Source organism: Mus caroli, unplaced genomic scaffold (genome assembly GCF_978045245.1).
Source record: "Mus caroli unplaced genomic scaffold, Mus_caroli_1 scaffold_2, whole genome shotgun sequence".
Lineage (NCBI taxonomy): Eukaryota > Metazoa > Chordata > Mammalia > Rodentia > Muridae > Mus > Mus caroli.
The window spans coordinates 21,017,692-21,078,639 of NW_028227257.1; the positions used below are offsets into that span (position 1 = coordinate 21,017,692).

At 49.8% G+C, this 60,948-nt stretch overlaps 2 protein-coding genes across 3 annotated transcripts; both read right to left on the reverse strand.

The window, feature by feature from the left end:
* Positions 1–11,084: 11,084 nt before the first annotated feature.
* Arhgap40 (Rho GTPase activating protein 40) lies at positions 11,085–50,461 on the reverse strand. Of its 2 annotated transcripts, none has more exons than XM_021156780.3 (15): positions 50,282–50,461; positions 36,135–36,331; positions 31,828–32,045; positions 31,241–31,316; positions 30,732–30,883; positions 28,464–28,629; positions 24,431–24,522; positions 23,818–23,895; positions 23,283–23,442; positions 21,304–21,386; positions 19,817–20,020; positions 16,302–16,442; positions 15,159–15,334; positions 13,283–13,332; positions 11,085–12,474 (listed from the first exon to the last, which is right to left on the reverse strand). In XM_021156780.3, the coding sequence occupies exons 1-15, from the start codon at positions 50,413–50,415 to the stop codon at positions 12,383–12,385; spliced, it is 2,019 nt and encodes a 672-aa protein (XP_021012439.1). In that variant the 5' UTR covers positions 50,416–50,461; the 3' UTR covers positions 11,085–12,382. The 2 variants fall into 2 exon arrangements, with proteins under 2 accessions (XP_021012439.1, XP_085688788.1); XM_085832662.1 differs by lacking the exon at positions 50,282–50,461 and adding an exon at positions 44,078–44,132.
* Positions 50,462–55,124: 4,663 nt separating this feature from the next.
* On the reverse strand, positions 55,125–60,693 carry Adig (adipogenin). Its single transcript, XM_021156877.3, has 3 exons — positions 60,399–60,693; positions 57,347–57,476; positions 55,125–55,327 (listed from the first exon to the last, which is right to left on the reverse strand). The coding sequence occupies exons 1-2, from the start codon at positions 60,523–60,525 to the stop codon at positions 57,361–57,363; spliced, it is 243 nt and encodes an 80-aa protein (XP_021012536.1). The 5' UTR covers positions 60,526–60,693; the 3' UTR covers positions 55,125–55,327; positions 57,347–57,360.
* Between the last annotated feature and the right edge of the window lie 255 nt (positions 60,694–60,948).

A 60,948-nucleotide genomic window follows, 5' to 3' on the forward strand; every position in this document is an offset into this window, starting at 1 on the left:
TAAAAGGCAATTATGATGCTAATTTGCAGTGCTTTAGGGAGAGCAGAAGCTGAGCAGGGACTGGCCCTCTCCCTGGAGAGCCCCAAGCCTGGCTGAGACACAGCACACACATTCCTCGGCTCCCCAGAAGGAAGCAATTTCTTCTTCTTCACAAGGCTCATCTCTGCCAGGCTCCTGCAAAACCAGGGCCGTGAGGTGAAGAGGCCTGTGGGCCAGCTCTGAGTCTTCCTTCCTCAGGACAATTAAAACGATAGCACAGGACGTGAGCGTGTGCATGTGGGTGGGTGAATTCATGCATGTTTAACTCCTGTGTCTCAGTTTCCTTGGCTGTAAGATGGAGTGATGTCCTATCCATGCCAGGTTTGAAGGACTTAGAGCCTGAGACTGTGGGAAGAAGATCACACGTTCAAGGCTACCCTGGTTAAAGAGTGAGTCAAAGCCATTCTGGTCTACATAGTGAGAGCTGTCTCAAACAGCCAAAAGACAGTGGGAAAACAGCACATGGGATGTCCATAAGGGCCTCAGGAAGATGCTTGGCATCTGAGCCAGCACAGAACCGGTGCTGACACTGGACACAGTGCCTGGCATGTCCTCTTAGTGTCCACAGTCCCAGCCTTGTCCTGGAGGAAGAAACAATTATGCGATTAGCCAACAGGTAGGGAAGACTGGGAGGTTATGGATCAAGACAATAGTGTGTGTGCTGCTGGCTGGGAGAGAGGGCTCCATGGTAAACACTCATCTGCAAGCTCAGAAGCCAGTCTACACTGGGTGGGATGATGATGCACGCCTTTAATCCCAGCACTGGGAAGGCAGAGGCAGGCAGAGCTCTGAGTTCAAGGCTAACCTGGCCTACAAAGTGAGTTCCAGGATAACCAGAGATATCCTGAAAAACCCTGTCTCAAAAGGAGAAAAAAGAAAGAGGAGGAGGAGGGAGAAGAGAAGAGGAGGGGTAGGTAGAAAAGGAGGGAGAGGAGAAGGAGAAGAGGAGGAGAGAGAGGAGGAGGAGAGGCTAGTTCACCAATCAGGCTAGACGGAGGGCAAGGGACATTGCCAAAACACTTTCTCACCACCTGTGCCCCGTAGTCCATAAAGACAGCCACAGGTGAAGGCCACTTATCTCACGCACGCACGCACGCACGCACGCACGCACACACACACACACACACACACACACACGCTGGCAGAATTCAGGCTGGGCTGAGCCACTGGAGGAGTTAATGCCCCACTTGTTCACAACATCGGCTCATGAAGAAGGGGATTGACCACAAGTGTGTCCTTGTGACAGGTGCTGTAGCCATGATCGAGAGCCCTTGAGAAAGAGACAGCCACAGAGATTAGCATCAAGTGAGGTTATTTCACGTTTATATACTTCTTACAATTTAATAATTACTAACACAACATAATATATTATAAACATAATATAATTAACACAAATAGAAACATATTCATATACATTTATATTATATGTAAATATAAAATTATGATTATCTTATAGATTTTATATAAATATTTACATTACATCAGAAAGGACCTGGAGGAAAGGACAGCCTAGCTTCTCTCCAGAAAAAAAAGGATTTACGGCCAGGTAGCCAAAGTGCTCAAGAATTTATTGTTATTATTGTTGTTGCTGCTGTTGTTGTTGTTGTTGAGACACTTTCTCCTTGTAGCTTTAGCATTCTTCCTTCATCCCAGCACTTGGGCAGCAGGAGGGGGGCAGAGGCAGGCAGGTCTCTCTGAGTTCAAGGTCAGCCTGACCTACAGATGGAGTTCCAGGATAACCAGGGATACACAGAGAACCCCTGTCTCAAAAACCAAAACCAGCCAAACAGAACATAATATTTTTTTTTAAAGGTAGGGTCCCCTGTAGCTCATTCTGGCCTCAAACTAGCTATGTAGCTAGGTACTTGAATTTCTAACTGCCCCACCTCCCAGGGGCTGCAATTACAGTCATGTGAGCCATGACATCCAGTCTGTGCAGGGCTGGAGATCAAACCCAGAGCCTAGTGCATGCTGGGCAAGTACACTGCACAGAGTGGGAAACTCTGTTTTGATCTCAGGGCTGGCTGAGGCTCCCTAGCCTGTGCCCCACCAGCCTGAGCCCAGGCTGTCCCTACTCCCTGAACACTCCACACCCATCACTCCACCAGAAGACAGAAGGACCTTTCCACCCCCAGCCTGGCAAGTGGGAGGTGAAAAGGTGAAGACTTTGAGAGTGGGGACGTCCAAAGGGTTATCAGTGTGTTGAGGGGAGGAGGTTGCTTCCTGCAAAATGGCTGCGTGAGGGCCGGGTGGCTGGGCTGCCCCAGGCCCATCTCCAGCTCATTCATTGATGGAGACTTGGAAAAAAAAATACTGATTTTTTTTCCCCCAGCACTGGAGACAGAGAGCAATCTGGGTTGCTATGCAACCAGTGCCTGTGCCCAGCTGATAACACCAGAGGAATTAACTGTCCTTGTCCTGCTCAGGCTCCGGAGGAGGGGTTGATGCCAGTAGTTGGACCATAGCCTCCCCCACCTGTCAACCTCTGGCTCCATTGTGGAGGGGGAACCCTGAGCTAGGTCCCAAATCCCTTGCCTCCAAAGCATCCAAAGGGGAGCCCTTGCCCTCCAGCTTTGGGGCTACCTGGCTGCAGGGTAAGGAGGGGCTGTCTGAGCTCTTAGACCCTGGATGTCCCTGCCTGCTTTGATCTGCAAATGAGCTGTGAATTCAAAACAAACCTGGACGGAAGGGGAGCTGTGAGGAGGCCCCGGCTGCTGACAGGCTGTTGTGTTGAAGGGCCAGCCAGGGCTGGAAACAAGATAGGCAGAATGAGGCCATCTCCTGGGGCTGCAGAGAGGCTTGTGTGCAGCACTGGCCTCACTCCTGCAAAGGTCCTCCAGGCCCGAGGAAGAGCAGGGCTGGGGTGAGAGACAGGTCATACTGAAGAAGACAGGACCGGACCACTTGAAGCTGCCAGGGCCTTGCATTCTGGGAAGAGCAAGAACTGACAGACCCAGGGTCTGGAGAACTGGAAGCAGCCTGTCTGAGGGACCTGGGGATTGGATAGTGGGTGGAACCTAGGGAGATGTAACAATGCATGCCTGAGCATCAGAGTGAGCCAGCGAGATGCAACTTCCTGCAGAAAGCCCTGTGCTGTTGGTGAACATGATCCACCCCGGAGCCCAGACTCCAGGATCCCCACACATCTTCCCAGGAACAAGATGGTTGAACCTGCAGAAGTGGGTATCCTAACTTCTATTTCTTTGTTTCTATCCTGGACAATGCGGAGGTGACTGAGTCCCTTCTCTAAAATTTGGCCCCTCCCAAAAATGGTAAATAAGTTACTTTTTCCATATTCGTATACATGGTGTCATTTGCTCTTAGTGTGGGCAAGTGTTCAGACCGACCCAGAGTCAGGCTGTGTGGTAGCTAGCAATACCTGGGTTCAAATGCACTCAGAGCTGTGTGACCTTGGGCCAGTCACTTGACCTCTCTGAACATCAGTTATCTGTGTCTCTTCCATGAATGTGTCCTGAGGACTAAAGGGACTGTGTGCCAGGTTGAGCTTGTGACAAAGTGCCTTCACTGTGGGTGAAAGCAGGCTGAGTGTTGGATCTTTCTTTTGGCTCAGACTTGAGGGATATATGGTACATGGAAGCCATGACTCCTGTCTTCTGCTGTCCTGGGTGGTTAGGTGTTTAAGGACTGCAGGGTCTAAGCTGTGTGTGTGTGTCAATAGCCCCAGAGCCAGAAGATGCAGACAGGTGATGAGGGAACTTCCTCTGGCCCAGGAGAATTCCACAGCCTCAGAGGCCAGGTTCACAGGCCTTCCCTCCAGGCTGAAAGTAGACCCCCACCCCAACTGCCCTCTGGGTTCCCTCCCCTCCTTGCCCCACTTACTGAGCAAAAGTCTTGCTTCCACGTTACCATGGTTACCATTTACTTGTGCACTCTCACACTGGGCTCCAAGCTAACAGGCTTGGCAGGGCAGCGTTATTAACTCATTTATTCGGAACAGCAGCTGAACTTGAACCTTATTTTTAACCCTTTGAGGTCTTCCTAAAACTTTATTGTGTGTAAACAGCATTCCTAAACAGTAAACGCTCTTATTTTAGCGGCACAGTTCCAAAGAATTTGGACAAACGTTACTCGATAATCCATGCCACCCTCTCTGGTCTAGCTAAGACACTTTCCTTACCCATAGAGAGTTCCCTGGTACTCAGCTGTCAGTCTTCCAGATCACAGATCCTTCCCTTCCACAGGCTGTCTGTCTGTCTCTGTCTTAAAGCCCACTCCCACAGTGACACACCAACTCCAACAAGGCCACACCTCCTAATAGTGCCACTCCCTGGGCCAAGCATATTCAAACCACCACAGTTACCTTGGAGTTGTAGACAAGGCCAAGTTTTATAATTGGGGCTTTGGGTCCGTGCCATCAGTGGTGACCCAGGCTTGCCTACACTCTGGTCTCAGTCTCAGTCAGCCAAGGGGTGTTCCCCAATCCTGTTGACATCCAACCATCAAGGGGTGTGGCACAGAGGGCCTGGCTGCCTGGTCTGATTCTTAAAGTTAAGGTATGATGTCAGCTGACCTCATAAGGATGTAAGCACTAGCCTTCCGGTCTGTCTTTTCTGAGTTGTGGTTAGGGTCTAACGAAAGCAAACAGTGACAAATAGTGAGTGACCTATGCTTGGTAAGGCAGTAAAACCAGTCACTTGACTAGACTTCTGAGGGGTCACCCACAGTGGGCCTGGGTGAGCAATGAAACCCCCAACCCTGGATGTTCAAAATCCTTCCTGAGGCTGGGCAAGGCTCTGCTTTCTCAGCAAGGTGGTCCCTGGCCACAGTGGGGCCTTCCACACTGCCTGGGCTCCTCTAGGAGTTCTGGGAACCAGTGTCTGATGAGAGGTGAGCTGTCGAAAGCTTGGAAGGGGGCAGTGGGAGGCACTGAAGGGGTCACAGCTGATTTTCCCAGTGGCCCCAGTCTGTTAGCTGGGCTCCATTACCTAAGCACTGGCAATGTGGGAAACATGGACTTGCTATGTTTTTGTAAAAATGAAAGGCTCCCTGTATGCCTGACCCATAAGAAGGTGGCCAGGAGCTATAAGCACCCGTGATTGATCGGCCCCCTGAGCCAGCTGCTTATGGGGAAGTTTTAGGAGAGGGGTTGCTAACGAGCAGACTGTCCTGCCTGCCTCTTCACAGGGCACATGGCTGTTCTAGGGGAACTTCTCTGCTGAGGGACTTGGAGCTTGTGACATCACCCACCTGGCTTCTGTCCACAGCCAGTCTTTCAAAGCTTGATGTGAGGAGCTAGAGAGTTGTTCACTCAGCAGTTTAGAGCACTTGCTGCTCTTGTGGGGGACCCAGGTTCAGTTCCCAGCACCCACATGGCCGCTCACAACTTGTAACTCCAGTTTCAGAGGGATCCAGTGCCCTCTTCTGGCCTCTGTGGACACCAGGCATACACATGATATACAGATGTACGTGCAGTCAAAGCACCCATACACACAAGAATAAATATTTAATAGGATCTTACTATGTAGCCCTGGCTATCCTGGAACTCACTCTGTGGACCAGGCTGACCTCAAACTCACAGAGATCCACCTGCCTCTGTCTTTGAAGGTGTGCACCACCACACTGGACTTAAATAGATAATTTTTAGAAACTGTCACATAGTGTATACATATTTCAGTGTGGAGGGTGTGTGATAAAAGTAGAAATGAGAAGCCGGTGCCTCACAGAATATCAAATATAGTATTGATGTTAAGTATTAGAATTTTTGTACCTTACAAATGAACTCAATGTTACTAATTTAAAAGGGCTACTACCGACTGCCAGATATTAAGGAGACTTTTGAACATTGCTTTCTTTCAGATTTTTTTGTTTGTTTGTTTTGTTTTTTTTGAGACAGGGTTTCTCTGTATAGCCCTGGCTGTCCTGGAACTCACTCTGTAGACCAGGCTGCCCTCGAACTCAGAAATCCGCCTGCCTCTGCCTCCTAAGTGCTGGGATTAAAGGCGTGCACCACCACTGCCTGGCTCTTTTGGAATTTTTTAAAACGTGCATGGGTGTGCATGCATGTGTATGCATATGCATGTGTACACGCACACATTCCATAATACACATGACACATGGAGGTCAAAACACAAGTTTCCAGAGTCTGTTCTCTCCTTCTACCATGTGGGTCCCAGGGATAGAACTCAGCCATCAGTCTTGGCCTAGAACCTGAACCACTGGGACACCTTGCTGGCCCTGACGGGTCTCAAAGGGTATGTGTGACTCATACCACACATGTGGTTCAGTAAGTAATGATACCACAGACTTTCTTTAAAATTGAACTTTAATAAAAGTTAAGTAAATTAAATTTTAAAAGTTAATTTTAAAAATCTGGCCACGAGCTGAAGGAATTACCAGTGGAAAAGCCAAAGGCTCTCCCTGAGACTTATTCTCAAAATGTCTGCTCAGCTAGACCTGGCCTGAGCAGACCCTAACTAACATCCCTTGGGGATGGATCCAAGTGGGGCAGGGTTAGAGTACCCCAAGGAAAACAGCATGGAGCCTGGCGTCTGGAGCATGCAGAGCAAGAGGGAATGGGAGCCACCCTCATGGGAGGGGAGCCCAAGGCTGCTGCTGGGCCAGAGGACACGGCTTGCCAAGGGGTTTGCTCAGGGCCTCCCTGGCACAGCCATTTGCCTTTTCTCCGCTTCTTACTTTGAGCTCTCTGAGGGTACAAACAAGGTCCAAGTCAGGTGGCCACAAGGCATGGGGTTCCATGAAAGGTAAAGAACCAAAGAGGGTGTGTGTGTGTGTGGTCGTATATTTTTCATAAGAAGAATCTTAACGAGAGGGAAAAGTGGGATTTCCTGTATTTCCCCATCCCTTGCAGCCCTGTTAGGCTTGCTCCCACCCACCCCTCTCTGTGACGCACTCCCACCCTCCCCTCAGATCCATCAGGGCCCATTGTTCTCTGCTCTCCTCAGTCCAAAGCTCTTGATGGATTTGGTAATTGGGGTAATTACGGTAATTTTACCTTAAAGACAGACAGCTGCGGATTCCCTATTGGGGAGCCCCTCCCTGGGCCGCCTGCCAGCATTCAGGGACAATGACAAGTGGCTCCCATTCCCCTCCCCCGGAATACAAAGTGGCTGGGTAAGGGTGGGCGTAATGCATAGACTGTCCCTTTGGCAGCCCACGGTGGGGGTTGGGACAGCAGTGTCATTTTCCTCTCCACCACCCAGCCTTGGTTCTAGGGATTTGTCAACCCAACACACACACACACACACACACTTTTCCTTTTCAGGCCTGAAAACCCAGGCAGATAAACCCCACTGTTCCCAGTGCGGGGATAACGTCCCTGAAGGACGCCTAAAAGGCGTCCTTCCTTGCACCTATCCTTGTAATTTCTAAGGATAAGGGACAAGAAAGAAAGGTGGTCTTGGTCTTTGAGTGTCATTTGCCCCAAACCTGGAAGCACCTGCCAGGCTCGGAGGAACCAGAGCCCGCGCTGCTCTGCCCCCAGCGGCATCTTGTGGAACTGCATCCTAATCCACTGCCCCAGACGCCAGAGAAGATCGCTGAATGCTTGCTCTCTCAGTATAGAATTTCAGTATAGAAGGAAGTCTCAGAGAGCAGAGGTATTCAACCAAGGCCACCCAAAATGTGTGACACCATCACCACCACGACTACCACCACCACCCACACGCACGCGCGCACACACACACACACACACACACACACACTGGCGTGCCTGACAGCGAGAGCTCATGCAGGTACTTGAAGCCCACCAGCAGGACAGGCTCTTGCAGAGACATTAAGAGCTGTGTTTAGGGGGAGCTGAGACAGCCTTGAGTAGGCTCAGAAGTCCAAGTTGGTGGTTTCCTTCTTCCAAACCCTCCTGGAATGCATGTCATCACCAGGCAGCTCACTGTTCTGTCACCACTAGGGATACCCCAGCCTGCAGCGTCTATGTCAGGAAACAACTTCCTTACACTTTAGCTCCAGCGCACTGTTCCTCGATGCTTGGGGAGGGGGGCGGTCCTTCCACCTACCGCTTGCTTACCGGCGAGCCTCCCCTTAAACTCCACTGTGTTGAAGCGCCACATCTCTGGAAGCACCCCTCTCTCTCCATACACTATGGGGAAACTCTAGCACTGTTCTAGTTCCCCTCTCCACACACTGAGGGACCCTGCTCCCTCCCACCATCCCCATCCTGTTCTCCTCGGTTGCCAGTTGTAACCACACAGCAATTTGTGAGGTGCCCTATGTTAACGTTTCTCATTTCTTCCACCAGACTGCAGACTCAAGAGGAAATGTGGCCTCTGTTTGGATTCCTGTAGCTGAGGGAGGGAATTCTGTTGCTGTATGTTGGGAGTTCACAGACATCACTGACCCGTGAGAAACAGGTTATCCGGGTCTTTACCACCGAGGAAGAGGGCTGGTGGCTTCAGAATACAGCTTGCCCCGCAGCCTCCCTGCCCTCATCCTCCGCTGGGCAGCACTTCTGGGTCTCGCTCTCTCCCACAGTGTAGGGCCCAGACTTCCGGGATAGGACGCCCCCCCCCCACCCCCATAAACCCCACCTCCTGTACTGAATAGCAAATCCCTGATTTGACTGAAGGTTGGGGGTGGGGAAAAGGAACGGGATGAGAGAGCTGTAGGGTGGACTGAGCTGTCCCTCTGCCCTAGCTGCCGGAAGGCCTCTCTGATTCATACACCCTGGGTGAATTTCAAGGCGACCAGCTAGAATTTTGCCAGCTCCTTCTATTTTCAGGTCTTTGCGGCCAGCAATCCTTATGGCTGGTTCGTTTACAACAGTCTGGAATCTGTTCAAGTGTCACGTGCCTTGTTGGATGCATCACAGGCTCATTCTACCCGCCACGCCACCCGGGCACCCATGACACCGGTACATGTCATTGGGGTACTCTGTCCAAGGTCTTGCCTGTCACGGAAGCGGTTAGCCTGCCTGTACATTGGCATCGCTGGGGTTGTGGAGAAATCTGTCAGGCAAAATCTGTCCCCCATCATCCCTGCTCCCCGCCCCCAACAGCTCTTAACCAGGAAGGGGAATCCGCAGGATGCAGGATATACTCTATCGCTAGGGGGACGGCCCACGGCCCACACGACTGAGGCACAGAACTCCCAGTAGCTCTGAGCCCCAGTTGCCCACAGGCTTGCATTGGAGGGCCCAGATCTGGAGCACTCTAAACCCCACACGTTCCTAACACAGAGTACTGGGCAGACTACCCGCAGCCTGCGCACATGGAATGGGATCCAAGGCTATGTCTGACCCTGGGTAGCCCTGCTAAATGCTGCCTCTCCCCCCCCCGGGGAAGTATGCCCTTGGCCACCAGGGTACTCTCATCTCTTGCTTGGTGCCACTGCCACCCTTTGCCCTGCCCATTTGAGGACTTCTGGTTAATTCCCACCATTCTTCCTCTCAGACAAGTGGGAGTGGGGGTGCCCTGCTATAGGAACCTTAGCAGATTTGTTGGTCCCTTGCAGACAGCACAGTGTCTAAGGCTTTATTTACTCTTGGATGTCTAGACTTTAGGCCTGTCACAATGTGCCTTCCGACTGTCTGCCCCTTCTCTATGTCCTCACCTGGCCTTTCCTGTGTGCTTTGGGTGGGGAGAGGGCTCCCACGATGCCTCCTTTTCCAGTCAGGGCACCAATACTATTGGCTAGCACCCTGCACTATGGCTTCTTAAAACTTTAACTCACTTTAATTTGGATATGAAGCGCCTTAAAGGCTTCCTTTCCAAATACAGTCACTCGAGGGTCTGAGTTTTAAGTATGGGTTTGGGGAGGATGTGATTTGGTTCCTAAGAGGCTCGGGGACTCCAGCCCAGACTGCAGAGCCTGCAGAAGCTGGGCCCCCACTGTGAGTTGTGCTAAGCCGGCAGAGGAGCTGCTGTGAGATCATCAATCATGAAGATGACACTGGCTGGAAAGCGATGAGGTCTCAGATACCACAGAAGATGAATGGGGTAACGGACATGCGATTGAACTGGGCTCCTCCCCCGCAGCCAGGGCTTCCCGCCTGCAGTGGTAGCACACAGCCAACCTGGGGCTCCCACAGAACATCCAACACACCTGCCTACCTCCTGCCAAGGTCAACCAACTCTCTAACTACAGAACTTGGGGGTCATTCCTGCTAGTTGAGAAAGTGAACGAGGTATGCAAGGAGACCAGCACAGGGGCTGAGACCCACCCACGTGAGGAGAGTAGCAGTTACCACTGCAGGCTGCCTGCTTCTCCTGAATAAGGGGATGGTTTGGAGGACGGTGATATGGCACAAGCCCTATGAGTTTTCTCATCTGTGTCTACCAAACAGGCAGGTCAGATGGAGACAGAAGACCAGCTGAGGTACAGAGGACAGAATGTGAACACATTTGTTCATCCAGGCGAGCAGTTTTTACTATGCATTTATAGTGGTCTCTGCCCCCCCCGAGGGGCTGCTCCCTAGTCAGGGAGACGGAGTAAAAACTCAGTCAACAGGACTATTGCAGGCAGTGTTAAATGCTAAGAAAATAATTAATGATGAAAAGAGTCATGTATCACACACACACACACACACACACACACACACACAAAGAGAGAGAGAGAGAATGAATGAATGAAGGGACATTTGACCTGAGACCTGACATGGAAGGAGCCATGGGAAGGGATTCTATATGAAGACAAGTGGAAGGGTAAGAGCTCTGAAGCAGAGATGGACTCGGGTTCTCTGGGGACCTACAAGGAGGTGCATGTGTCTGGTTGTGCAAAGGCAGATGACTGTGGAGAGGTGGTCAGGGGCGTAGGCAGCTTGGAGACCAGGAACGGACCAGATCACTGCTTTAAATGCTTGAGAGTCTTCTAGGTTTTCAGTGCAAGGCTTTTCCCATGATTGAGATTATCACCATCATCATCACCACCACCACCACCACCACCATCATCATCACCACCACCACAACCACAACCTCCATTACCGCCAGCACCATGGTTACAGGCTTTAGGCCTGAAGAAGTGCTGTCGGTCTTTCTATAATTATTTGCAGCTCTTTACTTCATGAGCTCCTAACCACAGGATCACCCTCATCCCCATCACCATCATCAATTACCACCATCAGCGTGCCATAGGATGAAGCAGATGTTACCAGTGCAAACCCACATCCATCCCTCCAGGATCACAGAGTCCGTCCGTGTACAGTAACCATTTTGAACTGCGCCTCTATCTCTAGTCAAGAGCTCACTGGCATTCAGAGCCGCTCGCCCAGGCCCTCAGTCAGCCTGGCAATGCCCATCGTAGTCGGGAGCAGCCTGTATCCAGTGGCTGGACTTGACTCCTACCGCCGTGCTCCCACGTGCCCGCCACCCTTGTTCTTTATCCCTGGGATGGGGTGACTCAAATGGACACAGTGTCTACATTGGTTCTCAGGGTCCCTCGGCAGAAGTAAGCTCTATTTGCCCATTGTGGCAACTTGTTTGCTAATGTACCTGCGGATGGTGGCCTCCCCTTCTTTCTCATATGCTCACTCTCCAGACTCCAGGGAGCACCACCTGCTCTTCAATCTTTATCTCAGAGTCTACTGAGGAGAGCTGAGATGGAGACACTGGAGGTGGAGTTTACAAAACTTTTAGTATAAATTAGATGCTCAACATATTCATTATTGAATGAATGAATGAATGAATGAGGCTTCACTTCCCCCAAGGAGAAAGAAGGGGTAGAGCTGGGGTCATAAGGTGTTGGAGGTAAGCAATGCTGCCCTTCCTCCCATCCGGGCCTCCTACTCTAGGCACCGCCTCTGGCCCTGCTGGACAGAGTGAAGGTGTGGCCAGATCCCATGGGCTAGCACAGCAAAGTGTTTTATCTCCCAGCTCCAGTCAGCTGCCCAAACAACAACACCCACCGTGAGCCAGGCTGGGGAGAGCAAGGTGAACATGGCCTTGAGCTAGTTGTGCGTTTAATGTTGAAGCAACTTAAATATGCTATAAAATGACACAGGCCTGTAAAACAGCGTGTAAGACTCGAGAGTACAAAGGGAAGGTAGTCACCTGTGCAGCTATCCTAGGGCTGTCTGTGGCCTCAGGCATGGGTCTCAGAGAAAACAAGGGGTTTCCCACTTCGTACCGTGGGGATGCCTCCGGAGCAATATTTTTCTGGAAACTTCTGCCTGTTCCTGAGAGAGTTGTCACAGTTTTTATTCCCTTTGTGTCTGGAAATTGTGGACAAACCCCTGGAGAGATGCAGGTACCCAGGTAGCATCCTCCGGGGCTCTGTGTATGTGGTGAGGGGCAGGCCTGTCAGCTCTGTGCTGCCTGCCATAGAAGAGGTATTTCCTGTAAGGGGGACTTTGGATGAAGACCTGGCCTTCCCATGTGACCAGCTCTGCTGCCAGACTAGATCTCCAGGCTGTTTCTTAGGTGGGGCTCTGTCTGATGACCCATTCTCCATGGGGGTTGGCACGGTACAAATCCAAGAGGTAGGCATCTGGGTCCAGGCGACGTTCACCTGTGGAGAAGCGGGATTCCAGAGGTTGAGACTGTGGCAGGGAAAGATGCTGTTATCTTTCCAAGAGCCTCTCCCCAGGCAAGGTACCACCCTCTGATTATAGGAGCCTTGCCGTGGCTCACAGTTATCCCCTTTTTCTGAAGAGACTTCTGTTAGTAGAAGATGCTTTGCCAGGAAATGCAGTCCCCAAGCATCCACACCAGCGGTGTCAAGGACCAGCAGCCTTCAGGGCTGATACAGCCATATAAGCATGCATTCCAGCGCCCCCTGGTGGATCTGGCAAGCTCCTAAAATACCTTCCCTAGCCTCTAACACTCCTTCCATCACCCAAAGCTCGTGGACCTGGTGTTGTCTCCCCTTCTTGGCCACTGGCTCTCTGAGGAAAGTCTGGACCCTTGGACCAGCAGCCTCAAATGCACGGGGAAATTATTAGAAACACAAGTTCACAAGATACCGCCATTTCTCATCACAGTCCTGAAAGACTCTAATGCCCTACTCAAGTTTGAGGGTCATTGCTTGTCCCTGGCTCTCACAAAGCAAGGACACTTGGAGCCAGGTGCTACCGAGCCTACAGGGTCCATAAAGACATCCACATTCAGGACTGAGACTCCCCTTCCCTAGGGTGGGAGCACTGACAGCTTTCACACCAAACACCAGCCAGGAGTCAGCTCTGGGTAGAGCTGCCCACAAAGGAAGAGTTGCTAAGTCAGCCTTGCTCATCTTGACCCTCACGGCAGGGGAGACAGAAGTCTGAAGCCCCACCCCCCACCCCCCACCCCGTAGATTCACTTCCCACCAGGGAACTTACCAATATTTCCTCCAACTTCATAAACCAGGAAGGTGACCGGCTTCGTGTTACTGTAAGACAGAGAAAAAACGCCTGCTGGGCTCTGCTACACAAGGCATGGCCACCCCAGGTCTGAAAGGAGCATCCTCAGGGATTTCTGGTCCTAGTAGGAAGGGCCTGAGGACTCTTCTGAGAGAACAGGAGCCAATGAAAGAGGCCAGCCTCCAGGGGCAGAGAGGGGAAGTGAGAGGCAGGGAGGCAGTCCTTGGGAAAGATCAGCCCCAGGTGCTCTGCCAGTGAGCGTCAGAAGTGGGCTTCAGGGAGTGAGGTCAGCGGGACAAGTGGAGAAAGTACCCTGCTGTGAGAACCGGATTCTACATCAAGGAGGAATGTGGACATTGTATGATTATGTGTGGGTTATAACAATACAAGTATATAATTATCCGATGATGATTATAGGTATCCTGAATTCGGCTCCAGGATCTACCTCTGAATAGCTTTGTGTCTTTGGACATGCCCTACCCTCTGGGCCTTTGATTTCTCATCAGTATCAGAAGGAATTGGGTCAGACACTTGGTAAGGGCTGATACTCTGGGGGTCTTTGTGCCAACCCCAGGAAGGAAGCTCCCGAGGACTCCCGCTGCTACTCCTCGTGCCTGGGAATGACAACTACGTATCAGCCCCCTGATGCATTTGGCCACACCGTTTCTTGCTTCCTTAGGACCTCTGCACATGCAGGGTTCTGTGCCCCGAAGCCTTGTTTGCTCCTCAGGTTACAGTAGGCACCTCAGTGCAATTCATGTTATATAAGACAATATAGTGTTTAACTTGACTCGGCTACTTAATTTATGTCTGTCTCTTTTCTCATGGCATGAGCCTGTAAAGGCCAGAACCTTTGTTGTTGTTGTTTGTTTTTGTTTTTTTCGAGACAGGGTTTCTCTGTGTAGCCCTAGCTGTCCTGGAACTCATTTTGAAGACCAGGCTGGCCTCGAACTCAGAAATCCACCTGCCTCTGCCTCCCGAGTGCTGGGATTAAAGGCGTGCAACACCACTGCCGGGCTGGTTATTTTTTTAATATTTATTTCTATTCTTTTGTTTGTTTGTTTCTTCCTTCCTTCTTGTCTGTCTGTCTTCCTTTTGTTTCTTTCCTTTTTCATTTTTCCTTTTCTTTTTTCTTCTCTTCTCTTCTCTTTTTCCTCTTTCTCTCTCTCTTTCTCTCTCTCTTTCTTTCTTTCTTTCTTTCTTTCTTTCTTTCTTTCTTTCTTTCTTTTTTTTTTTGACACAGAGTTTCTCTATTTAAGAGCCCTAGCTGTCCAGGAACTTGCTTTGTAGACCAGACTGGCCTGAAACTCAGAGATCTGTCTGCCTCTGCCTTCCCAAGTGCTGGGATTAAAGGCGTGGGCCACACCACTGCTGGCTATTTATGTTTAATTACGAGTTGGGGGTGGTGTACATGCACATGTGTGTGGGTGTCTGTGGAGGTCAGATTGCTGTATACCCTGGAGCTGGAGTCACAGGTGGTCATGGGCTGCCAGCCTGGGGCAGCTGGGAACCGAACTCCAGTCCTCTGCAACAGTAGTCAGTGCTCTTAACCACTGGGCTGTCTCTCCAGCCCCTCTGTTAAGGCCTTTCGTTGCCATCTTAGCATTCCATGCACTGTCTGATCTACAGTAGCTGTTTATTAATATATACTAAAATCAGTAATGAATGGTGGCCCTTTTCATTATTATTTGGAGCCAAGAAGTTCTAAAAAAGGCTGACCACCACAGAAAGAGGAAGGCGAGGGACAGACATGTGTAACTCCTCATGGCCTTCAGCTGGAAGGGACCAAACCCCACCCTTCCCCACACCATGCAGGGCAGAAGGGAGGCTCCTGCCTCAGGGAGGTGGCACTTACTGTGAGAGAAGGCTGTTTGGGTTCTCACTGCCCTCTTCAGGCTGTGAGCCAGGGTTGAGGTGCTCTGTGAACAGCTTCAGGACGTGGGTCACCCTGGTGCTAGGATTCAGAGGCACCTGCAGAAGATCCATGCTAGGCCAAGTCGCCTGGACCTGGATCTTTGCCACTTTGGGAGTCTGGAGATGGAGATTTGGAGATAAAGAATCAAGACCCTTCCATCCCTGCAATTCACTCGCACATGTAACTCTTAGACCAGTATTCAATACCACATGCATACGCAAGCCCACGTCTACAGCCAGGTGTGGAAATGCATGAACATACGAGCTACATACAGATGTGCACATGTACACCCTGGCTCATGTCTGCTGGTCAACACACACAGTCATAGATACAAAGACACATACACACACACACAGATACACAAACAAACATACACACAGAGACAGACACACACAGATACACAGGCACACAGAGAAACACAGACACACACACACAGACACACACACACAGACACACACAGAGAGATACACAGGCACACAGAGAAACACAGACAGACAGACAGACAGACAGACACACACACACACAGACACACACACAGATAAACAAACATACACATAGAGACAGACACACACAGAGAGATACACAGGCACACAGAGAAACAGACACACAGACACACACAGACACACAGACACACAGACACACAGACACACACACACACACACACACACACACACACACACACACACACACACACGACTTTCCCAAGTGGCTGTGTTGAAAACTCCTTCCTGCTCCATGTTCCGGAAAGACTCTTCGATGCTTCCCCATCCCTGTTCCACAAAGTAGCCCTATCCACTTTCCGAACCCTGCCCCAGGCTCACAAAGGACTTTCTAAACGTAGGGCCAAGTCGGTGTCTTCCAGAACCTCCCACCAGGCCAGCTTCCCATCCCTCAGCCCCTGCCTCTGGTTTCGCAGCACCAGAGCTCCTCGATCTCTGAGATGCGGTTCCGGCGCCGCCTGGAGGTCACAGACGGTTATGCATGGCAGCTTAGTGGCGGGGCCGAGGAAAAACCCGGATGCCCGCTCCTCAACCTTCTTTCCACCCCTGGTTTCTCCATTCGCCTGGTATGGGAGTCACTCACCGCCTCAAGCCCTTCCCCAGCCTTGGCTCTGTCCACGTGTGTCCTCCGCAGCCAAGTCTTGAGGCCCCCATCACAGAGCTGGGAACGACGGCCATTACTGTCATTCAGTTTTCGCACTTGAGCTACCAAGAAAGAGGCGACCTGTCCAGAAAGAATCATGTTTCAGCTGAGTTGCTGTGGCAGTGGCAAGCAAGGCCCCATTTCGGCCACCTCTGCCTCTCCCACACAGGGCTTGAAACTGACACCTTGAAGCGGCTTCCAGAGATGTTAGAGGTTTAGCCCCAGTGAGGACCCCGGAGTATTGGACTCAGGATTGAGCAGTCCCTGGGGCTACTGGACAGAGCCCTGCTTGAGGGAAGGTCCTCACTGGCACACCATGCAGAGATGTCCTCCAAACACATCTGGCCTGCAGAGTTCCTGGAGACCTTCAGGTAAGCTCAACCACTGTGCAGTGTGAAAATTTAGCAAAGATCCAGCAACCCTCTTTCCAAGGTTCGACAGACTATGAGATGTAGAAACCTAATCACAGTGACACACGTGGAGAAGTCGATGAGATTTCTATCTTGCTGTATACATCTGTGTTGTCTGATACTTAAAAAAAAAACAACAACTAGTAAAAACTAGTATTTAAGGAATGTCTTTAAAAAAAAAAAAAACTTCCTATCAGAGGAAAAATGTAGAATCCAAGCGCTGTCAGGTGAGATCACTGGCAGCTCTTCCATTAGAACTAGCTGTTCCCTAGCATCCAACATCACGTGGAACTCCCCTTATTTGGATTTGATGTCTTCTTTTGACCTTTGCAGGGAGCAGGGACATATGTGGTGTGGTCACACACATGCAGGCCAAAAGTTCATACAGATAAAATAAAAATAAATATTTAAAAAATTGCAATTCACTGTGTTTTAATAGCAATGTAAGTTAGGGGGTTGCATGCAAAGAAAAACGAATTATGGGAGTCTGGGAGGCAAATAGGGGGTTTTCAGCAGAACAACTGACCCTGAACTGGAGTCTTTAAAAAATAAGCATCCCATATTTTTTGGGTTTTTTTTTTTTTTGTTTTGTTTGCTTGTTTTGTTTTGTTTTTTTGAGAGAGGGTTTCTCTATATAGCTCTGGCTGTCCTGGAACTCACTTTGTAGACAATGCTGGCCTCGAACTCAGAAATCCACCTGCCTCTGCCTCCCGAGTGCTGGGATTAAAGGCGTGAGCCACCACGCCCGGCACATCCCTTATTTTTTAAGGCACCAAGTTCTGCCTTTGGAGAAAGGGAAAGGAGTGTCCAGGCAGAGTGAAAGGCTTAAGCAGAAACCCAGAGGTGGGAAGCCCAGGGTGCATTTGAATGCTTTGCTGGAATATATTAAGTGTGTGCCTGTGGTGCTGTGAATATGCTTGACCCAAGGAGTGGCACTATGGTGAAGGAGGTGTGGCCTTGGTGAAGGAGGTGTGGCCTTGGTGAAGGAGGTGTGGCGTTGTTGGAGGAAGTGTATCATTGTTGGGGTAGACAATCAGACCCTCCTCCTAACTACATGGGAGCCAGTCCTCTGGCTGCCTTCTGAACAAGAACAAGAGGTAAAACTCTCAGCTCCTGCACCATGCCTGCCTGGATGCTGCCATGCTCCTGCCTTGATGACAAAGGACTGAACCTCTGAACCTGTAAGCCAGCCCCAATTAAATCTTGATCTTTATAAGAGCTGACATGGTCATGGTGTCTGTTCACAGCAATGAGACCCTGACTAAGGCAGTGCCTCATGGAGGGCAGAAGAGGGCATCAGAATCTCTAGCAGTGGAGTTATAGACTGCTGTGGGCTGCCACATGGGTTCTGGGAATCAAACCCAGGTCCTCTGGAAGAGAAGTGTGTGCTCTTAACCACTGAGCCATCTGCCCAGCAACCACCGCTCCCACTGCTGATGCATTTAAAACAGCAGCTGGTTCAAGTCAGAAGATCTGGGGCTACTCAAAGAAAAATGCATTTACTCACTTCTGGAGGGAATCCATCTAACTTGTGGATGAAGGGAGGGATAAGATGGAAGATGGGTAGATGGACAGGTATATGGTGGGTAGATTGGGGTAGATGGGTGGGTAGTGAATGGGTATACAGGTAACTGATGAACGGCTAGCTGGGTGAGTGTTTGGCTGGGTATATAAATGGGTGCAGAGTGGATAGATGAATAGATGTAAGGTGGGTGGGTGGGCGGGCACATTGTTGAGTAGGCAGTGGGTAGATAGAGGGATGAACATGAGTACATGGGTAAATGCATAAGGGATGAGTGAGTGGGTGGATACAGATGGATGGATGACTGATCTGGTGGATGACCAATGGTGGGTGGATGATAAGTAGATAGCTAGATTAGTGGTGAGTGATGGATAAGTGGGGATTGTTTGGTCAAATGGGTAGGCAGATGACTGATAAGTGGGTAGTTGGATATGTGGGTGGAAAGTTGTTTGGGCCAATGGGCAAATAGATAGGAGACTAATGGATTGAGCAAATGGCCTGAGCAAACCCCATGGATGGTGCCAATTGTGTGGTAGGAATACTGAGCGCTAGAAGGATCATCTCAGGCTCCTGTCCCACCTACAACTTCCGCAGACTAGGACCAGGTGTGTGATCCCCTCTGTGTGATTACCTCCCCCACCCCCCACTCCTGCTTCTCTGCATGTTTTCAGGGCAATGTTCTTGGTGGGAGCAGGGATATCTCTGATGTCTGGTTTTGGCCTCCCTTGGGCAGGACTTATGCCCCTGAGTTGCAAAGTTGGACATTCTTGCTAGAGTAAACTAGGGGTGATGGGGGAACCAGAGGGCTGCGAGTTGGCTGAGAGGTGAGAGGTTGGGGTTGTAGGGAAAGAAAATGTAGTCTTCTTAGACTTGAATACAGGGAAGAAGAATCCTGGCCTCTGCACAGTCCCTCAGAGTCCTAGGAAGAGCTCTAAGTAGTGGCTCAAAATATGGCACCCATGATAGAGGGAGTGGGTATCTGTTACCTCCTTCCAGCCTAGCTAGGCTGGCCTCAGACCATCCACCACTTAGGCAGAGCCACCTGCTGTGCTGCTTCTCAGCACTCTCCTTTGATATGCCACTACCTGCTACCTGCCTGAGGCCGGACCAGACCGGTTCTCAGGTTCTCCGAGATTTTCCGGAGTTAGCGCCTAACTGTGATCTTCCTGAGTTCCTACTAAAAGGCTGATCTGAAAACTTCAAAGGAACTTTGTGTGACTGGGAATAGGCCTCCTCCATTCTTTATAAAGCATGTTTGCCGACATTAAAGTTGAGTCTTGATCAGAATTCAGTCGACTCCATTTCTCTCTTTACCCGCCTAGATCCCCTCTTTTCTTTCAGTTCCAAGATGCATCCCAGGCTCGAACCCAGACATGAGAGCCACAGGCCAGCCTCAACAGGTATCTACACCAGGGGAGTGCAGAATGGTGGAGCCTGTGATGAATAGACAGGCAGATGGACAGATGATGGACAGACAGATAGACTAAGACTAATGGATGGATGGACCCACTGCCATCACTCACCGTCCAAAGCAGGTCCTGGTACTGCACCATCATGCACACCACTTCAGCTGCGCCCTCTGCCAGCTGCTTTTCACCCTTGGTGAGCTTGGGAGGCCGCCCTCGGGGCAGGAAGAGATTGGGGGCCATCACCGTGGAAACATTCCACAAGGTCATCTTGTTGTGCTGCTCCTGGGCTGCCACCTTCCTGAGGAATTCCAGGAGTGCCTAAGGAAGGACACAGACCCTGCCTTAAGTTCCAGCACAGCTCTCTTTGTAGGAGTCTGGGCAGGAAGAGGGCGGATCACAGCTACTGTCCACTGAAGGCCTTGTGCCTCTGGCCCAGCAGCCAGCCTCTCACATGTGCTGACATCTCTCCGATGGTAAGTCAGCTGCAATGTGCCTCAGGAAGTTTTACTGTTGGGCCCATTTTACAGAGAAAGAATCTGGCTTAGAAAATGTGTCATGGGCCACGTAGTAAAGATGAAGAGAGAGATGGATGGATGGAGGAAAGATGGATGGATGATGGATGGGTAGATGGATGATGGAAAGATGGACAGATGGATGGAAAGATGGATGGATGGATGATGGAAAGATGGATAGATGAAAAGACAATACACAGAAAAAAGAAAGGGAAGGAAAGGAAAAAGGAGTGGGAAAGAAAAAGAAAGGAAGAAAAAAGTGATGAAAAAGACAATAGATGGTTAGAAAAAATGAAGAGGAAAAGTCTGAGTGAGAGAAAGGAGAGAAGGGAAAGGAAGAAAAATAGGAATGAAGAGAGGGGGGAGGGAGGGAGGGAGGGAGGGAGGGAGGGAGGGAGGGAGGGAGGGAGGGAGGGAGGGAGGGAGGGAGGTTATACATTGAGCTCCTACAGGGGCCCACATCCTCCATGCCATGATTTCTCCTGTGCTAGCTTCTGTAGCACCAAAACAATCAAACAAAATTCTTCATCATCCTCCTTGGCTAAGAGGAGTAGAAATTCCAAGATGAAGATCCCAGGCCCTTTGTGGGCCCATCAGCCCCAGCCCCAGCCCTCAGTACCCACTCCCAGATCACACAGTGAAGGGCCCCAGAGGGGACCGTTTCCCAAACTGGCTCTCAGTAGAACACTAACACCACACCACAGCTGAGAAGGACAGTGAGCAGCTGAGTCTGTGTGCTGGCTGCTCCAGCCCCACTCTGAGATGCACAAGGCCTTGGCATACCAAAGCCTTGGAGAGATTCTCCAGGAAGAGTAGTCTGAACTAGTGCATCTCCCCCTGCTCACCAGACTTCTCTTCAGCACACAGAGCCCTTGCCCTGGAAGATGCGGCACCTAGAGGATCAGGTGTGCGCCGAGAGCTCTCCTGCTTTCTTTGGGGAAGACTTTCAGACAAGGACTGTGTAGGCCAGTGGTCACCACACCCACACCTGGTATGGCCGTGTGACGAAGGCACAAACAGAAGGGTGAGCGCCTTCAGAGCCAGCACTGAGGCTGAGGCCTGAGGCCAAGGCTTAAAAGCCACTTTTACCTTCAAGGTGTTGCGGTTGGGTTCAGGCAGGAGGAGGACGAGCAGGTGGAGAGCCTGCAGGCGCTGTTTCAGGTCAGGGATGTCTGCAGAAGAGGGAGGGAGGGAGGGAGAAGCTCAGGACTGCCCCATCCTTGCTCTAGCCTCATCCTGGGGAAAATTCAGGGCCGGAAAGCCCAGCAGGCCCTTTTCCACAGGGCTTACCACTACTTCCTGGCTAGCATGCTCAGGCAGAAACCCAAGCAGTGCTGATCAAGATGAGACGCTCACCACACTGTGTTAGTAAAAAGCTAGCACACATGCTCAAGCCATATGCACCCACATATGCATATGTGTGTCTGTATACATGCTCAGACAGACAGACAGACAGACACTGAGCTGAATAATGGCCCAGTGTCAGGAATGCCAGAGGCCAGAAAGTCATCCCTGGGAGGAAACCTTGATAGCTCACTTGTCCAGCACAGGTTTCCCAATGTCCTTCACACGATGAAGGTTGGAAAGGAAAAGCTTGCCCACACCGGAGGTCAGAGTCTCCAGGAGGAAGAGGGGGGAAGTTACAGAAGGGCATATTGCATGTCAGGGCAGGGGACCCCTGAAGCACTGACATTTGAACTTGGGCAGGTGGCAGCGAAGTAGTGTTGGGGAAAATCCCTCTAGTCAGAGAGCAGCAGGCTGGGAGTCTGAGGGGCAGGCTGCAGAGGGAGCAGCATCCCCCGTGGATGTCTTACTACAGGGAGAGAGGGCCTGTGAAGATGTGGGCCAAGTCCTTTTGCAAGTGTGTTGGGGACGATTGGCTTGATGCATGTTTTGAAAGGAGGCTGTGAGACACAGAAGGGAGAGAGAGAGAGAGAAACACTCAGAGCCCTACTGTGCTGGGGATGGTGGAGTTCAGGTGGCCTGAACATGGTGTGTGTGTGTGTGTGTGTGTGTGTGTGTGTGTGTGTAGGCCAGGGGTGGACACCAGGTAGGGTGTCTTCCTCAGTTGCTCTCTACCCTATTTTTTGGGCTGCTTGCTGAACCTGAAACTCACTGAATGGCTAGGCAGGCTGGCTGGTGAGCTCAGGAGACCCCTTTGCCTCTGATTCGCCTGTGCTGGGATTGCAGAGCCATGTGACTCTGGCTGACTTTTACCTGGAGACATGAACTCAAGTCTCCACGCAGTGTGTGGTGAGCCCTCTATTGACCAATCAGCCCCACCAAGTTGCTGAGAGAGAGAGAGAGAGAGAGAGAGAGAGAGAGAGAGAGAGAGAGAGAGAGAGAACACTACACACAGGTGTCCACAGATCCATACACTTGATAAGCCCCATCCCATGGATGTCAAGAACTCCAGGCACCACCATAAAAGGAGAAAGCAAGCCAGGCATGGTGGCACATGCCTTTAATCCCAGCACTTGGGAGGCAGAGGCAGGCGGATTTCTGAGTTCGAGGCCAGCCTGGTCTACAAAGTGAGTTCCAGGACAGCCAGGGCTACATGGAGAAACCCTGTCTCGAAAAACCAAAAAAAAAAAAAAAAAAAAGGAGAAAGCAGATTCCTGAAGGTTGCCCTCTGACCTCCACAGATGCTCCATGGCCTGTGCTCCACCCACCCCACCCCACACACAAAGCTTTTCACCTTTTAAGAAAAGAACTGAAGCTAGCTCGTCCCCACCCCTCACCTCATCCATGTCAGGACTGAAAACAAGGTTAGCTGCCAAAGCCCCAACTCTTTCTCCCCTGTCGGTTTACACACTCATGTACAAATACATACACTTCACAGACACGTGCACCAATACCTACCACCCACATGCCTGTGCATCCATGTACACGCTTATACACATGCCAACACACTTCCAGCCTCATCAGCTTGGGACCCCAGAGGACAGACATTTCTGAACAGGTATCCTGTGTGCCTGCCGCTGTCCTTCTGCTCCTTCCCCACCAGAATGAGGGCTCCCACCCTCCCACAGGCCCCCGCGCATGCGCACCACTGTCGCCACACGCACCGGGCACTGATGCAAAGGCTGGGAGGTACTCGGCTGTGAGCAGAGGCACGGGCAGCTTCCGGAGGAACCTCTTGAGCAAGTCAGATGCGTCGTTGGGATGAACCTTGTCCCAGCTAACGAGTCCGGCATAGAAGTCTCGCTCCAGCTTCTGCTCCAGCCCCTAGAAAAAGGAGGGCCACCAAGAAGTTGCCCACAGCTCCCTCATACGCTCACTCTGTATGTTCTTAGTGTTCTCAAAGGCGGGGACAATGCCAGCACTTCTCAACATCCACATCTTTGTTGTGAGTATGGGATGCCATCCTGTGTTGTACTACAATGTGCAGGAAGCAGGGAGGGCTCCGCTCCACGGTGTTGGCAGTGTGTATAACTCCAGAGCCCACTGCTCTACTGGGCTACCCTTCTGTCTCCTGGAATCCCATAACCATACCAAAGGCTGGCCGCAGACTAGCCAGGACCCTGATTCTCTCCCAGCCAATCACAGCACAGGGCTTGGAGAGCTGAGGTAGCCTTTAAAGTTGGAAGAAGCCAGCATTACCTTGACCCTGGCCTGGGATCCCGGCACTCTGAGGATGCCTTCCGTGTCCAGCCCTCTTTTTTCCAAGCAGGACAGCAACTATCAGAGACAGAAATCATCATTCAAGCTGATTGATGCTGACAAGTGGGTCTGAGAGTAGGGTCTGTCTGTCTGTCTGTCTGTCGTGAAAACCAGGACAGAAGGGTGCTACAAAGGTTCCTTCAAATGACAAGAGCCCTTGTTATTGTTTTCATGGCCCTGGAAATGGAGCCAGGGTCTTGCACATGTTGGGCAAGGGTTCTACCCCTGAGCCAAATCATCAGCTTATCCGACCTTCCTGGACCACTTTGTGAGCCAAGTACCGTGCTGAAAGCTTTGGAGACAATTTTTTTTCATTTAATTCTCAACTAAAGGAGACTGTTGTTAGAACTCCAGTTCACAGACATCAAAAGGAAGGGTCTAGAAGGTCAGAGCTGCACCCAGCTCTCTCAGCTAGCAGACACCAGAGGCAGAATTTGAACCCAGCTCCCCTCCTCTGAAGCCCAGGCTCCTTCCCCTGCGGTAGGCATTTCCCAGGTGGTCCTCAGAGCCAGCCCTCCAAGGCCTGAGGAAACCCAAGCTGCGGACAACTTACAGCTTGCAGGAGCAGTGGGACCTGGGTGCTGGGGAAGACTCTGTGGTCAGCTTCCAGAAGGCTATGAAGAGGCACGCCAAAAAGGCCGGAGTCTGCAGGAGGCAAGAAGAGAAGAGGGGGCATCTCAAGAATAGAGTCAGACTCATTTCTCCGGAGGACCAAGCTCTGGGAAGAGGTGGAACTGAAGCGCCTGGCCTCAGAAATGGTGACCTCAGGCATGCCTCAGCACAGCCTTCTCCCCTGGCTAAGGAAGAACTAAAAGAAAAATGTCCACCACTTTAGTGTGAGCCAACAGATCAGGGCAGAGCTGCCTAGGTCTGCAAGAATGGGCCAAGAGCCAGGGTCTCAGCCATCCTGGGCTTAAAGTTGTCTCCAGACAAACCCTTTCATTGTCTTCTCTTCTGCTCTTTCTTCCACCAGCCTTCTTGTCTCTACTTGACCCTTCCTGCCATCTTCCTAACCCACCATCCCCCCTGTCTCTGAAGAACCACAACAAAGCCACAAATGCATGGTGGGATGCTGAGAGGGATGCAGTTGGATGAGCACACACTAAGTTGGATGAGCACACACTAGATGGTACCAGATGTCCAGAACTTCATAAGAACTGCATACAGTAGCTCATGCCCGTAGTCTTAGCACTCCAGAGGCTGAGGTAGGAGAAGAGAAAGCTAAAAGACAGCCTGGGTTACGTTTTGTGAAATTCTGTCCAAAAATTTTTTTTGAAACATTGATGCATGCAAACTGTTAAATATAACAACTGTGGATGTGTTTTGTACCAGGGAAAATATCAACATAAGACCTATCTTCTAGTAGGGAAATGGTTAAATATACTAGTGTAGTCAGGGGAAGAAACACAGTGTAATGGCTAAAAACGATGATTTCCTTTGAACCACTGAAGACATAAATTGAGGAAGACATTAAGGGACAGACAGGCCTCCCATGTTCATGGATCAGCAGAATTAATATTGTGGAAACGGCTGTGTTACAGATTATCAATACTCCAACGACACTCTCCTCAGAACTAGAAAAGGCAATCCTAAAATTCACACGGAAGCCCAGAAGACTCTGAATGGCCAAATCAAATCCTGAGCAGAAAGAGCAGCAGTGGAAACCTCACAACACCCGATCTAAACGACATGACACTACAGAGACGTCGTGACAAAATGTTAGACGGGAAAACAGACACACAGGCGGCTGGACTAGAGCACAGCGCCCAGGAATAAAGCCACACAGCTGCGGCCACCTAATGTTTGACAAAGGTGGGGAAAAGAATCCTCTTCAACAGCGTCAGGGAAGCTGGGTTTCACGTGTAGAAGTGTGAAACTCGAGCCATCACTTCCCCCCAAATAAATTCAAAATGCACCAAAGACCTTAATGTAAGGCCAAAGCTCTGACGTGGTTAGGGAAAATACTGCAAGACAGTGACACAGGCAAGGACGCTCTGGAAAGGATCCAAAGAGCAAAAACATAACCCCAAGAATTGACAGATGTGACTGAATGAAATATTTTTTTAAAAAAAAATCCACACAAAGAAGGGAACAATTGCCAGATAATCTACAAAGAGAGGATTGTGGTCCAACTATACATACACCAGGGAATCAATATTTAGGATACACAAAGAACTCCAAATATTGAATACCAAAAAATGCAAATTGTGTGGTCAGTAACAGGATAACACATCGAATAGACAATTCTGGAAAAAATACAAATAACCAATAAATATTTCCGGGCGCAGGGGGAGTTAAACATCTTTACTCATCAGAGAAATTTGCAAGTCAAAACTGTATTGAGACTCCGTATCATCCATTCAGAACAGCTATCATGAAAACTAAAGCATGCAAACAAGGACTGGCAGGGCTGTTAGGGGTGTGTGTGTGTGTGTATGTGTGTGTGAATCCCTATACACCACACTGCTGGCAGGAACCCACTGTGGAAAACTTATGGTGATTCACAAAACAAAAAAACCATAACATAACCGGAGCTAGAGAGGTGGCCCAATAGTGAAGAGCGCTTGTTGCTCTTGCAGAGGACCCAAGTAAGGTCCCCAGCACCCACAGGGTTGGTTTCAAAGGATCTGATGCCCTCTTCTGATATCAGCAGGGCACTGCACACACATGGCACACAGGAACACACGGGCAGGCAAAGCATCCATACACACAAAATAAAAATAGACCTTAAAAACAACTACTGTAGGACTACAGTGAAACCCCTACAGGAAGTAAGCCAGCAAAACACAGACACTTCCGCACCCATGTTACTGTGCAGTACTCACAATAGCCACGATACAGAACCAGCCTAGAGGCCCATCAGTGATGTGTAGATGAAGCTGTGGTACCTGGATGTGATGGCCTGTTATTCAGCCAGAGAGAAGAATGAAAAGCTATGTGTAGGAAGATTGACAGAGATCATCCTGGTATGTGAAATAAGCCACTCCAAAGGGCAAGCAGCCTGTGCTTCTTTTTATGTACAGAATCTAAATTTAACACACACTCACACACACACACACACACACACACACACTCACATATACACACTCGCACACACACACACTCACATACATACACACACATATACACATTCACATAATACACATACTCATATATATACACATATACACACGTACACACACACATATACACACTCGCACACACACATACATACATACACATACATATACACATTCACATAATACACACACTCATATATACACACATATACACACGTACACACACTCACATACATACACGCATTCACATATACACACTCACACATACACACTCACATATACACACACTCACACATTCACACTCATACACACATAATACACACTTGCACACTCACATATATACACACACCCTCATATACACATTTACACACACTCATACACACATACACACACTCACATATACACACACTTACACATTCACACACATACACACTCACATACATACACACACTTGCACACACACTCATATACAAACATACACACATACATACACACATTAACATATACATGTACTTGCACACACTCACATACATACACACACTCATATACACACTCACACAAACACTTATACATATACACACATTCATACATATACATACTCACAAATACACATACTCACACACACTTACACATTCACACTCATACACACACATACACATTCACATATACACACTCACACACTCAGAAAGAATCTCGAGGGGCAGAAAAGGGTCTAAAAATTGGCTGTTTGGGAGAAAAGATAGTAATTAGGAAAGGACAAAATATCACATTTTCTCTCATATGTGGAAGGAGAACTATTGTTCCAAGTTCAACACTCCTCCTGTACATCTTCTCTGCTGTATGAGCCTGTGCTGTGTCCCCACTGGGGACACTCTTTGTGCACCTCCACGCTTTGTGTGGGGCCTGGCCATGTGAATAGTGGAGCTCGCTGGCACAGTCACCTACACAATGCAGACAGAGGCTTTGGATGTGTTCGGTGGGTGTGCTTGCTCTCTGTGTTTCTGCTCTTGCCAGGAGAATCTGCTCCAGATGGCCTGGTGGTCCAGAGAGGAGGAGGAGAGCTAGACTGACCCACAGCTAAAGCCACCCCTGAGCTAGACCAATCAAGCAGCCTCCTGCTCACCCATGCGACGAGAATGCCTAAGCCACAGTGGGTGTTGGGGGCTACTCATTATGGAACACTACTGTAGGAAAGTGCAGGATGTAGGACCAGGAAAATGGAAAATTTCCACAATTTATCGTATTAAGAGGAAAAAATATATTCACACATACATAAGGTGTGTGTGTGTAGAGAGAGGGGGGCAAGAGAGAGAGAGAGAGAGAGAGAGAGAGAGAGAGAGAGAGAGAGAGAGAGGAAAGTGAACGCTGCTTGTATCTGCCTTGTAGTTTCCATGGTGCATTTACTCAAATAGGAATGGGGTAAAAGTGCTTAGTGGTGGGGCAGGCAACCCGAGTTCTCAGGGCAAAGGGTGGGTACAGAAGGTTGCAGGTTTGAAGGGCAGCCAGGCTTCTGGCACACGTGCTCACCTGGGCCTTTCCACTTCCCGCCTTTGCATCTCTTCAGGTCCAGGCCCAGGATGTCATAGAGCGCTGTCAGCTCTATCAGGGCCAAGGGAGGGATCTTCTTCATGTCCCTCGAAGACAAGTCTCCTATCCTGGTCACACCCAGTCTGCCTTTGGGAATTCTGAACCTCTAGGGTAGGTGGTAAAGACAGCCAATCAGGAGGTGTGTGGGATGCTGTGGTAGGGGTCACCGGTCCCTGGGCATTTAAGTGAGAGAAGCACAGAGCGGGTGAGACCCCAATGGGGGACCACAGCGCACTCAATTCTGAACTCCTGCCTCAGAAGGCCTTTGTGGGCAACACTGTCAGGCTCAAAACTAAAGCAAGCTACAATTCAAGAAAGGGCCTGGAAGAGCGAGACCACCCACGGGCCTCTTATCACGTGTCTATTCTTGTCTCTTATTCCTTTCACACATGCTTCTGCTACTGTTCCACCCCTCGGCCTGGGCAGTCATTGCTCTTCTTCCTGCCTATGAGCCTGGTAGAGAATGAAAAGACGAAGGCTGCTCAGCTGCTCCACCTAGAGCCTACTTTGGAGCTCTGCAGGCAGCTTTCAGCATTGTGGTGGCCAGCAAGAGGGACAGGTCTTCTGGCTCTTCCTGACAGGCTTGATCAGATCACACCCTCCAGTGTCCCATGAGAGCACCCACAGGAGATGGGTAATTTTTGGCATGTATGCATGTATGGTATACATGCACATGTGTGGATGTAGGTACACACATGCATGTGGAGGCCAGAAGTTGAATCAGGTGTCTTACTCAATCAGTATGTATGTATGTATGTATGTATGTATGTATGTATGTATGTATGTATGTGTATGTACATATTACATATGTATTACGTATGTATTACATATGTATTGTGTACGTATGTATGTATGTATGTATATATTGGATACAGGATCTTACTATATAGACCAGGCTGGCTTTTAACTCACAGAGATCTGCATGTCTCCCCCACCTGAGGGCTAGGATTCAAGATGTGAAGCACCACGCCTGTATCAATCACTCGTCATTTTATTTATTGAGGCAAATTTTATTCCAAAGCTGTATTTTATAATTATAGCCAGGCTATAGCACACAAGCCATGGGATCCTACGTCATAGATTCAAATGTTGACTTGCACTTTATTGCCAGCACTCTGGAGGCAGAGGCACTCAGTACTCTGAGTTCGAGGCCAGCCTTGTCTACAAGCAGAGTCTAGGCCAGCCATGGCTATGTAATAAGATCCTGTCTTTAAAGTGTGTGTGTGTGTGTGTGTGTGTGTAGGTCACCACAGGCGGGAGGCAACCCCCCCCCCCCCCGCTAAGTGGCAGAGAGTAGTGGTCAGTGGGTCGACTTGGGCCTGGCAGCTCTAGAGCCCAGGTTTTTGCTTCTGTGCCAGCCAGCCCATCATTTCCTATCTCTAAACTCACCTCCCTTTTGTATGCCAAAACCGAGGGTATAAATGGTACACCTCATCTCCCAGGGAACCTGAGACTACAAGCATGTGTGCAGGAAGCCTAGGGGCTGACACCTCCAGGAGGTGGCCCTCTGTAAATAATCCCACGGTTATTCAAGCACATCATATTGTGGTCAGTGAAAACCTCCCTTGGTAACTGCAGGTCCTTTGAAGACTGTGTCCCATGAAAGAAGCCAGAATACTGCTGACTGTCTGTGGGAGGGACTGCTTTCAAAAAGGGTATGGAGGTGGGGCTGTGCTTCAGGGAGTGGAGGCTTCTAGACCTGCCTGGAACCTCCCACAGCTACAAACGTCACATTTTATCACTGTGTACATTACTGAGTTAAATTTCAGGTTTTTTATTAGTAGAAGGTATTTAATATTTATTTGTTTATAGCCTGCGTAAGTGTGCTTATGCTTGTATGCACATGTGAGTTCTCATGTGGTGTATGTTCTCGTGTGTCTCTCTCTGTGTGTAGGCATACATGTGCCATCACAACATGGTAATAGTCAGAGGACAACTTGGAGTAATCTATTCTATCCCTCTACCATGTGGGACCCAGAGACTGAACTCAGATTGCAGGCTTGGCCACAAATACCTCTGTCCACTGAACCATTCAACTGACCCCATTCCTGGTCCCTGACACCCAAAAGCTGCCAAGATAATAGCTGCAGGAGGAATCAAGTGAATGAATGATTCAATAACTTCCCAGCTAGGTGCCTAGCATCCTGGCAGCTGTGAGGAGCTGAAGGATGGGGTTAGTGCTCAAAGATCTAGGGCCAGCATCCTCACCGGCAGGGGTCCCTTGCCCCAGGCAGTGGTGCCTCCTGGGGATGGCCAGGTCCTCTGTAGAAGCACTGCAGCTTGTTCAGAGTAAGCAGAGTCCATGTTGAAGACTTCCTCCATCCCAGCCAGCTCCTGTGGACCCCCAGGCTCTGCTGATCCTATCGGATGAAAGCAGAGAGACAGGTCTGACTAGGAAGCAAGTTCTTAGGTTAAGGACTCAGGCTCACTGTCCAGGAAGTGACCTTCTAGCTTCGGCCCATTGCCCAGGAAGCGAGTTCTTATCTGAGGCCAACAAAAGTGTTCACCTATCTACAGATTTTCTAGACTGAGGCCCGTGGGCCTGAAGGCAGTGGTCCATTTAGGGAACATTTTGTCCCTTTGGAGTTTCTTCCTGCTACCCCTGTGCAGGGAGGGAGAGGAACCAGAGGAAGGTGCAGAGGTGAGCATTCTCTCCCTTCACGGAGAGGCTGGAGCAGCCTGGATTCCCAGGGCCCTGAAGAGTGAAGCCCACTTACTCAGGGGAGATGCGGAGTCCCCAGAGTTGATCTTGGTCCATTTCATTCCTGAGACTCCATTCTCTGGAGCCAGTTCCTATACAAATCACAGAAACACCCAATTAGTCCTGGGGGGAGATAATATACAGACCCTGGGAGATAAGAACCTCTCACAGGAAGAGCAGCTGAAGCCCAGGGGGGCTATGTTACTCAGCCAAGATCCCACAGAAGCAAGGAGATGGGAAGATACACTGGGGGCGGGGATGACTGTCTAGCCTCGAGCCCATCATGGTAATCACGGGGTTGTGTCCTTCCTATGGATTCCAGAAAGAAGATGCCCACAGCGTGTCAGACTTCAGTGACAGCAGAACGTGCGAATCACAACTCAAAGCATTAAGTTTGTATTGGCAATGACTTTGACAGAACCTAAGCTTTCAGATGCATCCAGGGACACGGTGGTGGTGACAAGCGCATACGCACTTGGGCAGCATGGCACACAAACACCCCCACCCAGCATGGGAATATGACACACTGGCATGCAGAGAAGCACGTGAGAGTCGAAGTGACATCACGGAAACCCCAGAAAGATAGTGCCTAATGTCCCTTACCCTTGACGTGAAGACCCCAAAGATATCCCTGACGTCTCTGACGGGCGCCTTCTGTCGTCTTCGGGCTGAGCGGGCATAGATGTCTAGCCGGCGGCACACAGCAGCCACCTGGGTCTGTGTCAGTGTAGACAGGAGTCCCTGATGATCACCATCCAAGCCCAGACCACCAGCAAGACCCGACAGGCCTGTGTCCTGTAGCCACTGGGATTCAGTGTCTCCTTTGGGCGGCAGAAGGAGGGCATCAGATCAACACATAGAACTCCACATGCGACTTAACCATGCTCGCTAATGTAAGCCTCGCATAGAGCCATGTGTTCATGCGGACATGAAGGGACTCTGCAGTGCTCACATCGAGGCACATGATTCTCCCCAGATGAGAACTGGGGGTGCTTACAACATTGGCCAGCATCCAGATTTAAACTCCTATGAACAAACTCTTAGAGACAGCAAGCCAGGAAGGGCCCTGTGCACTCAGGTTTCTGGAATATTGGCATGAAATTACTTCCACTCCCAGTGCTGGCAAAGACACCAACCACAGCATCCTGGAGGTCCAGCCATGCACAGCATGGACTCTCTCTGTTCAGGACCTTTCTATGCTGGAATAGTGCCCTTGGTTGGGTTTCATGCCAGGATCCTATAGCAAAACCATGCTGAGACCACAGCTTCTGGTCCTGCCTGCTGGGACTTTGCTGCAGGAACTCGGGCCAGGGGCTAGGATGCTGCACGTAGACCACCGGCCCCGGCTACCCTGACTTGGTGCTCTTCAGACCACCCTGGGGAGACACTGCCTTGTTGTGAGAGAAACAGCCAAGCATTCACCAAGGAAGCTGTGCAGACTGCTAGAGGGCTAGCGGGGATACAGGTAGCTGTATTTCATGTATTGAACAGGTTATTCCAGAAGGAGCTGATGGTTTCAAAAATAACCAAGCAAGGGCCTGGGGAAGTGGCTCGGTGGTTAAGAGCACTGGCTGCTTTCCCAGAGGACCCCAGTTTGGTTCTCAGCACCCACATGGTCTTTAACTCCAATTCCAGGGGATCTGATGCCCCCTTCTGGCTTTTGTAGGTACCACATGCACATGTTGCACAGATAGACATGTAGGTAAAGTGCCCATACACAGAGAAATAAGTAAATCTTTAAATACTTTAAGTTTCTGCACGATATCCTAGCATAGCACTAAGAAAGGCAATTAATACACTCATATAATGTTCATTTGTATCTAATTATTTACTAAATATTTTCCCTCAGTTACCAACTATACTTTTAACTTTTTCATTGTTTTTGTTTTCAAGCTTGAGGACAATTTTATTAGAGTTTTAAAAAAAAAGACCCAGGACAAGCAAGCCATAAGCCTCAGCAGCTGTTCGGGGAGAGAGAGAGAGAGAGAGAGAGAGACTGTTTGAGTTAAGCTGGCATGGAGGGTTATCCTTAAGAGGACCAGCAGGCACATGGTCGGTAGAGTTTAGGAGAAAGGAAGGTGTGCACAGACAGCACAGACTCCCAGAGGAGCATGCCTAGACTCTGGGCAGCATCCAGAAGAAAGAGACAGAAACAAAGAAAACAGGAAAATTAAGCTTTTTTGAGTCCTGACTCAAAGGCAAGCAGACCCAGCAGAGCTTTGGAGTCGAAGACTGGAACTGTGAGAGGAGAATTCTGTGTGCTTGTGAGAAACTCCCAGATAACAAGGCAAGAGTCTTATGGTCTCAGTTCCTTCAAAACAGAGAGTTTGTGCTTCCCTGCCTCTCCCAGGTATAGTGGATAGGAGTGAGTTCACTTCAGGTTATTCATTGCAGCTGGTTATTAGTATTTGTTTATATGCTTCTACAGAAAAACACGTCACATGCCACATGCAGCTTGTCCTTGTGATTGTACACTTTCCTCGTGTGAGTCTTTTTAACCCTCAGAGTATAAATTGCCTGATGCTCTGAGTAAAGCTGGCGACTGCACGAGGCTTTACTCTGCCTTACTTGGGGGCTCCCTTCTCCCAGGTCCACCTACCAAGAGCAGTAAACAGTAGGAGGGACTACCTTAAAGCGCTGTAAGGGGACAATATGAATGCAAGGGGAGTGCTTGCCATCACCTGCCATACAGAGAAGTTAAGAGGGAAATGGACCTCAGAATAGCCCAGCAGGAGGAGGGACAGGAAAGCGCATCCGGTGGCTCTGAGCAGAGCAGAATGATATGCATGTACAAAACCTGCATAATGAAACCCGGCATTCCTGGGCTGGTTAGATGGCTCAGTGGGTAAGAGCACTGACTGCTCTTCCAGAGGTCCTGAGTTCAAACCCCAGCAACCACATGGTGGCTCACAACCATATGTAATGAGATCTGATGCCCTCTTCTGGTGTGTCTGAAGACAGCTACAGTATATTCAAAATAATTAATACAAATATGTTATATCTATATTATCAATATCTTATATATAATAATTAACGTAAATGTAAAATAATTAGATAATTCTTTTAAAGAAAGAAACCCCTCATTCCTACACTAACTAAAGTAGAACGATGATAATGAACTACACACTCTCTAGCCCTAACCCTAACCCCATCTGTCCCGAGCCTACTCAAGTTCTGTGTTTTATTTTGTTGTCTGAAGACACTCCAGCCTTTCAGCCTTCCGACTCCAGTCCATGTTGGGTTTTCTATATACTTGCTGGCTATAGTAAGGCAGGCAAGCCCATCTCCTGTATGCCCCTCCTTCCTCACCAGAGATTTGCATTTCTTAGAGCCCCTGCACCAGAAATCAGCATCAGCCTGTAAAGACCTGAAAATCTCAAATGCCCAATTTGACCAACCAAGGCCGGCAAGGCCGAAGCATAGGCCAAGGCAGAGAGTTTCATGTGGGCAGCACTATCTCGCTCTCTTTACTCCCTCACTTGCCAAACAAGGAAGGATGGGGCATTGGGAATGTGGCCAGTTGTTCCAGATTCCAGCATGCAGACTGAAGTGGGAGGGGCTGGTGACGCCCTGGCCTCGTGGAAAGTGGATGATGGCTGTGTATGAGCAACTGTTACGGTAATGTCGAGGCATGAGAATTGCTACAGCAATGAATAACATCGGCCGGAAGTCCACAGGTTGTCAGTGTACTGTAGGATAGAGGGAAGCTAGGAAGACCTTTCTGAGTTAAGCAACTGGCTAAGCACAGATCATCTTGTAAGGTGCCTCAACAAAGAGTATTCTAAAAAGAGGAGGCATTGAGGACGAAGGCAGGGGTATGCTTTCATGGTCAGAAACGGCAAGGAGGCCTTGGGGGAGAAGAACATGGTAGAGTGACAGACTAGAGGATGAGACAGGGACAGGCCCAGGCCAGTTCTGGAAAGGCTTGTGAGCTAGGGGAAAAGACATCCCACCAAAAGATGGAATCTGAGTCTCCTCCCTTAAACGATGGGTGCACATAGGATGATAGAAAACACAGAGCAATGGTGGCTGTCTTTCACGGCTGTCTGGGAGCATTCTCTTCCTCAGGCTTTACTCTTTTTTTTTTTAAGATTTATTTATTTATTATACATAAGCACACTGTAGCTGTCTTCAGACACTCCAGAAGAGGGCGCCAGATCTCGTTACGGATGGTTGTGAGCCACCATGTGGTTGCTGGGATTTGAACTCTGGACCTTCGGAAGAGCAGTCGGGTGCTCTTACCCACTGAGCCATCTCACCAGCCCAGGCTTTACTCTTTAAGCCCAGATGTTTAAGTCATGTTGTGAGGAGGCCTGGACCACACACAGAGGCCATGTGGAGGCGGTCTAGACCCAGGCCACAAGTGTGGATGTGAATCTAGTCCCAGGCATGTGAGTAAGAAGTCCTTTGAGATGAATGAGCCAGATGACCTTGGGCTCATCACTGAAGGAGATCCAGCTGAGAGCCCGGTCATCCCCAGAACAGTGAGACATGTTAACAATGGCTTTTGATGCGGTTACAGGGACACACGGCTGCTGGTACCCTGAGAGACACAGGGAGTTAAGAGTGTTGTTTAGAGTGCTTAGAATCTATAGAATGTCAGATCCTCATAGACTGTGGGTTCTCCATTGTATCCCAGTGTCTAAACACTTGGCCTGGCAGACAAGAGATATTCGATAGATACTTCCTGACTTAGTTCACCAAGTGGGAGACAAACTGATGGGCCTAATAGGATAATCCTTTTTGACAGTGGCAGAGAAAACAGAATGCAGGGAGCTCAATGGAGAGATTACTGCAACAGTCCAAGCAGAGTAGAGTTCCTCTGTGCTCTAGCGCATGTGTGGGCCCTGACGCGTGCTTCCCTTGGAATAAGGCCTGAACATGCAGCTTGCAGGCCCAACTAGCCTCACCTTCTAGGAGCTGGCTTCTGCCTTCACCACAGTCCTCCTTCTTCACTTCGGCCCTCTGTTGGATCTGTTCCACTTCCATCCAGAAGCCATCCATGGACAAACTCTCTGCCCAGGACAGCCGGGAGTGGGAGCAGTCAGCAGGGCGTGGCTTCTGAGGATGCTGTTGCAGATTTGTGGGGCCTGTAGAGAGGCCAGGGCTGTGCAGGTAAAAGGAGGGGGTGGTCAGGGCAGCTCAACTCTTGCTGTGCCAGGCCTAGGTCTGTCCTGAAGCTAGTTCAGCCCCAGATACTAGACACTGGCTCTCAGCAAATTGACCTGTGACATTTTTAAAATCCTCCATCACAAGCAATGCTGCTAATGCCAAAGACAACTAAAGGGCCAGAGTGCTCCCTTAGCATGGCCAACAGTCCTTGTTTTCTGTGACGGTCCGTCTCAACTGTCAACTTGATAAGACCTAGAATCATCCAAGAGACTGGCCTCTGCAGCCACAAGAGATGGGGGGGGGGGAGGGGGGAATAGGGGTCCTAGTCCCAGACTGTCATGACCCAGACTGTGAAGTTTGGGAACTCCTGCATCCCACCCTTGACCCTCCTTGTCCTTCTACACAATGAATTTGTACTTTGTGCAGTCAGGTAACTCCAGAATGACACAGCATTAGGTTCTGGTCCCAGTAAATGACAGCCTAGGATGACCAATAAGCTAGGGTTGATGTCTCTCTGCTCCCATCAGAGCCAGGGACTTTGGAGACCTTGGTGCTAAAGCACCCCAAATACTTACCCTGACACCCACCAGCTGTCGGACCTTTAACTGGCCCTATCAGGTGAGAAAGAGAGGCAATATCCCCAGGTTCCTCAAATAGGAAGTGAGTATATCTAGAAATTTCTATAACTGTTTGAGCTTATAACTGTATTGATACCAGGCAAGATCCCTCTATGTCTCTGGTCCCTCTAATGAAAACAATAAATGTCTTCAAGCTTTGAACTGTCCAAATTAAAAACAAAACAAAAAACTCTAAATGCTCAATTAAAAAAAAATTCATGAAGACCCTGCTTTGTAAAGGCAGAAGAGCTCTGGCCACACAGGAAGAGGATGGGAGATCAGGTCACCAGTGCTGGGTCTGTAACCCTGGCACTCAGAAGGCAGAGAAGTGGGTCCCCAGGAGCAAACTGGCTAACTAGACTAGCCAAGTTAGCAAATTCTGGACTCAAGTGAAAGATCCTGCCTCCTTTACAAGGTAGAGAGCAACCAAGACAGACACCCAGTGTGTCAACCTCTGACCTCCACACACACACAGAGTGCAAAGACACATCCTCACACAGATAAAAACAAACAAACAAAGGCACATGCTATAAAATGGCAAAGGTCAAAAGTAGAAGGAAGGTTGGCTGGGATGAGGCTCAGTTATAGAGTGCTTGCTTGACATGTAAAAGGCTGTAGGTTCAATCCCCAGCACAGAACACACACACACAGAGAGAAAATGAGCACAGGCTGGGCAAAGTTGGGTGAGTGTTAACAAAGACAACGATCCCACTACTACTTTCAGATGAGGATGCCTTCTGGGAAGGGGGATCACATTCAGAAAGAACTTACGATGGGGACTCTCATGCCTGTGTCTGCACGGGAACCTAGCAAAATCCAAACCCAGAAACCACCCATGTGAACACACACCCATAGAAACCCGTGAACCTGCTGACACAGCTGACCTTTTTTTTTTTTTTTTTTTTCCCAAGACAGGGTTTCTCTGTATAGCCCTGGCTGTCCTGGAACTCACTCTGTAGACCAGGCTGGCCTCGAACTCAGAAATTCGCCTGCCTCTGCCTCCCGAGTGCTGGGATTAAAGGCGTGCGCCACCACAGCCGACCACTTGTCTAGTCGTTTCCCACTGAGTACCGGGTGCTGCAGACAAGGCGTTTAAACAACTGCAACTCACCTTCCTATATTATGGAGGTGAGATCCGGGACCCAAGGTCAGCTCCATGGGTGTATGACCGTACACCCCACCCAGGGAGAGTGTGCATAGGGAATTTTTATTCCTGGCTTCATGTTCTGCTGACATCATTCTGGGATTTGATTTGATTTTAGCCATTGTCTCATGTAGCACAAGTTGGTTTCAAATTTACTACATATTGTAGTAGAGAATGACCCTGAACTTCTGGAGTTACAGGTGTGCACTACGTCATCCAGCTTTCTGTGGTGCTGAGGATCAAACCCAGGACCCTGCGCAGGCTGGATGAGCCCCAGTGGAGCGTCCCCTCCAGCTCCACCATCTTGGAATTTCAATCATTCTTGCATAAAGACCTCCACACTCTTGTTTTTATACATGGCTTGTCCTACCTGTACCTCAGCCCAGGCTCCTGCTGTGCCTCGTCCATCACTGAACTCTGGAGCTGTAAACCGGTCCACCCCTAAAGGCACTCAAGTGTGGCAAAGGGTGAGTGTTTCGGGGCCAGAAGGAAGAGTCCAGGGCTGGCCATTTTCTCCCAGCAGAAATTTCCTAACTGGAGATCAATTGCCAGTTAAAGATAAAATTGGCTGCTGGGCTAGTTGCGCTTTTCCAGATGGCCAGAGCCAGTTCCTCCCGGGAGTCTGTTTGCATCTCCTGCTGGCACACAGCTCTGCTCTTAGCTGCCTCCAGTAGCACTGAAAAACACAATCATTCTTGTGTTTTCCTGACACTTGGGAAAGTGGAACGACTAAGTCCAAACAAGGGCCAGCCTCCGTGCCACCTTTCGCTAGCTAAGCGGAGACAGAACAGTCATCCCATGGTGAATTTTCTGGAGAGGTCAGAGAGGGCAAGCGAAAGCATGGGAAGAAACCTACGGTTTCGGAGGTCACACTATGCTGTGTGGCCATGAGTCTCCTTTTAGCAAGAAGATGCATGTTTAGCCCGAACACAGAATTTGCTTGAAGCTTCCCAACAAGCCTTGGTTTGATGCCAGCGCCTTGTGGCTGCACGGAGTACACAGGCATGCGAAGCATGGCTGCTTCTGGCGCCCATGCCTGGTTTAAACGTTACTGCGCATGCGCATGCGCACACACCCAACAGCAGACCCAGCCAAATTTCGAGTTGATATATCAGTCCCATGTAGGGGACACAATCTTCCCCAATGTACAGACAAGCAAATACTTCCAAGAGAGGGAAGGGGAGCCACTTAGACTTATCCAGTAAGCAAGGGACAGAGCCAGAACCTAATAGCAGGTTTCAGGCTCAAAAACTCTTGATGTACACACATATGTGCTGTGTACATGATCGTGTGTGGATGTGTGGTGTGGAGTTCTGCCTCGCTCAGTTTCCACCTTATCATTATTTATTATTATTCTTTGGGCTTTTTGTGACAGGGTAGCCCTGTGCATCCGAACTCAGAGATCTGCCTGCCTCTGACTCCTGAGTCCTGGATTAAAGGTGTATACCACCATGCTGAGAGTCTACCTTACTGTTTGAAACAGGGTCATCCACTGAGCCTGAAGCTCACTGATCCAGCTAGGTTGGTTGGTCACTGAGCCCCAGGGATCCACCTGGCTCTGTCTGTCCATTACAGATACAGGTTGAACTGGTGCTGGGTGCTGGGGACTGAACGCAGGGTCTCCTTTTGTGGCAAGTACATTACCTCTGAGATATCCCCTGGCTCTTAATAGCTGTATTAGATGGTTTAGGGACCCTGGGTGTTGATGAGGGGATCTGAGTGTGTTGGCTGCCCCACAGCAAAGCTGTTCCTCTGAGTTTCCTGTGGCCCCTTCTTTTTCTCCAATGGACCAGGGGTGGGCAGGGGGCCCTAGAAGTTTTTGGTGATGGTCCAACTTTACTCTATGTGATGGTGGCTTTGTCTTTCACTCTCTGGCCTGGCTTTTGTAACTGTAAAATGCAGTCATGAAAATACAGGTATTGTGTGCTGCAATCTTACCAGCTGACAGGGGCAAAGGCCTCCGCTGATGAGCAGGGCAGAGCTTCAGAAACACGCAAAAAGAGCCCATGGGAGGGAGGGAGAAACTCCTCAGAGGCCAAGGTCATCATGACCCAGGGACCAAGAATGTGGCACAACCCGGTGAGCAGGACCTGATAGAGGTGTGGCCAGGCTCCTTGCCAGAAGCCACCAAGGCTGGAGCAGGGCAGGTGGTGGCAGCCTGGCACATCGGGAATGAGAGCCAGGATGCTGCAGGAACAGTCACAGCAGCAGCGCCATTGTCCTTGCCATAAATGTTAGAGGACATTGACATAAGAAACAGGGTCTTGTCACTAACGTAGCTGGTGTTGCTATAGTGGCAGCTGACCCTAACACAGGCCCCCACACCCAGTGAATTAACATTAGCATTTGCCTGTGCGAGGCTCTGCTCTGAAACCCACAGTGTGGTCCCCGACCTGGCACTGGCAAGTTGCTTGTCTGTAATGAGGGCCAACCCTTGCATGAGGACTGTTTAACAGCACCTCTGGCCTCTGTCCAACTGGACACTGAGAGCATCCCTCTGTTGGGACAACCAGATTGTATCAAACGTTGCCCAGGGAACAATCACACGGCATTGTGAATGGAGACACTTCTCATTCACCCAGGTCAATTCAATCAGTCTGTACTACTTTCCGTTGTTATTATCCCATCTTGCAGATGAGAAAGCAGAAGTGCAGAACAGGAGGGTAGTTCATCCCAGGTTTCCTGCCAAGCCATGGCAGCCCAGGCATTCTGACCCCTTAGATTCTATATTCTCCAGCACTAGGCAAGTCCCCTGTGCACCTTTCCTGCTAGGTGCGGCTTCTCTTTCATTGGCTGGATTCAGCACCTGAATGGAGAGGGACTGACACCCTCCTGCAGTGCCCATTTTGGCTCTATCATCTGAAATCCCTGTCCCTGTCACACCAGGCACAGGGTCACTGGTCTGTTTGGGAGCCTCCTCCTGTCTCATAATTGCTGTTATGCAATGCTAAGTTGGGGTGTGATGGACTGAGATAGGTCCCAGCGGGGCATGCTGAGAGTGCAACAGGCTGTCACAGCCTTTGGCTTTGGGGCAAGCTCAGTAGAGCCTAGGTTAGATTAGCTGACACTTGAACAAGAACAAACAGTTGTAGATTTTAGAAACGACTGGTGGTTGAGTTCAGGATCCTTTGTTATGCGGCAGTAGCTGACTGATACAGTATTCTTCTGAGCAACCAAACAACTCTGCCAAGAGGGGCAGGAGCCTGCATATTCCACTCATATACATTCCTAGATGCCACACACATGCCACCAGCAGTGTGTCCACGTCATGTGTTCCCATTTCCAACACTAATGAGTGACTCAAGTTTAAAGAAGGGCAAGAACCAGGCCTCTGAGAGCAGAAACATAGCCACCGATAGTGATCTCAGGACACAGCCATGTGCCCATGTCTGGGGCAGGGAACCTTGGGTACATACCCTTCCATGAGCATGTACACAGACGCGCACTGTCAGGACTCAACCTAGAACCACGGTATGAATGGCATACCTGTGGAGGCACATCCTTATTACACAATGCATGGTACACAAGCTGAACCTTATTGCACCACGCACAACCTGCACATCGGAAATGCTCTACTGCTGTCCGTGAGGCCGGGTGCATTGTGGGGAGGGCGGGGGGAATGAGAGGTTGGTTATAAAGGCTGCAAAGGTTCGAGTATCACCTGCCAGCCTCCTCAAAACCCTCTAAGGCAGTAAGCAGCTTTCCTCTTTTTTTTTTTTTTCTTTTTTCTTTCTGAGACAGGGTTTCTCTGTGTAGCACTGGCTGTCCTGGAACTCACTCTGTAGACCAGACTGGCCTCAAACTCAGAAATCCACCTGCCTCTGCTTCCCAAGTGCTGGAATTAAAGGCTTGTGCCATCACTGCCCAGTGCAGCTTTCCTTTTAAGACAACAACAAAAAAAAACAAAAAACAAAAAAAACAAAAAAACAAAAGGTGACTCAGCCAGTGTACTCATTCTTTGAATTATAATGGTGCTCACTGGGCTGAGGATGTAGCTCGAGCAGAATGCTTGCCTAGCCTGTACAAGGCCCTGGCACACATGCACGAATGCACACACATGCATGCACACACACACACACATGCAACACATATACATGCAACACATACATGCAACACACTCATGCACACTCATGCATGAATGCACAGACATATGTATACACATGCATACACACACACAGCATTCATCTATCTCTGCCTATGTCTTCTATTCTTTCACACTGTAGGCCAGATAGACCCTTCTGTTCTTAAATTGCTCTTGTCGGATACCTTGTCACAAGGGAAAGGGGAGCTACCGTGGCGTGGAAGTGTGTTCAGGACACCTAGAGTACAGGAACCCGTTGCCCAACTGTAACTCTGGGAGCTCTCAGTGCACACGGAAGCTGCCAGATGAGCAAGTAGCACTACAGTAGATGTTATTATAAATGAAAGCTAGGTGCCAGATTCGGAAGATGCTCTGATTGAAATGTAAAATGACTACCCATTAAAATTTCATATTGGTTACATGCTGAAATATTCTGGGAATACCTGGTGAAAGATGTACCCTTAGCCACATTAAGCAGGCCCGCACCCCAAATCTCACCAAAGTCTTCCCTGATATATTGTCTTAATGGCCCAACCAACCCATGTGGCCCTGGGAGTTATGGCTGTCTTTGGGGAAAGGAGGTTAGGGAGAACTTTTAAAACCTCTGAGAAGAACTGGAGATGGCCTGTGGGTAGCGTGCTTGCAGCACAAGTATAAGAACCTGAGCTTGGGTTCCCAGAACCCAGGAAAAGCCCTGCATGGTGCACACATCTGGAACCCCAGCATTGGATCAGGGGACATGGAGAGACAGAGCCCAGGACTTGCTGACCAGAGAAGCCAGCCAGACGGCTAGCTCGTGGTAGAACCCAAGAGAGGAAGACACCTGGCGTTAACTTCCGGTCCTCACACGTGAGCACATCTGTGCAATCACTCCTAGACACACGAGTGCACACAGGAAACACACACACATGCAAACACCACACACACACACACACACACACACACACACACACACACACACACATGGGTTTTTTCTGTTTGTTTGTTTGTTGTTTAAGAAAAAAAAAAATCTCCATGATTTGTAGGTTTTTCTCTCCAGACAGTGACATGCTTGTCGATGACCAACACTGATGGTTTGGGTGGCTCTTAAGTCTTACCGGGGCCACCCTTGTTTCCAAAACACCTTCTCTACAAAGCAGCCAGAAACCAATATCAAGGTGAGAAAGGCACAGGTTGCTTGCCCTAGACTGGCCTGTGACCCTTACCTTGCCGCAAAGGCCTTCATTGTAGGAGTCTTGTATTTCACCATTTCCCTGAGATATTCAAGGGCTTAAGAGACAGACTGTCAGGGCTGGGAGGTGGCTCAAGGGATAAAGTGCAACTTGAGGACCTGAGTTTGGAGTACCAGCGCCTACCAAAAAACCAGGTGCAGTACTGTGTGTCTATAATCCCGGCACTGAGGGCGGGTGGGGGGTGGGAGGATCCCAGAGGCTCATGGGCTCAGTTAAAATGGTGAGCTCCATCTAGTGAAAGGCACTATGCTGAAAACATAAGGCAGAGAGCAATACAAGAAGAAAGAAAGCCCAAGTGAAACTCTAGCTCTACACCCAGATGCACAGTCAGGCATACACCTTACACACATACACATGTGCACACACACACACACACACACACACACACACACAAACATACACACACGCATACACCACACACACACATGCATATACCCCCCCCAGAAAGAGGCATACTCATACACAGATATACACACGCACATATATACACATGCACACACCACACACAGAGGCATACACATGAGCACACACATATACCACACCCACACAGTAAACAGGTAAATGTAATTAAAAGCTAGATGAGAGTACCTTATCTAATTTAGAAAGAGTTTCCAGAAATCAAGAATAAAATGTCAATAGACTAGGAAAGGTGACATATTCTACTTACTTTGGACATGAGGCATCGGTGCTCTCTTTGAAAGGATGCAGAGCCCACAATGATCAGGAAAATGTACCTTCAAACCAGTGAAATATTTCACCCATCAGAATGACAAGCAGCCAAGGAAGCCCTCATACCTGCCCCGAGTGTGAGTCATGACATAAACATTCCAGTCTCACGCTCCTCAAGTGGCTGCTGAGGAGTTGGTGGAGTCACGGATGCCTGAAGAAGGGTTTGTAAACAGGGTCCACACTGCAGGCAAGATGAAAATCCCATGGCAGTGACGGACAGCACCCGGGGCACTAGGCTTGGGCCTTGGTGCTTCTGCCCAGCTGTGTCCCGCAGTGGAGGTCCCCGAGGATGTTCGTGTGGGTGACAACCACTCTCAGCGTGGCACAGATTTGAGCACCAAAGGACAGGCTTGCAGAAAAGGGGGCTTTCGTAAGGAGGGTGTGGATTCAGAACTCTAAATCAAACTAACGCTGCAGGAAGCCAAAGTTCTGAGGTTGAGTCACATCCCTCAGAGGCCCACAGCTGGCATGTGCTGAAGGCGCTGAGATGCAGGCTGAACCTTGTCACTTCCACTGTGCACGTGTGATTCATTCCGATCTTGTGTCTGCAGACGTATCTGGAGATCAGTTGACCCTGACCTTGGTGGCAGAGACCTGAGCTGAAGAATGAGCTGAGGATGTTAAGGGTGATTTGGCTCATGAGCAACTTGGGTGTCGCCAGCCAGGGTTCCTAGCTATTACTGATGGAGAGAATCTGACAGTTGCTCTAGGAACTAAATGGGTCTTCCTGGCTCCAGCTTGGGAACTCTGCCAGGGGCTGGGTATGAGAAAAGCTGCTCAAGCTATGGACATTGATCTTAGAAAGGTAAATGATGGGGCTGGAGATGCAGCTCGGTTGGTAGAAGGCCTGCCTAGAGGGTACTGTCAGATCCTGAACACCACATAAATGGTGTATTGCTGTGCACACCTGTAATTCCAGTGCTCTGAGGCAGGAGGATTACAATCCAAGGTTATCTTCACCTACAGTCTGAATTTAGGCCAGACTGGATGGCATGAGACACTGTCTCAAAAGACATAAATAAATAAATAAATAAATAAATAAATACATACATACATACATACATACATACATACATACACACATACACACACACACACACACACACACACTACAAGAACTTTACTTGGATTCAATTAACAAAAACCATCAAGAATGAGCCAGGTTGTGGCACATGCCTTTGATCCAAGTATTCTAGAGGCAGAGACAAGCAGATAGACCTCTGAGTTCAAAACTAGGTCTACAGAGTGAGTTCCAGGATACCCACAGCTACATAGTAAGATCTTGTCTTTAAGAGAGAGAGAGAATACCAAGAAACAAGGCCAGGGAGATGGTACAGAGGGTAGAGGAGCTTGCTGTGCAAGCCTCATGACCTGAGTTTGATTCCCGGGACCCATGGGAAAGGGGGAAAAACAGAACCAACTCGTCAGTTTCTCTTTCAGCCCCCATTTGCTGTGGTAAATAGCGTGTGGCCTTAGAAAAACAAACAAACAGATCAAAAATGCCCCTAACTTAAACTCAAGTTTAAAACCAAGGATGCCACGAGCATAAGGAATCAAGTTCATGACCTCTGAGATGGCCAGGGACACAGCTTGCCTGGAGACCCCCGGAGGACATATTTCGACGTTCTCAAAGTTTACGTCGCTAGGTCAGTGATCCCTGCAGAGGGCGTTTGTCCCAGGGACAAATCTCCAGAGATGCAGCATGAGAGAAGCACCCCAAAACACAAGAGCCAGGAAAAGGCCACTAAACAAGGCACAAGATGAGCAGCCAGGCAGCCGTGGAGAGGCAACATCAACCTGTCTCCAGTGGCTGCCATCAGGTGGGAAAGGTTGTTCTTCGGTTACATGCAGTTAGAACATGAAAGGATCATATAAATGTCTTAGTTCTGTAACGAAGAGCTTCCTGCCATGATGATAAAACCTCTGAGGCCAGGCATGGTGGCGCATGCCTTTAATCCCAGCACTTGGGAGGCAAGGCAGGCGGATTTCTGAGTTCAAGGCCAGCCTGGTCTACAGAGTGAGTTCCAGGACAGCCAGGGCTACTCAGAGAAACCCTGTCTCAAAAACAAAAAACCAAAAACAACAACAACAACAACCCCAAACAAACAAACAAACAAACAAAACTTCTGGCAAAAGTGACTTAAGGATGGAAGTCTTTCCTTTAGCTCAGAATGGGAGCCCATGATGGTAGGGAATCAAGAAGGCACACTCTTGGTTACATTGTATTTGTGGCCAGGAAATGGAGTGATGGATATTTGAGCTCAGCTTGAGTCTTTTTTTTTAATTATTATTTTTCTATCTATCTATCATCTATCTATCTATCTATCTATCTATCTATCTATCTATCTATCTATCTATCTATCTATTTTAAGACAGGGTCTCACTATGTAACACTGACTAACCTGGAACTCTCTATGGAGACCAGACTAGCCTTGAACTCACAGAGATCTCCCTGCCTCTGCACCAGAGTGCTGGGGTTGAAGCATATGTGCCCAAGACAGTTTCTTCTTGATGTTGTCCAGAGAATAATGCCTGCCTCCCCTTTAGGGTAGGTCTTCACCCCTAATCAAGACGGTCCCTCAGAGGAATGTAATCTAAACAATCCCTCATAGTTGTGATGGGGCGTGTCTCCTAGTAAAATCCTGTCAAGGTGATAACATGCACCATCACATAGACATTTTAGATAGATATACATATATGTTACATATATGTATATTTACAAAGCATAATATCCTATAGAATGTGCACTGAGCCATTCTTGGTGACTGTCCTTGTGGGCTGGAGGTGGGAAAGACAGATGAATTATGTTTCTAACATTTTTTTTCACAGTAAACACTGCTTTCTCATGGCATTCGATATGTCAATAAATACAGGTATCCAAAGAGGTCAAAATTACTCAGCACCTCACTGGTCCACAGAGAGCTGAATGAACTGATGATGTAATGGCCAGGACAGCAGAAGTGCATCTTGCATTTGGGAAATGAAGCAACGGCCACAGATATACAGCACATGCTGTCCCCCACTGTGAAACTACAGGGGCCTTCTACCTGAGGGCACTGGCTGCCTGCCCTTCAGACGCACTGGCTCGTGCTATCCCCCAGAAACAGCTTGTGTTTCCCTGGTTTCAGAGCGTTGATGGTCCTCTCTCAAAATCTAGGCAAGAGTCAGCAGATAGTACAGCACCGTGGCTCAGTTACTGCTCACCAACCATAATGAGTGGCTGCCAGGAATCAAGTCACCACATGGCCGAGACCAGTGAGACGGCTCAGCCAGTAAAGACACTTGCCACCAAACTTGACAGCCTGAGTTCCAACTCTAGGTCTCCCATGGTGGGAGGAAAGAGACAGCTCATGCAAACTGTCCTCTAATAACCCCCACACACGCAAACTGTCCTCTGATAACCCCCCCCCCCACACACACACACAAGTAAGTGTAATGTAAATATTTGCTAGTTACCACGTGGGAAATGGAATTTTCCTTGCAATTTTGTGTAGCTAACAGAAAATATATTTCTACGGGGGAGTGGAAAGAGATCCTGCCAAAGCCACCTTGCTCAGATAGGACTTTAAGGTGCCTCCCAAGACCAACACTGTAATGTTGAATAGTTTTTAAGATTCTACGCCTTGGCCCCGTTCACTCTTTAGGATGTCCTACCAGACGGACCGATGACTTTTGCCACACCCTAATGCAAACCTTTTTGTCTTCCTCACAGACTCCCCATGTGGTCTTCCACCTCCCTGCCCACCTGGAACTTCACAAACCAGCAGTGAGATTTAAGTCATTAAATGACTGTTTCCCCAACAGATCTGAGGGGCCATCCCTGGACTGCCACAGTCAGACACACAAGTGAGGGGAGCTGTTCCGAATGGAGCGTGACCTGGAGGTTGTGGCCTCGCTGGAATTTTCTGGATAAATAAATGACTCAGTGAATCATTTATCCTGGTGAAAGGAATAGTCTCCATGGTGGGAGACTTAACATGGTGACTGTGGATGGTATGTAATGCTTAGCCTAGAGGGGACGCAGCCACACCATCCCAGGGAAGTTGGTTTTCAGCTGGGGAACGGTGATGCCCATTCTCAACAGAGAATCTGCTGTTTAATGTTCATGGTGGGAGTTCACTGTAAAGTACCTTATAGTTAATATCATTTTGATGAACAAAACTCTTCAGTATATTGTACATTGGAGAACATGTTTTCAGTGGTAATTTAATTTCAGTTTTATTTGTGTGAATATATGTGTGTATGTATGTATGGGTGTGTGAGTGTCTATGTATGGGTATGTGTGTATGTATGGGTGAGTATGTGTGTATGTTTGTGTGTGTGTGTGGGTGTATGGGTGTGTGAGCATCTGTGTATGGGTATATGAATTGTGTGTATGTGTGTGTATATGGGTGTGAGAGTGTCTGTGTATGGGTGTGTGTGTGTGTATGGTGTGGTGTGTGCATGGGTGTAAATGGATGTGCTCATCCGTGCAGGTCAAAAGTGGCCCTTTGCATTAGCTTCTGCCTCTAATTCTTGAGACAGTGTCTCTTGCTGGACCTGTGGTTCTCAGTGTCTCTGTGGCTGGCTGGCTGGCGAGCTGGAGAGATCTACCTGGCTCCACACAGCCCCTGCACACACCACTGCACCTGGCTTTTACCTGTATGCTTTGGATCTGAACAGAGGTTCTCCTGTTTGCACAGCAAGCACTTCACCCACTAAGCCATCTTCTCGGCCCCTTCACTGAGATTGTCTTAAAACAGTTAAAAAACTAACAATGCTGGCATGGTGACCTTAGCACCGGCGAGGCCGATGCAGAAGGAAGGTGTCTGAAAAACAGTACAAATAAAACTTAAGACAAGGCTTACATAATCCTGTCCTTTGGAAAGCCACTGTTCCAAAAGCGAGCACGCCGCTTTTGTTCCCTTCGTATTGTTGTAAGTAAACAAAGGGGAGCTATGAAATTTCACACGCTTAAAGGATCATTCATTGGTTCATCCAGCCACAGCCACTGAGCACATTCAGTGGCCAGACGTTCTCACAGATGGATTAGTATTAGTAGGCTTAGGGGATTAAGGCAGGGGTGGGAGTAAGAAGAGCCACCTTAGTAGACAGGTTGCTAGGTAGGTTGATAGAGATTATCGATAGGTCGATAGAGGGATGGACAGACAGACTGACTGCATACATAAGATGGAGTGATAGGTAATGGATGGCTAGTGATGTAGTTGTAGATTAGAACAATTGGACGAATGTATAGATGGAATGAATTTAAAGATACATAGAATAATGGAGGCCCCTCAAAGATGTCTGCATTTAATCCCCAGAATTTGTGACTCTGTTCTGGGTGTTCTGGGTTTTCTGGATGTGATTGTTTGGGTCCTCAAGATGAGGGAGAGCCCGACCATATGAGTGGGTCCAAGGCTATCACTGATGTCACCCTGTTAGTGGCAAAGGCAGGCAGGAGAGGCAATGGGGATGGAAGAGTAGGTCATAGCCAAGAGTCAGAGGTGCTCAGTGGTGGCATTGCAGATGGGGAGGCTAAGAGCCAAGCAACATATGGGCCCTTAGCATCTGGGGAAGGAAGCCATGTCCCCTGAGAGCCTGGTAGTGGAGAAAGAGTCCTTGGTTTGGGGAATCCCAACACACTGGATTCGAAGATAGTAACTGTTGTTTGATGACTCCGAACAGCAGTATCAGGAAGCCAACACATCTGACAGACTGACCAGGGCAAAGTGGATAGACAAACAGGTTTCACCTGTTGAGCCCATTTCCCTCTGATGGGACAGAGCCCCCACAGTTCCCCCACAGGCCCTCAAGGAATGTGCTTTGTGGCACAAAGGTTTATCCATATGAGTACCGCTCCCTGCCAGTCGCCCCATCTGAGAGTACCAACCCCGCTTCCTGAATCTCTTCCTGGGGAAGGACCACATCCAGTCTCCAGGGGCTCAAGCCGAAATGTGTGTGGCAGGAGCTGTCACGCCGTAATTATCCATCTAAGAATGGATTTGCCCAAGCTAGTCCCCAGCATCACTTAGAATTGTTAAGAATCAGGACCAGCCTCAAGGTACTCTCGCCTCACAGAACTGTTGTGAAGACTAAAGTGGCACATGTTCCTCACACACAGCAGATCCAGTCCTCCCTCCACCACCCTTGACACCAGTACCTGCAGCCCAGGTGGGCCCATCGCCCCGGCTTCCTGGAGATGCGGGCTCGTGGGATCCGGGGACAGGGTGAGGCCAGGGGCAGCAGGGCCAGCCCTTCCATCTTGGCAGCAGGGAGAAGGGACGGCTCTGTCATGGACAGGCACACACAGCTCCTATTGCTGCCTCTGGGACTGAATGAATCACAGTGAGAGTCGGAGGAAGGTGGCAGGGCCTGTGGCACACCCTTCCAAGACACCCCCATATTGAGGTGGGGCTGAGTCAGCCAGAACCGCCTACAGGCAGGTATGTGTGAGCACAGACTTCCTGGCCCTTAGCCAAAACAGAAATGACACAAAAAAGCAGCATGCCTATAATCCAGAAGTTAGAAGGTAGTGAAAAAGGGTTGTGAGTTCAAGACCAGCCTGGGCTGGAGAGATGGCTCAGCAGTTAAGAGCACTGGCTGTTCTTCCAGAGGACTGAACTTCAATTCCCCTGGCACCTGCACGGCAGCTCATAACCATCTGTAACTCCAGTTCCAGGAGATTCAAATGTCCTCTTCTGGCCCATGTGGGCTTTATATGCATATGGTACAGAAAGATATGCAGGCAAAATATCCATACACATATTTTTTAAAATCTAAAAGAAAAAGAAAGATTAAAACACCCATCAACCAGCCAAACACACTTGCACCAGACATAAAACATGCTATTGGGGTGGGCACTCTCATCTCCCACAGCCTTCCCAGTTTCAAAACCAAACCAAAAGGAACAAATAAAGCTAGTGACTGGTGGTGACCCAGGGCTTCACCTTGGCTTAGTCCCTTCCCATAAGCCTCTGGGAGCTGTAGTCCTACATCATGGAAAAAAAAGGGACCACGGGAGCTCTAACTTGCAGGTAGCCCTTGCTGGCTCAGTCAGACCATGCAGATGATCTGCTGACCACCTTCCCAACACTCTATCCTCAGAAGGAAACAAAAGAACCACATTCCAGGAACAGAGAGGAGATGGGGTCCCACTGCTGCCGAGGCTCCTCCCTGTGTATAAAGTGAATCTGCATGGTGGACATGTTTGAGGCTGGGACATGATGAGGGTTCAATGGAGCTTTGTGTGAGAAACACAGTAGTTGCTTAGTGAAGGAAGGATGGACACATAGGTGGGTGGGCAGGAAGTGGGTGGATGGACACACATGTGGACAGACAGACGGATGGATGGATGGATGGATGGACAGACAGATGGATGAAGAATGAGGGGTGGGATGAGAAAATGGCTGAATAAGGGGCCAGAGAGACACACCTTGGTTAAGAGAGCATCAGTTCTTCTGTGGGCTGGAGTTGCAGTTCCCAAGGCTCACACTGATTGGCCCACTATCACCTTCAACTCCAGTTCCAGGGAATCCAATGCTCTCTTCTGGCCAGCTTAGGCATCTGCACATGCATGATGTACATATGTACACACACACACACACACATACACCTTAAGAAAATGGCTGAGTGAGAAGGATAACTAGGAGGACCTTTAAGTGAGAGGACGGGTGTGGACAGATGGACAGGTAAGGGGAGAATGTCTGGGGGGAGGCGGGGAGAATGGGAGACGGCAGGCCCCGGTGAAGTTATAAATCAGCAAGCCACTGGGGAAGAGTGAGTGGACGCAGAAGTGAACGCCAAGTGAGGAAGTTCGGGCCCGACTAAATGACTAACCTAGAACCACAACGACAGCTGCCAAGAGAAAGCAAGAGTGAACGAGCGCTCAGCCGGGATCCTGCACAAGAGGCTTTGAGCCTCTGGCAGGAAGTGCCCCCTCCCAGCTTCCTGGACAGTTGTGTGTCTTCAGCCTGGAGGTGGGAGTGTGCTCCACCTGGGCACCCCTGGCAACATTCCTCAGCCCCATGGCCCTGCCACTGGAGTATCGGCTGGGCCAGCTAGGTCACAGTGGTGACTCAGACCTGTGGGCCCTGCACCTGGCAGCCTGCCAACACCTCCCTAGGCAACCTGAGATCTGGACACGCCTCTTCCTACCGAACTCATTCTGTGGCCCTCACACCAGGAGGCCCCAGAGACCTTGTTCTGGGCTCAGAATCTATTCCATACCTCTGTGCCCACTACACAGTGCACTACCTTAGGACAATGCTGCTCCACTCTGTACAGTATGCTGGTGCCTCATCTGGAGGGCCACCCTCAGCTTTCCCACTAAGCTCTGTGACTTCTGGCAAATGCCTTAACTGCTCTGGTTCACAGTTCTCTCATTTAAATGAAAGCATTGCGTGTTCTGCGAGTTGGTGGTACGGACTCAGAGCAATCCACAGCAAGCACTTTAATTGCCCCTGGCCTACATGAGACACAACACCCCTTGTTTCCAGGGGCCTGACTTTTTTTTTCTTTTTTTTTATTTCTATATGAATGCTCTGTGTGAATATATGGTGCGTGCCAGAAGAGGGCATCGGATCCCGTTACACATGGTTGTGAGCTACCATGTGGTTGCTGGGAATTGAACTCAGGACCTTTGGAAGAGTAGCCAGTGCTCTTAACCACTGACCCATCTCTTAAAAAAAAATCTGATGCTTTTTTTTTTAAAAAAATGAAAGTATATAGGCCACTTGCAATGTGCCAACCAAGCTCTGCCCCCAGAGCACTGCATGGGTGTCCCCCTCCACGCAGATATTAAAGTCCTAACCCCCAGGATATGAGGATGTGGCTGTATGTGGACACAGGGTGTTGGCAAAGGAAATCAAACAAAAATGGGCCAATTAGAGCAGACTCCAGGTCAACATAAGCAAGATCCTGGTACAGAGGGTAAGTCTGGGGGAGACAGCATACAGACAGACATTCAGGGATACTGTGTGAAGACAGGTTTGATGGTATTGCTTCAGGCCAAGAAAGAGTCACAGCCACCAGATGATGGGAAGTCCAGGGGTGACTCTGACACACAGGGGACCACTTACCTCACACTGGCAGCAGGTTCTGTCACCCAAAGATTCTGCCTGCTCCTGCTCAAGGCCCCTGATCTTGTTTCCTGCAGGATGGCTCCCTAGAGGGACTGTGTTGGCTCTGTGGATCAGGACATAAGGCTCAAAGCAATGGTAGGGGGAGGAGGGGGTGGGGCAGGCGCTGAGGGGTGGGAGTCCTAGCCTGTAACCCAAAGTTCAGAGTGGATAGTCAGGGGCATGACTGTCGGTGTGACAAGGAGTGTGGGACACTGTGAGAGACCTGGATGCTGTCAGAAGGACCCAGGCACCCACATTATGATGGTGGTTATCTTCAACATCTGACTGGGTGTGACCCAGGGACATAAGCTGCATGAGAGGTCCAGACAGTCATGTCTTCTCCCACCTGTCCAAGGAGGTGCAGAAGGGCCTGGCTGCTCCTGCTTCCCCTCAGGGTCCATCCCACATACTTCCAGACAGGTTGGGACAATGATCTGGGGACTGGACAGCATGCCCAGGACTGTGGGGAAGCTGGCCTTTGACCTCTGAGCTGCTTCTGGGGTTGCTTGTAACAGGGTTTATGGAGAAGCCTCCAGGCAGAGCCAGGAGCTAGCTCCAGCCGTGCTGAATGGGAACCATTACCCAAGGAAGTTTAGCCCCATCACGCAGATAAAAGCCCACGCAGAGCTTTGTGTGTGTGTGTGTGTGTGCATGTGAGTGTGCATGTGTGTGAGAACATGGGGGGTGTTGAGTTGATGTGTGTGCCTGTGTGTTGGGGAACATGGTGTTCTGCCACCGTCCGTGCGAAGACTTGGGGACTTCTGTAAGCTTGACTGTGGGATTGTATCATGCACACCACAGCATGCTTTGAACCTTCTACAATATTTCCACACAGGGGCAGGCTTATGGGTGAAGTACAGGTATAGTCATTGCATTCTATGATGGAGGAGAGAAGAAGCCCCGTTCAGCAACATCAGCTGGCTTCAGATCCCAAAGGGCCGTGTTACAATGGATGAAGAGCTGAGACTCCAGCCAGGAGCACAGGGAGCCACAGATTGGTTTTTTTAGGGAAATGGGGCAGGGGTGTTCTGATGGGTGCTGTGGGTGAGTCACTCTGCCAAGACAGAAGGAACAGTAGCCAATGGCCACAGGTCATCAAGTCAGGCTCTGTCTTCTCCCTGGGAGAACTTCAGTCTTTGTGGTGTCCAGCAGGGGGAGGGACAAAGTGATATCAGATGGTACCTAGGAGGCCTGTCCCCTCTCGTGGACCATCTTCCAATTGCCTTGGGGTAACCAGAAGGGCTGCAGGAGACTTTAGTAATTCTCCAAAGCCCAGGACCTTAAAATGCAGCCAGGCACAGTGACACATGCCTTTAATCCCAGCACTCTGGAGGCAGAGGCAGACAGATCTCTGTGAGTTTGAGGCCAGAGCTACTTTGAGACACCTGTCTTTGTATGTGTGTGTGTGTGTGTGTGTATTAATCTCTCACTGCTGTCCCCAGCTCCCCACCTGGGATAGAAGAACACTGTGCATAGACCCCTGACTCAGGAGTCACCTGGAGCTGGCTTTGACTCCCCGCTCCTCCAACAGGAATTGGCAATGTTACTCAACTGCTTTGCCTCAGTTCCCCTCTCCGTAACTCGTGGATAAGTCCGTCGAGATAACCTCACAGAACTCTTACTAACAACAGTCCTGGATGACGCACTTAGGATAGTGTGGTTCACATAGATACTCCTCACAAATGCCCCCGTGGTAAGGCGGCCACCACAGACACACTGCAGACATTCACACTATAGTCTAACCAAGGATCAAGCCTGTGGTGTGACGCTGAAAACTCAGAGTGATTGCCAGCAGACACAAGGCTGGGACGGTCCAGAGAGTGCCATGCCGAATGAATGGACATCGGGAGCTCTGTAGGGGCACAAGAGCACCCCCATTTCTTTAATAGGTATCCAACACATCCTGTGAGTTGAGCTGGCCAACTGGCCCCCATAAACTGCTTATGCCTGGCTCTTCCAGGTTCCAGGTCATCTGTGGTGATGGAGAAGGGATGGTTTGGCAAGAGGCTTGGCAGGTCTGACAAGGTCCCAGGGAAGGCCATCCGTCACCAGTGTTCTCCCTCCATCCACTTAGGCCCAGATGGCACCTAGTAAACAAGCCATAAACACATGGGACTTGGGTTGGAGATGAAGTCAGAATGGAGGATAAGAGATGAGGAGCAATGCTGGGGTCGAGAAGAGCTCTCTCTGTAGATGGGCAGGGTCCTTTGGATCGGCATGTGACTTGGTGGTACATAGCTCACCTAGAACGCTTGAGACTCTGGGTTTAAACCCTAGCACTACTAAGACAACAAAATAAACAAATAAGTACCCACAACCATAGCAGAGTCATATCAAACACAGAGGTTTCTGTGGGGCCTTGTGTGATTTCAGTGGTCAAGAAGCCTCCCCCGTCCACAAATTTGAGCACACGCTCACACAGGAGTTTTTCCAGGGAAATGTCTCACTTGGCAAGGCTATGACCCAGAAAGGTTAAGCAAGGACTCTACAGCTCAGGGAGCCCCCCCCCACTCAGTCCCACCTCCTCCCTCCAAGTGAAAGCACAGTGCTTGACCATGCTGCACAGCAAGGCTGCTGTGAGAATAGAGGGAAGATGTGGGCCTAGTGGAGGTGGCGATGGGTTGCCAGGACCTGTTGCCATGGCTGGATGTGAAGGAGCCCTGGAGGCTTTGCTCTAAGGTGGTGGCTGGAGCAGGGAGGAAAGAAGTGGGGATGGGGCCATTGGGCTTTGCTTTGTGGGGCAGCCGTGGGACATGGAGAGCTTAAACGGGGAGATGACAGAGCTCAAGGGAAGATGAGAGTGACGACATGCGTTTGGGGACCACTGGCTGCAGACGGCATGAGCCCAGTGGCATGGGCACCAAGGCCCTGGATCCTTCTGGATGAGACCCCAAGTTTTCACATATCCATGGAGGTGAGAACACTTCATCTCAGCTTTCACGGTGAGCGTGTGGGAAGGAGATGCACATTCCAGGACCACCAACCAAGCGTGATGACTGGCATTGTGGGCTTCGGCCAATGTGTGTGTAACTCCCCCACTGTGTGGTGGGAAGGGATTTGGGTGTTTGGATCCCCCCATTATCTAGGTTTCTGGAAGGTGGTAATTAGCCACAGCAAAGGAAAGTAGTACAGAGTCAAGGTGGCACTGTAACATCCAATACTGGAGGAACCCCCTGACCAAGTGACACTTGTGCGAGTCATGGGAAGGAAGAAGGGGAATCCAACAGTGTGTGAGGGAGGAAGCTTCTAGCAGAGGGAAGAAGCAATGCAAAGGCCCTGAGGTGACACGACGTGAGGAAGGGCTGGGGCTTTGTAAGTAAACTCCTCCTGGCTGAAGTGACAGTCCTCCACACACCGGGCAGGCAGCTGCCCACCAGGGGCTCACGTAGGAGCAAGGAAATTGTGAGTGTGTATTGTCAGGAACACAACCATATAAAGGACCCTGATGCCACAGAGCCACAGGAGTACATCCACTGGGCGTAGGGCTCAAAGGAATGGCAGGCAAAGTCTTCCTTTAGTGTGCGGAAAATGTCCACTATAGCTTTCATCCTCCAGATTGCTACAGCATGAAGATTACTCCCTCACAGAGACCACACCTATGAGTTTAGCTAAACCTTCCTCTTCATCCAACTGAATATCATAGTTCCTGCTTCCCCATCTAGCTGTACACCATGGCCCCTGTCTCCTCATCCAGCTGTACCCCATGGCCCCTGCCTCCTTGTCCAGCTGTACACCATGGCCACTCCCCCCCACCCCTGTCCAGCTGTAGACCATGGCCACTCCCCCTCCACCCCCCACCCCCGTCCAGCTGTAGACCATGGCTCCTGCCTCCTTATTCAACTGTACACAATAAACATGTTCCAAAAGCCCAGATCACCCCATCCAAGCTTGTCTATGTCCATATGTCTGTCCTTTCTTCACACCTTTGCCGCCCCAGTCAGGTCAAGTCCCTGAAGCCACGGAGATCACGGCAGGACAGTCAGATCTTCAGTAAAGCCAAGGCCCAGGGTGTCCACACAGCAAGACAGCCTGCTCCAGGGGTCAGCTGCTGAGGCTCTGTGCAGGCCCGGGGTCTTACAGCTCCCCATTCCTGTGGAAGGCCTTACCTGGTAGAGCAGGATCACCAGTGGACCCTATCCTCCTCACCAGGAAATGTCTCCTCACAGCCACACTCGGATGGTCTTTTGCTCCAGGGCTCCCAGTTGAAGCACAAATCTGAATCATCTTCCTTTGACTCTGTGGAGACCAGAGACAGAGCTTCTGGGGTGGGAGCAGCCTGTAGTGCTCTGCAGCTCCAGAGGAGACATGTGCCAAGCCTGGGGTTCATGTGGCCCTGTATGAAGCCCGAAGCTGGGGCAGGAGGTTAGCTCTAAGACTTCATGGTCTTGGATGGAGAACAAGGAGGGATCTAGAAATAAGATTCTCTCAGAGACAGTGGCCATATCTACGTACTAAAAACAGAAGGACTCAGGAGGTGTCCAGATGTCCCACTGTCGCAGTGTGAATGGGAAATGCTCTGCACAGGATCATGGGAACTCTTGGTCCACAGCTAGTGGAAGTCTGTAGAAACTGCAGGAAGCAGACAGAGCCTCTAGAGGGAGTGGGGAGCTGGGACCACCTGGAGGCTTTACCAGCCTCCTCAGCTTTCCTGTTCTCTGCATCCTGATGTGATGAGGTTGGCACCTAGGCTCTCCACACCCTCCCCATCATGGTCCCTGCTTAAACCAGGAGCCAAAAACGAAGCCTTTCTTCCCTAGCTGGCTTTTGTCTGTTTTTGTTTGTTTGTTTGTGGGGTTTTTGTTGTTGTTGTTGTTTTGTTTTGTTTTTTGTCATGGTCACAAGATTGGTGACTAATGTACCTGCTGCACTGGGCATTGTCTAGGGAAAACACCTAGTTCCCGACCTGCCCATCGTTCATCTTCTAGACTGCTCATTACTAATATCTGTGCTTTCTACTGCTTGGTGGTGAACACACGCACGTGTGGATGCAGGAATTCCTGAAAGCACACATGTCTATCAGGAGAGGCCTGGATGACTCAGGCACCCTTCATGTCACAGAAGACCTGGTCCAGCCACTCAGGGGCACACCTGAAGCCGAGGAATGACTGACATCTCTTTGTGTCTTTCAGCTTGCAGGCTGAGTTAGCAGACAATGATGCCAGCGTGCGGCCCACCACCTCCGAATGGTCCCGGAAGAGCAAAGGGCTTACTTCAAAGGTGGAGGTAAGATGTCCTCTCCAGAGAGGCCACCCAAAGCCACTCCCATCCTCCCTCCCATGGTGACACCACCACTACCAACTCAGCCAACACTGATTGAGCCTACAGGTGCCTTCTGTGTGCCGTGTGCTCAAGTCCTTGTGTTCCTGCATCAAGAGCTCTAGATCTGGCAACGTGTCTTCATTCTGAGAGATGTGGGGTGCATGTGTGTGTGTGTGTGTGTGTGTGTGTGTGTATGTGTGCGTGTTGGGGGTTATGATTACGTTCTCTTGTAGTAAGGAAACTGAGGCTCGGGTAGCCCCACCCTAAAGCCACACAGCCAATAGATGTAACACGAGGATTTGACGTTTGTGCTGATAACCCTTCATAGACTGTGACCTTGGGCAGGTGGTTTCTCCTTTCCGAGCCTCAGTTTCCCCACCTGGGCAATTAGGATTGTTTCATAGGGTTATCCTCAGGATTGGAGGGAGGTAGCATTCGACCCACACTCAGTATAACTTCTGTATTTTCAGAATGGGATAACTTCACTATAAACAAGGAGGAGAAGGATGCTGGGGATACATAGGGTTTTGGTTTTGAGAGTCTCATGTATCCCAGACCTCAAATTTGCTATGTAGCTAAGAATGACCTGACCCCCCTCATCTTTACCTCCTGAGTGCTGGGATTACAATACACATGCACTACCATGCCTGGTTTATGCAGCGTTGTAGGAACCCATGGCTTCCTACACACTGATCCGGAGATAACTCCCACAGCCAGCACACAGGCATTTGACCCCCCTCACTAGCAGGCCTAAGCCTGGGCTGGGCCCCAAGGGAGGGCTCTAGCTCACCCCGAGAGTGACTTGAATGAGCTGAAAAACATGTTTTTTAGAAACCTAAGGCCCTTCGAGGCTCTTGCCAGGAAAGAGTAATGAGACCATTAGCAGCCCACACACGGCAGATCAAGAGGCAGGCCATTGCAGGCTGCTGCTTGTGTTGCTTCAGTAACTTGTGACCAGAGCTGGCAGCAGGCTGGGTACACTGTTGCCCAGTCAGCCCTAAGGTCACAGAGCCAAGAAACTGAGAAAGAAAAGCCTCTGGGTTAAGGGGGGTATTTATGGAGACAGAATGCCCCTCACTGTAACCCACCCCACCTGCCCCTAGCCCCGTTCATGGCCAGGTTTGTCTAGGCCTTTTAGCTCAGTGGTTCTCAATTTTCCTAATGCTACAGCTGTAATTTCGCTACTGTTATGAACCAGAATGTAAATATCTGATCACGACCCCTGTGAAAGGTCTGGAGCCACAGGTTGAGAGCCACTGCTTTAGCTGCTCCTGCCACTCTGCTGACATCAGGCTTGGTGTCAACCACCTTCCATGATCTCGGTGTCCCAGAGAAGGCCGGCTCGTCTCTAAGTTTGGTATGGCCAAAAACCGGGATAGTATGTGAGTGATCCGCAAAACAGCAAAGGCTGTTGTGCCCTGCACAAAAGCACACAGGGAAGGGTGTGAGAGAGGCAGCCCGGGCTCTGCGGGTGTCTTTTGCACAGAAAGTGGCACCTTTTCCTAATTCAGCAGCCCTGCCTATGCACTAGCAGGGGCCCAGAGGGGCTATGGACAGACACGAGCACCAAACAAGGGACTATATTAGGATTAAGAAACCCCCACCTGCCAGCATGATGGTGCACACCTTTAATCTCAGCTCTCAGGAGGCAGAGGCAGGGGGATCTGAGTTCAAGACCCTATATTGTGAGTTCCGGGACAGTCAGGGCTATTTGGTAAGATAATATCTCAAAAAAGCAAACAAAATGGAAAGAAGGAAGGAATAAAAGAACCCCTTTCTTACAGTTGAGCTGCATTTAAAATACTGTGCGTCCTCCCTTCTGTAATTGTTTCAGAGAACTTTATTCTGATTAGGCCCCTGCCCAGCTCCAAAATTAGAATCCAGCCTGAACCAGCTCACCTTGACTAAGTAAGAAATGCAACCAGACGATCGTCAAGAACAGCAGCAAAGCCACGGGCAGGCAGAGCCAGAAAACCAGGAAAGAGAGTGTGAGGTCGTTCACCAGCGGCACCAGAGGGTACTTCATTGTATACCTGTGGCCCTGCAGGGCCACCTGGATTCAGCAGGAGAGCTGCCCCTGAGGACCTGTCAGCTTGGCCAGGATCTACTTTGAGTCCAATTGTGACTTAGTTGCAGAGAGTGTGATGTAACAAGGAAGTCACAGTGTCCTCAGGCAGAGAGAGCCTACAGGGGAGGAAGCTGAGTGGGGCTGGCTGAAAGACACTCTGGCTTGGAAAGGCCCAAGCTTCCAAGAAGGAAGGTAGCCAGGGCTGGCCTGACCCAGCAGTCACTGGGCTCATGGGAGCCTTTGACCTTCTTATGAAAGAAAACAGAGTAATTCTAAAACCAGGAAAAATAGACAGGACAGAAAAATAGACAGGACAAATATCAACCTGTATAAGGTACTTTCGTACTCAGGGTTACAGTGTGGCCAGGAACCAGCCAAGTC

What these genes read in the sequence shown, in the direction of transcription:
- Arhgap40 (XM_021156780.3), bottom strand. Translation starts at nt 50,415, where the DNA reads ATGACAGAGCCGTCCCTTCTCCCTGCTGCCAAGATGGAAGGGCTGGCC. An exon ending in AGCCTTTGCATCAGTGCCCG is followed by an intron (nt 21,387 to 23,282) that starts GTGCGTGTGGCG and finishes CCTCTTCTGCAG; the next exon opens with ACATCCCTGACCTGAAACAG. An exon ending in TGAAGTTGGAGGAAATATTG is followed by an intron (nt 12,475 to 13,282) that starts GTAAGTTCCCTG and finishes GCTTCTCCACAG; the next exon opens with GTGAACGTCGCCTGGACCCA.
- Adig (XM_021156877.3), bottom strand. Translation starts at nt 60,525, where the DNA reads ATGAAGTACCCTCTGGTGCCGCTGGTGAACGACCTCACACTCTCTTTC. An exon ending in GCATTTCTTACTTAGTCAAG is followed by an intron (nt 57,477 to 60,398) that starts GTGAGCTGGTTC and finishes TGGTCTCCACAG; the next exon opens with AGTCAAAGGAAGATGATTCA.